A 72089-nucleotide genomic window follows, 5' to 3' on the forward strand; every position below is an offset into this window, starting at 1 on the left:
ACTGGGAGACAAATTCACCCTTCAGCAGGACAATAACCTAAAATACAAGGCCAAATATACATATGCAAATATCATACAATCCAGGTGTGCAAAGCTTTAAGAGACTTAAGGACTCACAGCTGTAATCACTGCCAAAGGTGATTCTAATATGTATTCACTCAGAGTGTGAATGTATTTCTGTATTTCATTTGCAAATATTTCTCGTTATAGGGTACTGTGTGTAAATGGCTGAGAGAAAAAAATCGATTTAATCCATTTAGATTTTTTTGTTTGTTGAATAAGTCAAGAGTTATGAATACTTTGTGAAGGCGCTGTATGACTTCACACAGATTCATGTTAAAAATATCAAGATGTACGTGCTAACACTTACAAAAACACCAGTTGATCATCTGCCTGTGTTCAGATAATCGAATGGAAGCATTTCCTCAACGATGATGTTTTGTCGTACAGATGAATTGGTGTTAAAAATATATTATTATTAGACCTTGTTCTGACTATAGAAAATAGTTAACCATTTAATGAAGGACTTTCAGAATGAAATAACTAGCATTTGCTACTGTAAGGTGTAGAGGACGGTAGAGCTGATCTGCTCTGAGGACTCCTACCTATACTTCTTCAGTATCTTCATTCCCCCAATTTATTAGAGAAAGAAAGAGAGAGAGGGGGGATAGAGAGAGAGAGAAAGGGGGAAAAAAGAGAGAGAGAGATGCCTCATTTATAATTAGGACAAATGATTAACCGTTGCATCCTTAGAGAGCCGTGGTGAATGAAGAGAGACCAGCCCAGTAATGGACATCCCTCTCCTTCACTGTCTGATCGTCCAGCAGACTCTCTATCCCTCTCTGCTCATCCATCCATCTACCCATCCATCTCTCTGACCCTTTGGCTGACTATAACGTATGGGGTTTTGCCAACTGGACAGACTCAACCTTGTGTTTCTGGTCCTCCTCATTCATTGATTTCTCTTGTCCACAAGAAACACAAGATTAATGTACTTTTTTTTAACGGATGTATTTTAAAAGAATACTGCTCTACAGATTGTGGTGAAAGGTGGGTTTAGGTAATATTTATTGTTTACTACTGTACACTCTTAAAAAAGGGTTCTTCGGCTGTCCCAACAGGGTTGGAGTTAAAGCCTATATGATGGTATCTCTCCAGGAGCAGGGTTGGAGTTCAAGCCTATAGGATGGTATTTCTCCAGGAGTAGGGTTGGAGTTCAAGCCTATAGGATGGTATCTCTCCAGGAACAGGGTTGGAGTTCAAGCCTATAGGATGGTATCTCTCCAGGAACAGGGTTGGAGTTCAAGCCTATAGGATGGTATCTCTCCAGGAACAGGGTTGGAGTTCAAGCCTATAGGATGGTATCTCTCCAGGAACAGGGTTGGAGTTCAAGCCTATAGGATGGTATCTCTCCAGGAACAGGGTTGGAGTTCAAGCCTATAGGATGGTATCTCTCCAGGAACAGGGTTGGAGTTCAAGCCTATAGGATGGTATCTCTCCATGAACAGGGTTGGAGAGCCCAGATCTGCAGTCTAGTGAAGCCTATACAGTACTAATCATCTTTGATGGATGAGGGTAATTATTTGTGTAGTTTCTTTTTCTTTCCTACATTTCCCATGTTGCTTGAGCCATGTACTCCTTTCTGGTTGTATACACATGAGGACATTCCTATTGCAGACAGTCTGAAGCATATAGCATACCTCCACCACCTACCTACGACAACAAACAGAGAAAACAACAAATAAAATAAAAATTGAAGTACATTTTTTAAATGCATGGGATACAGTGAAGTGCACACAGTACAATGAAATGCTCTCCTATCATTACATTTGCTAATATAAGTATAACAATCTACATAGTTCCAATTGAAGTACATATTTTATAACCAAATGACCAGATGTCCTTGAAACCACAGCTCTATCTCTCCTTTCTGCAACGTTCCCTCCATCACTGCTAATTGCTGTAAACGATGTTTAATTAGAGATCGTGAAGTGCTCCTGATGTAGCAGCTTCAGAGTCAATAGGCATGTGATACTACTTTATGTCCATCATTAATCAAGGTTATCTATGATAATTCAGAGTTTTCAGGCTTGTTGCAACACGTGTCCGTGATTATCCTCAGGGGATTATATTCATGGCCAAGATAATCAAATACAGGCAATTAAAGAAACATCACTGGGACACAATATGTCACTTTGATCCACTCACAATAATGAATTATAGATTACTTTCACCAATAAAACACTTTCTGCAGCGACAGTTAAGATTGGGCTCCTCTTATGTTTGTTAAAAGGTCCCTTGAGGGGAAATAAACATTTCAGAAGGTTGATTTGCTCTTTAAGGCAACAATTTCCCCTCCAGGTCCCTCTCCAGGTCCCTCTCCAGGTCCCTCTCCAGGTCTCCCTCCAGGTCTCCCTCCAGGTCCCTCTCCAGGTCCCTCTCCAGGTCTCCCTCCAGGTCTCCCTCCAGGTCCCTCTCCAGGTCTCCCTCCAGGTCTCCCTCCAGGTCCCTCTCCAGGTCTCCCTCCAGGTCCCTCTCCAGGTCCCTCTCCAGGTCCCTCTCCAGGTCTCCCTCCAGGTCTCCCTCCAGGTCTCCCTCCAGGTCCCTCTCCAGGTCCCTCTCCAGGTCCCTCTCCAGGTCTCCATCCAGGTCCCTCTCTAGGTCCCTCTCTAGGTCCCTCTCTAGGTCCCTCTCTAGGTCCCTCTCCAGGTCCCTCTCCGGGTCCCTCTCCAGGTCCCTCTCCAGGTCCCTCTCCAGGTCTCCCTCCAGGTCCCTCTCCAGGTCTCCCTCCAGGTCTCTCTCCAGGTCCCTCTCCAGGTCTCCCTCCAGGTCTCCCTCCAGGTCCCTCTCCAGGTCCCTCTCCAGGTCTCCCTCCAGGTCTCCCTCCAGGTCCCTCTTCAGGTCCCTCTCCAGGTATCCCTCCAGGTATCCCTCCAGGTCCCTCTCCAGGTCCCTCTCCAGGTCTCTATCCAGGTCTCCCTCCAGGTCCCTCTCCAGGTCCCTCTCCAGGTCTCCCTCCAGGTCTCTCTCCAGGTCTCCCTCCAGGTCTCCCTCCAGGTCTCCCTCCAGGTCTCCCTCCAGGTCTCCCTCCAGGTCCCTCTCCAGGTCCCTCTCCAGGTCCCTCTCCAGGTCTCCCTCCAGGTCCCTCTCCAGGTCTCCCTCCAGGTCTCTCTCCAGGTCCCTCTCCAGGTCCCTCTCCGGGTCTCCCTCCAGGTCTCCCTCCAGGTCTCCCTCCAGGTCCCTCTCCAGGTCCCTCTCCAGGTCTCCCTCCAGGTCTCCCTCCAGGTCCCTCTCCAGGTCCCCCTCCAGGTCTCCCTCCAGGTCTCTCTCCAGGTCTCCCTCCAGGTCTCCCTCCAGGTCCCTCTCCAGGTCCCTCTCCAGGTCCCTCTCTAGTCTCTCTCCAGGTCTCCCTCCAGGTCCCTCTCCAGGTCCCTCTCCAGGTCCCTCTCCAGGTCCCTCTCTAGTCTCTCTCCAGGTCCCTCTCTAGTCTCTCTCCAGGTCTCCCTCCAGGTCTCTCTCCAGGTCTCCCTCCAGGTCTCTCTCCAGGTCCCTCTCCAGGTCCCTCTCCAGGTCTCCCTCCAGGTCTCTCTCCAGGTCCCTCTCCAGGTCTCCCTCCAGGTCTCCCTCCAGGTCTCCCTCTCCAGGTCCCTCTCCAGGTCTCCCTCCAGGTCTCCCTCCAGGTCTCCCTCCAGGTCCCTCTCCAGGTCCCTCTCCAGGTCCCTCTCTAGTCTCTCTCCAGGTCCCTCTCCAGGTCTCCCTCCAGGTCTCCCTCCAGGTCCCTCTCCAGGTCCCTCTCCAGGTCCCTCTCTAGTCTCTCTCCAGGTCCCTCTCCAGGTCCCTCTCTAGTCTCTCTCCAGGTCCCTCTCTAGTCTCTCTCCAGGTCTCCCTCCAGGTCTCTCTCCAGGTCTCCCTCCAGGTCCCTCTCCAGGTCCCTCTCCAGGTCTCTCTCCAGGTCCCTCTCCAGGTCTCTCTCCAGGTGTCCCTCCAGGTCTCTCTCCAGGTCTCTCTCCAGGTCCCTCTCCAGGTCTCTCTCCAGGTCTCTCTCCAGGTCCCTCTCCAGGTCCCTCTCCAGGTCTCGCTCCAGGTCTCCCTCCAGGTCCCTCTCCAGGTCCCTCTCCAGGTCCCTCTCCAGGTCTCCCTCCAGGTCCCTCTCCAGGTCTCCCTCCAGGTCTCCCTCCAGGTCCCTCTCCAGGTCCCTCTCCAGGTCCCTCTCCAGGTCCCTCTCCAGGTCTCCCTCCAGTCCCTCTCCAGTTCCCTCTCCAGGTCCCTCTCCAGTTGTTGAGTTTGTAGAAGTTTCCCTTTTGAAGCCTTTGACTCATCACATTTCACCTAAGGCAGTCAATTTGATGAACAAATTATATTTCCTCTGAAGCTTTGGTAACAAGTTCATTAATCTGTATCTCAAGATAAGGTGTTAGACTATAAATGCTAAATGGCTGAGGAACACATTTACACCCAAGAAACCCTTTTTGCTGTCCCTGTATGTCCGAAGTACACGAATCTTACAGTAAATGGTTTGCATCAATGTACATTAACATTAAATACATATATACAGTATAGCTTTAATACTAGTAGAGGTGGAGTACAAGTGTGATACAGTATAGTTAATGTATTGCCATAATAACCAATCACTACAAAGTACTGTATATGACACGCATACTGCCCCCACAAATTGAGTTGATCCTAATAAGTTGATGTCCTATTCAGTTCCTCACATCCAGGAGTCTGTATGGTTTGACTTTGGTCCTTGGTATTAAGCTAAAATCACATCGAGGACCAGGGCCTGCTTTCTCAAAGAGTCTCAGTGTAGCAGTTTTAAAAGGAAACACTGATCCTAGATCAGCACTGATACACTGATCCTAGATCAGCCCTCCCACACTGATCCTAGATCAGCACCGCTACACTGATCCTAGATCAGCCCTGCTACACTGATCCTACATCAGCACTGCTACACTGATCCTAGATCAGCACTGATACACTGATCCTAGATCAGCCCTCCCACACTGATCCTAGATCAGCACTGCTACACTGATCCTACATCAGCACTGCTACACTGATCCTAGATCAGCACCGCTACACTGATACTACATCAACACTGCTACACTGATCCTAGATCAGCACTGCTACACTGATCCTAGATCAGTACTGCTACACTGATCCTAGATCAGGACTGCTACACTGATCCTAGATCAGGACTGCTACACTTATCCCACATCAGCCCTCCCACACTGATCCTAGATCAGCCCTCCTACTCTGATAAGCAGTGTGGATACGGGCCCAGATCTCTCTTTAAGCTTGTCTAATGCCCCTGTATTGATGGCCTTTCTTACAGTTAAACATGGCCCTAGCAGCAGAGAGTAGGAGCATTTTAGGTCGCTGGCATTAACTTAATGCATAAATCGTCAATTTATGGAGACATGATGGCAGATAATGCGGGGAAAGGTCAGGGCTGTGGTTCTGATGGCCGGTGGCCGTCGATAGATAAATGGACTGATGATTTGACTCACACTGCTGAACTCACACAGCCAATAGGAGAACTAATGTAATTTATGTCACAGAGCCACCATTATCAAGGTTATATGATCCCTCACTTAGTCTGCAATCTACACTGTTTTTTTTACTGTAGAGCATGGTTGTTGTGGCAACCAATGAATAAACATTGGAAAAGTTGTTTTAAGGCTTGAATGTTCAGTCTTAGACAAAGTAGAACTCATTGAGGCTGTCCTAATATGGGCACGGTACAGCTGAGATTGAGGCTGACCTAATATGGACACGGTACAGCTGAGATTGAGGCTGACCTAATATGGACACGGTACAGCTGAGATTGAGGCTGACCTAATATGGACACGGTACAGCAGAGATTGAGGCTGACCTAATATGGACACGGTACAGCTGAGATTGAGGCTGACCTAATATGGACACGGTACAGCTGAGATTGAGGCTGACCTAATATGGACACAGTACAGCAGAGATTGAGGCTGACCTAATATGGACACGGTACAGCTGAGATTGAGGCTGTCCTAATATGGACACGGTACAGCTGAGATTGTGGCTGTCCTAATATGGACACGGTACAGCTGAGATTGAGGCTGACCTAATATGGACACGGTACAGCTGAGATTGAGGCTGTCCTAATATGGACACGGTACAGCTGAGATTGAGGCTGTCCTAATATGGACACGGTACAGCTGAGATTGAGGCTGACCTAATATGGACACGGTACAGCTGAGATTGAGGCTGTCCTAATATGGACACGGTACAGCTGAGATTGAGGCTGTCCTAATATGGACACGGTACAGCTGAGATTGAGGCTGACCTAATATGGGCACGGTACCCCTGTACGTGCAGTCCCAGTAACATACAGTTCTGCTTATCCCTGAAGAGACCATGTTTCACAGAGAAACTAAAGTGAGTGAAAAAATGATCTATGCATTGGTCTTATCGTATTTAAACAGAAAATGTGTTTGTTGACTCAACCGTGCACAGAATTATTATAATTATTTTTATAATTTTTGATGGAAATCATGAAGTCATACAGCATCAGCTACTTGGTCTATGAGGTAACCGTCAATACAATGGTGGCACCTCTTGGGATCGAAGATGTATGGTTGAAAATATAAAAACTTCCAAAAACCAATTCCAAATGATTTCACACTATGGATTAACTTTTAACTTTATCTCAGGGTCATGAAAATAGGCGTCCAGAGGCCTGATCGGCCGACACATTGCTTATCAAATCAACGACAGTTGGCAGAAGGTGTCTAAAATCTTGATAACTAAGCTATACCAGATTTGAATTTATGTAGACATGATGGCAGATAATGCGGGGAAAGTCAGGGCTGTGGTTCTGATGGCCGGTGGCCTTCGATAGATAAATGGACTGATGATTTGACTCACACTGCTGAACTCACACAGCCAATAGGAGGACTAATGTAATTTATGTCACAGAGCCACCATTATCAAGGTTATATGATCCCTCACTTAGTCTGCAATCTACACTGTTTTTTTTTTTTACTGTATAGCATGGTTGTTGTGGCAACCAATGAATAAACATTGGAAAAGTTGTTTTAAGGCTTGAATGTTCAGTCTTAGACAAAGTAGTTAGTGGATCATAATTACTAATACAAGTCCAAGTCGAGATTCAAAGTAATTGTGAAACTGCTAATGGCCACTAGCTGCTGCTTACATGTGATGTAGATTTAGTAGGACTTTTTACTGATATTATTGGACTGACTATTCTCCTGATATTTTAGCTCCCATTTAGTTGTTCAATGACAGTTTGCAGAAGGTAACTCAGCTATACCAGAATTTATTGACATATAAAGTGAGGATCTGTCTAAACAGCACCAGGGATTGAGAGACATGTATCTGTTTGAGAAGAGAGCCCACGGGTTAACATTTCATTGTACTGTGTACACTTTGAAGTATCCTGTGCATATGACAAATAAACATTGATTTGATATCTGTATTTCATTCTGAGAGACGCAGTTGATTTACACGCACCGTCGGCTTGACGCTCTTGTAATACTATTGGCAGATGGGTAAAATAAAAAAAAGTAGACATTCAAAATCCCTTTGAGCAGGGTGAAGTTATTAATTACACTTTGGATGGTGTATCAATACACCCAGTCACTACAAATATACAGGTGTCCTTCCTAACTAAGTTGCCAGAGAGTGTCACGCCCTGACTTTAGTTATATTTGTTTTCTTTATTTTTTGGTTAGGTCAGGGTGTGACAAGGGTGGTTTGTTTAGTTTTTGTATTGTCTAGGGTTTTTGTTTATCTATGGGGATTTTGTATCGTCTAGGGGTATGTAGGTTTATGGTGGCCTGAATTGGTTCCTAATCAGAGGCAGCTGTCTATCGTTGCCTCTGATTGAGAACCATACTTAGGTAGCCTTTTCCCACCTGTGTTTTGTGGATAGTTGTTTTCTGTTTTGTGTTGCTGCACCTTACAGGACTGTTTCGTTTTCGTTTCACTCTCTTTGTTATTTTGTTTAGTGTTTCTGTTCTAATAAAAATAACATGAACACTTGCCACGCTGCGCTTTGGTCCGATGACTACTCTTCATCCGAAGACGAATGTCGTTACAGAGAGGAAGGAAACCGCTCAGGGATTACACCATGAGACCATTGGTGACTTTAAAACAGTTACAGTGTTTAATGGCTGTGGTAGGAGATAACTAAAGATGGATCAACAACATCATTGTTACTCCACAATACTATCCAAATTGACAGAGTAAAATGAAGGAAGCCTGTACAGAATTTTTTTTATTACAAAACATGCATCCTGTTTGTATCAAGGCACTGAAGTAATAGTGCCCCACCAAAATGTCCTGAATACATAGTGTTATGTTTGGGGCAAATCCAATGCAACACATTACTAAGTACCACTCACCATATTCTCAAGAACAGTGGTGGCTGCATCATGTTATGGGTATGCTTGTAATTGTTAAGGACTGGAAACCTGCTTCAGTCTGCTTTCCAAAAGACACTTGGAGATGAATTTACCTTTCAGAAAGACAATAACCTAAAACACAAGGCCAAATATACACAGGAGTTGCTTACCGAGAAGACAGTGAACGTTCCTGAGTGGCACAATTTTGACTTAAAGCTGCTTGAAAAGCTATGGAAAGACTTAAAAAAGGTTGTCTAGCAATGATCAACAACCAATTTTACCCAATTTTCTTCTCAATTTAGTGGTATCCAATTGGTAGTTACAGTGTTGTCTCATTGCTGCAACTCCCGTACAGACTCGGGAGAGGCAAAGGTCGAGAGCCGTGCGTCCTCCGAAACACAACCCAACCAAGCGGCACTGCTTCTTGACACGATGCCCACTTAACCCAGAAGCACAAATGTGTCGGAGGAAACACCATACACCTGGCGACCGTGTCAGCGCCCGGCCCGCCACAGGAGTCACTAGTGCGCGATGGGACAAGAACATCCCTGCCGGCCAAACCCTCCCCTAACCTGGACAATGCTGGGACAATTGTGCGCCACCCCATGGGTCACTCGGTCGCAGCCGGCTACAACAGAACCTGGACTCAAAACCATAATCTCTAGTGGCGCAGCCTTAGACCACTGTGCCACTCGAGAGGCCAATTTGACTGAGCTTGAAGAATTTTGAAAGGAATGATGCTCAAATATTGTACAATCCAGGTGTGCAATGCTCTTAGAGACTTACCCAGAAAGACTCCCAGCTGTAACAACTTCCAACAGGGATTCTAATATGTAGTATTGACTCAGGGATTTGAATACTTACGTAAATGAGATATTTCATTTTAATTTTTCATACATTTATAAAAATATCTAAGAAAATGTTTCACTTTGCCATTATGGGGTAGTGTCTACATTCAGGCTGTAACACAACAAAATGTGGAATAAGTCATAGGGTATGAATACTTTCTGAGGGCACTGTACACGTCAACTTCCCACTGATCTTTCAAAAGATAATTTAATGTCTCTAATAGAATATATATTACTGTGTCTTCAGTCAGATTGGATGAGTTTGATAGAGCAGGCCAATTTCTAGTCAAATTGCAATGGCTTTAAATATAATCAAATAGAGTAATATACACAGCCCTTCTGGATACAGTACTGATTGTGCAGCAATGATCTTTTATCACAAAGCCCAAAAGTTTGAAAATGTATTGTTGACTTCTGTTAATTAAAAGTAAATGTTGTTGACCATGTTTAAAGGTACTGTGTGTAATGTTGCTAAATATCTTACAAATGTACACTTTGAGGAATTCTTACTTGATTTATGACTTTGTCAGCAACACAGTCCTGTACATTCAAACTGAAATCACTATTGTATGTGTGAAGATTCAACATTGGGAACACCATTTCAATCAATGGGATTCTGAAGTCCTAGTATAACAATCAATGGGGTTCTGAAGTCCTAGTATAACAATCAATGGGGTTCTGAAGTCCTAGTATAACAATCAATGGGGTTCTGAAGTCCTAGTATAACAATCAATGGGGTTCTGAAGTCCTAGTATAACAATCAATGGGGTTCTGAAGTCCTAGTATAACAATCAATGGGGTTCTGAAGTCCTAGTATAACAATCAATGGGGTTCTGAAGTCATAGTATAACAATCAATGGGGTTCTGAAGTCCTAGTATAACAATCAATGGGGTTCTGAAGTCCTAGTATAACAATCAATGGGGTTCTGAAGTCCTAGTATAACAATCAATGGGGTTCTGGAGTCATAGTATAACAATCAATGGGGTTCTGAAGTCCTAGTATAACAATCAATGGGGTTCTGAAGTCCTAGTATAACAATCAATGGGGTTCTGAGGTCATAGTATAACAATCAATGCGGTTCTGAAGTCCTAGTATAACAATCAATGGGGTTCTGAAGTCCTAGTATAACAATCAATGGGGTTCTGAAGTCCTAGTATAACAATCAATGGGGTTCTGAAGTCCTAGTATAACAATCAATGGGGTTCTGAAGTCCTAGTATAACAATCAATGGGGTTCTGAAGTCCTAGTATAACAATCAATGGGGTTCTGAAGTCCTAGTATAACAATCAATGGGGTTCTGAAGTCATAGTATAACAATCAATGGATATCAAATGAATCCTATGTTCAAGGCTATAGGCTATATCTCACTAGCCTGGTCCAAGATTTGTTTTGTCCTATCATGTCAACTACTTGTCACTCATTGTCATGCCAACCACTTTGTTTAGCACAAACAGATCTGGAATCAGGCTAATATCACTCCTGAGCTATACAGAAACAGAAAGAGGAGATAAGCCACTAGTCAAGTGAGCACTGGCAAACCAACCAACCCGTGTCTATGTCCCCTTTCTCCCGTCCCTCCCATCCTGAGAGGGACCCATTCATCAGACCCATTCATCTCATATCTCAATATAACTCTCATATCTCCCGGGTTCCTCCTTCCTTATCTGCACGCTCGTCCGTTCACCATCTCCAGGAACGGTGGCGTATCGGCCCACAGATGTCTCAGGGAAGATGATGAATGACTCAGGCTCTGTGAGACACACCACAATTCTCCAGCAAAATATTTCCATACGCTCCTCCGTTCTTAGAGCAGTACATTTACTTTGCTCATAACACAGTGCACCATTATATCACATCACAAGCTGACATCTTGCCTCTGACACCGAAACAACCACGTTGTGTATCCTTTGCTGTGGCGTTTGATAGCTGTTATAGCTTGGTAGTCGTGAACTGCATAAAGATGAAACAGGGGACCTCTACAAATACATTTGTACTAGTAGACAGCTAAAACATTGATACTGTATGTGGCTTACACATCTTTAAAAAGTATTTTGTATTGTGCGACGGGGTATTGTCAAGGATTTATATATACACTATGTGACTGATAGGGGCCGCTGTTTTGAAGCCACCGTGACTCCATCTTGGTACTCACCCACCAAAATAAACAAATATTTAGGAAGCTATAGAAATAAACAAAAACATAAACGCAACCATTGGGAACTCTGTTCACAACGTTGACATCAGCAAAACGTTGACATCAGCAAAACGTTTGCCCACACGACACCATACACTCTGTCTGCCACCTGCCCTGAACAGTTGAAACCAGGAGTCATCCATAAACAGCACTCTTCTCCAGCGTGCCAGTGGCCTTTTATTGTCCCCAACACAAGGTGCACCGGTGTAATGATCATGATGTTTAATCAGCTTCTTGATATGCCACACTTGTCAGGTGAATGGATTATCTTGGCAAGGGAGAAATGCTCACTAACATGGATGTAAACAAATGTTTGCACAAAATTTTAGCGAAATAAGTTTTTTGTGCATATTGAAAATGTCTATGATCTTTTTTTTCAGCTCATAAAACATGGAACCAACACATTACATGTTGCCTTTATATTTTTTTTCACTGTATTAATGTCTACATTTGTTTTTGCCACATTTATTCTGGTACAGACATCTTAATGCATACTTCTAAATTATATTTTGTAGGCTAACATTATATATATACTTTTTAAGAATTACTACTGTTACTGTCTTCCCCACTACAAAAATACTGAAAAATATAATTTTGTCCTTGAAAAATATATTTATTGAAACCAAATATATATTTTTTGAAATACTATAAAATTTCATTCATTCCTATGGAGGACTGCTTCTTCTGGGGAGTGACATTATGGCCGACCGGTGGCTTCAAAGCCTCTCATTGGCCAATACATAGCATGAGCAATCCAGGGTTTATATACAGTGCCTTCAGGAAAGTATTCAGACCACTTGACTTTTTCCACATTTTGTATTATTCTAAAATGGATTCAAAAAAATGAAATCATCAGTAATCTACACACAATACCCCATAATAACAATGTAAAAACAGGTTTTTTGAAATCTTTACAAATGTATAAAAAACAAAAACAGAAATACCTTATTTATTTAATTTTTCAGACCATTTGTTTTGAGACTCAAACTTGAGGGGGAACGGTACCAAATCTGGGGAAGGGTACCAAAACATTTCTGGAGCATTGAAGGTCCACAAGAACACAGTGGCCTCCATCATTCATAAATGGGAGAATTTTGGAACCACCAAGACTCTTCCTAGAGCTGGCTGCCCAGCCAAACTGAGCAATCGAGGGAGAAGGGACTTGGTCAGGGAGGTGACCAAGAACCCGATGGTCATTCAAACTGAGCTCCAGAGTTCCTCTGTGGAGATGGGAGAACCTTCCAGAAGGGCAACCATCTCTGCAGCACTCCACCAATCAGGCCTTTATGGTAGAGTGGCCAGACAGAAGCACAGGCATATGACAGCCCACTTGGAGTTTGCCAAAAGGCATCTAAAGACTCTCAGACCATGAAAACAAGATTCTCTGGTCTGATGAAACCAAGATTGAACTCTTTGGCCTGAATGCCAAGCGTCACGTCTGGAGAAAATCTGGCACCATCCCTACGGTGAAGCATGGTGGTGGCATCATCATGCTGTGGGGATGTTTTTCAGTGGCAGGGACTGGGAGACTAGTCAGGATCGAGGAAAAGATGAATGGAACAAAGCACAGAGATCCTTGATGAAAACCTGCTCTAGAGAGGTCAAGACCTCTGACTGGGGCAAAGGTTCACCTTCTAACAGGACAACAACACTAAGCACACAGCCAAGACAATGCAGGAGTGGCTTTGGGACAAATCTCTGAATGTCCTTGAGTGGCCCAGCCAGAGCCCGGACATAAACCCAATCTAACATCTCTGGAGAGACCTGAAAATAACTGTGCAGCAACACTCCCCATCCAACCTGACAAAGCTTGAGAGGATTTGTAGAGAAGAATGGAAGAAACTCCCCAAATTGAGGTGTGCCAAGCTTGTAGCTTCATACCCAAGAATGAAGCTACAGTTGTAATCAAAGGTGCTTCAACAAAGATTTTTGTATTATTTTAACCGTTATTTAACTAGACAAGTCAGTTAAAAACAAATTCTGTTTTTACAATGATGGCCTACCCTGGCCAAACTCTAACGATGCTGGGCCAATTGTGCGCCGCCCTATTGGACTCCCAATTACAGCCGGTTGTGATACAGCCTTGAATTGAACCAGGGTCTGTAGTGACATATTTAGCACTGAGATGCAGTGCCTTAGACCACTGCGCCACTCGGGAGCCCCTGAGTAAAGGGTAGTGAGTTAAGTACTGATTAAAGGGTCTCAAAACTTATGTAAATGTCATATTTTTTATAAATGAGCAAAACCCTGTTTTTGCATTGTCAGGAGACTGAAAATATTTGGCATGGGTCCCCAGATCCTCAAAAAGTTCCACAGCTGCACCATTGAGAGCATCCTGACCGGTTCATCACCGCCTGGTATGGCAACTGCTCGGCATCTGACCATAAGGCGCTTCAAAGGGTGGTGCATATGGCTCAGTACATCACTGGGGCCAAGCTTCCTGCCATCCAGGACCTATATAATAGACGGTGTCCAAGGAAAGCCCATAAAATTGTCAGAAACTCCAGTCACCCTAGTCATGGACTGTTTTCTCTGCTACCGCAGGGCAAGCAGCACCGGAGTGCCAAGTCTAGGACCAAAAGGCTCCTTAACAGCTTCTACCCCCAAGCCATAAGACTGATGAACAATTAATCAAATGGCCACTGGACTATTTACATTGACACCCATTTGTTTTGTACACTGCTTCTACTCGCTGTTAATTAACTATGCATAGTCACTTCACCCCTACCTACATGTACAAATTACCTCAACTAGCCTGGACCCCCACACACTGACTCAGTACCGGATTCCCCATGTATAAAGCCTCGTTATTGTTATTTTATGTTGTGTTACTTTTTATTATTTTTTAATTGGGAAATATTTTCTTAACTCTTCTTGAACTGCACTGTTGGTTAAGGACTTGTAAGTAAGCATTTCACGGTAAGGTCTATACTTGTATTCGGCGCATGTGACAAAGTTTGATTTGATTCGTCATTATGGGTTAGGTTGATGAGGGGGAACAAAATCGATGTAATCAGTTTTAGAATAAGGCTGTAACCTAACAAAGTGTTTAAAAAGTCAAGGGGTCTGACTACTTTCCGAAGGCACTGTACATCATTGGGTATGGGCAAATATTTGTTTTATTTAACATAAGCAACTAACCCACACAGACAGGGCCAAGTTGTGTTAGAACAGAGACACACATAAGGATGTGTTATGATGTCAACTAAAAACTCCTGACGTTGTGATTTCTACCATAAGAACAAGCATTTTTGATCATATCTACGTACAAATAATTGGTGCATTTTTTTATGTTATATATTACTTTTTCGATTCATCTCACTATACATTGGTGATGTTTTACTCTGTTTTTGTAGATTTATGACACCACATTTCCAGGATAACCGTGATCTAAAATGTCCCACCTCTTCCTTGGAGCATATTTGTGTAGGTCAGCATCTTGGTAATGTAGATCATTCTTATCCAATGTCTGAGGGCGTCATTTACATGTAATTTAGCTACTCTCTCCTGTGTGTTATTTCTACAATGGTCATTTGCAAAAGCAATCATCTGCGCAAAAAGCAATTAATTTTTGTGGGAATAAATTCCCCCATCCCTCTATCTCCATGCTCCTCTCTGTAATTGTATGGGGCGTGCATGAAAAATAAGCTCCTTGCTGGTTCCTTGTTGGTCTACGACTTTGCACTCCTTGCTTCAGTTCTGTCGTTCAAATGTTAAAACAGTCAAAAACATGATTTTCCTGTTGATTTCTTTTATGGTATTTCCACACTATGAGGTCAAAATAACACTCTGAAATTGTGAAACCTATGATGATGCCCTTTCAGTGTAAGAGCTTAAAAAAAAAAAAAAAACTGGAATTTCAACCTGTTCAAGTGGGATGGAGTTTTTGGCCGATAGCATAACATCACAATCTGATCTGATTATTCTGAACAATGATCAGTCATCTTTTATTTGCATATGTATCCTCGGAGCCAGTTCCACTGCATTTTTTCATTGTTCCCCTCTACTCAGGGACTGATTTAGACCTGGGACACTAGTCATTCTTCCCCTCTACTCAGGGACTGATTTAGACCTGGGACACTAGTCATTGTTCCCCTCTACTCAGGGACTGATTTAGACCTGGGACACTAGTCATTGTTCCCCTCTACTCAGGGACTGATTTAGACCTGGGACACTAGTCATAGTTCCCCTCTACTCAGGGACTGATTTAGACCTGGGACACTAGTCATAGTTCCCCTCTACTCAGGGACTGATTTAGACCTGGGACACTAGTCATTCTTGCCGTCGACTCAGGGACTGATTTAGACCTGGGACACTAGTCATTCTTCCCCTCTACTCAGGGACTGATTTAGACCTGGGACACTAGTCATTCTTCCCCTCTACTCAGGGACTGATTTAGACCTGGGACACTAGTCATAGTTCCCCTCTACTCAGGGACTGATTTAGACATGGGACACTAGTCATTGTTCCCCTCTACTCAGGGACTGATTTAGACCTGGGACACTAGTCATAGTTCCCCTCTACTCAGGGACTGATTTAGACCTGGAACACTAGGTGTGTGCAACAGAAAACCAGCAGGCTCTGGACATAGTAGGGTAAGAGTTGAGTACCTCTGGTCTACACGATCCTATCCGCCAATCAGGGCTGTGTATGTAAATATATTTACATTTATATTAACACGCCTACATGATCAGACTGAGAATTTCAATGGCAAAAGGAGGCTCAGGAGAATAAATAATGAAAAAAATATTTTGAGTTATTGTCATGAAATTAACACACATAGTGATTTATTAGACATATATTAATAGGAAATATTACATGTTTAATCATAGTGATGACTAAAACATGTAATATTTCCTTGTGATATTTTCTATTAATGGCGAACTGTGTAAATGTAAAAAAATAAATAAGAAACTACCCTATTATTGCCTGCACATGCCAGAGCAGCTACAGTTATGAAACTATACTAAGTAGACTATGCTCACGCCTGAAGTGCTTTTTGTTGGCGCGACTGCCTGGGTAAGATGTCTCAGGAGGGCGGTCCCGTATGTTTGCGAGGCAGAGGTGCTGGGTTCTAGCCTAGGTATGAACTGAATCAGAGGGAAACGGTACTCGCTAAGCAAGCAGTGTGACGTCTTTTACACTGTTTCAAGTATTTTACTGTAACTGACAACGCTTCAATATCTCATAAATCCATGTACACCAAGTAACAGCAATTTCAGCAAACGACTAGTAGTGAGGCAAGTATTGGTGCACACACTAAAGTCATCACCATACCATGACAGACATTAAGTTGAAGTAAATGAGATGAAATGACTACAGCTTTCAAGGCAACACAAGAAATAAAAAATGCAGGGGTAAATACGCAGGTGTAAAAATGCAGGGGTAAATACGCAGGTGTAAAAATGCAGGTGTAAAAATGCAGGGGTAAATACGCAGGTGTAAAAATGCAGGTGTAAAAATGCAGGTGTCAAAAGCAGGTGTAAAAAGCAGGTGTAAAAATGCAGGTGTAAAAAAGGCAGATGTAAAAATGCAGGTGTAAATACGCAGGTGGAAAAATGCAGGTGGAAAATGCAGGTGGAAAAAGCAGGTGGAAAAATGCAGGTGGAAAAAGCAGGTGGAAATATGCAGGTGGAAATAAATTAATAACCAAATCAATTTCTGATGTTTTTTTTGACATTGCATGAAAAGGCATGAGTTAAACATAACATTGAAAAAAATATATTTGAAAGTAAATTAGTAACATTTATTTTGGAATGTATCTCATTACCCCAACACAACCTTTTCTGAATTTTGTTTTTTTGTCATAATTACTTGTTTATACAGTACCTTCAGAAAGTATTCACACCCCTTGGCTTTTCCCACATTTTGTTGTGTTAAACAGCCTAAATTTAAAATTGATTACATTTGGATGTTTTGGTCACTGGCCTACACACAATACCCCACATTGTCAAAGTGGAATTGTTTTTAAAATGTTTGCAAATTAATTAAAAATGAAAAAAATGAAATGTCTTGAGTCAATAAGTATTCAACCCCTATGTTATGGCAAGCCTGAACAAGTCACATAATAACTTGCATGAGCTCACTGTGTGCGCAATAATATGTTTAATTAACATTATTTTTGAATGACTACCGCATCTCTGTACCCCACACAAAAGTATTCCAAAACATGCATTCTGTTTGCTGTTTGCATTAAAGTAATACTGCAAGAAGGTCCTTCTCCAGAGCGCTCAGGACCTCAGACTGGGGCGAAGGTTCACCTTCCAACAGGACAACGACCCTAAGCACAGAGCCTGGACTTGAACCCGATCAAACATCTCTGGAGAGACCTGAAAATGGCTGTGTAGCAACGCTCCCCATCCAGAGCTTGGGAGGATCCGCAGAGAAGAATGGGCACCAAAAACAAGTGTGCCAAGCTTGTGACGTCATACCCAAGAAGACTCTATGCTGTAATCGCTGCCAAAGGTCCTTCAACAAAGCACTGTGTAAAGGGTCTGAATAGTTGTGATATTTGTGATATAAATGTGATATTTCTAAATGTGGAAAATGTGATATTTCCGGTGAGGGGTTTAAATTCAAATGAGCAAACATTTCTAAAAACCTGTTTTTGCTTTGTCATTATGGGTTATTGTGTGTAGATTTGTGAGGGGTAAAAAAACAATAGAATATATTTTAGAATAAGGCTGTAACCCAACAAAATGTGGGTCTGAATACTTCCTGAAGGCACTGTATATATCAGTGTTTTATTTTTGATTTTAAAAAAATCTTCCACTTTGACATTACAAAGTATTTTGTGTAGATTGTTGAAGTAAAATAACAATTACACTCATTTTAATCCCACACTGCAACACAACAAAACGTGCAAAAAGTCAAGGGGTGGTGAATACTTTCTGAAGGCGCTGTACATGTTATTTGAATGTACACATATTTGGACGAGGGAAAAAAGGCACAAATATCAGATGAATATGTCATAAATACTGCTGCATTATGGTAATGATACGCAGGTTTCAAAGATGAGAATGTATGTCTCAGTGATGAGTGTTGCATAGTTTGCCAATGAAAAACTGCACTGAGCTCTCTTAGAGATTCAGTAACCACATACATCATCAAACTTTGTCATTTGTTCATCCCAAATGACTTGCACAATACTAAAATAATGTATCTTAAATGTCATTGACTAAAATACCTCTTATTATAGCATAAGTATAAGTACTGTAGTTACGTTCAAGGTCTTTACAGGTAATATTGATGCGTCAGGACGTGGATATATGTGGTTCTAATGTTTTTTAGAAGTATATCTAAATTGAATGGGATCCTATGGGCAAATGGCATAACATGATATTCCTAGAAAATATCGAAACATGTGGGATACGGACCAAAAACTGTCTTGGGATCAAACACTATAGGTAAGTGCTAAAACAGGTACTCGTGTCAAAAATGTGGGATATTCTCCATTAAGTGGCGGGGTTGCTCATTGCTGAAACACAAACTCCAGATTGTGTCTTTAAGTAAATGAAATGGGGTTAAACACCCATATTTCCTGACAACTCCTACTTAATAAAATAACTGATGTTTAAAAACAATGTAAAGTATGTTCAATAGGTGTAAGTGTAACGTCTGCTTCCAGCTCACACTCTCAAACACATAGATCCGCTGAACGCAGCTCACTTTCCAGCCCACTTTCCAGGTCACACTCTCAAACACATAGATCCCCTGAACGCAGCTCACTTTCCAACTCACACTCTCAAACACACAGATCCACTGAACGCAGCTCACTCTCCAGATCCCAATCACCTGAATTCTGATAACCTGTTCACACACCTGTATGTCATTTACACACACTATTTAGTTCAGTTATTGGCACCCCATCCTCCATTAAGTCATTTGGAGCTCTGTTTCTGTCCATTAGTTCTCCTGTGTATTGTAGTTTTTGGCCATCCTCACTAACTTAGTTTTTTGCCTATTCCCTGCCTGTACTTTTGCCTGTCAGATTTCCTGTCATCAACCTCTTGCCTGATCTCCCGGATTACATTACTAGCCTTTTCCCCTGCCTGTACTGTTACCTTTTTGGACCCCCTGTGTATGACCTTCTGCGGTCCTTTACCAAATAAACACCTGCTGCGCCCTGCGCTTGAAACCAGCTCTCTGTCTCCCATCATACTCCTTACAGTAAGCAGTGGTCCTAGTAAATATTAAAAGTTACCAGCGCAGCACACCCATTACCTATACATTAGAAATAGCTTATTATCATTACCAAAATTAAGGTTCTCATTACCAAAACGGACCTACAAATTATTCGGTAATGAGAAATGTGTGTTTTGGTAATGAGAGGCTCAATCTGTAAGTAATAGGAGACAGACATTGTGAGTCAGCAAACAATTGACCACGTCACTAAAGCCCATTTGTGTGTTTGAGAATAAGATCCTCATTCTGAAGGCATATACATGAAGAAATTAAATTAATTTGTGCTCATCTAAGGACTACTCATCTAGATGATGCGTCATCGGTGAATAAAACGTTATGAACATTTTTTTTTTAACGTTTTTATAGCAACTTGAAAAAGTATTACAGTAATGAAAGACATGTCCACAGACATAGTTTCATGTAAACCTCAACTAGTATACCATTTTTATGATTTATGGACAAACTACAGCAATAAGAATTTGGGGTGGAAATGTATTTAAAATAAGACACTAGACATCTTAGTCTTCAGAATGACAGCTGATTGTTGAAGATGCATCATGGTTTTCTAACTCAATTTGATACTGCCACGGTTAAAACTGGTTTCATGAGAATCACCCGACTAAGGGGGTCCCAAATGGCACCCTATTCCATATATAGTGCACTACTTTTGACCAGGGTGTAGTTCACTGTATAGGGAATAGGGTTCAATTTGGGACACAACTTATATTTGCAGCAGAGCTCTAGGCACTAGTGTGAGTGATGCATTTTGACACCCGCTTCTGTCAATAACACAGGTTTGTCTGCAGTGAATCAATAGAAAATGGCTGCTAAATTAAATCATGCTTCCGTTCATCCATAAATGCCACCAGTGGATTTATTCAGGGGCAATAACATCCTTCTCATATTCGTACTGGGGAGAGCAATCACTGTATATCAAAATCGTTATAAATGAACACAATCAATAAAGATGGAGGGTTGGGGAATGTGTTAAAAGTTGAATGCAGAATGGATAACCCCTTCGGAGGGTCAAGGACTGACCTGTCTCTATCCATTGTCTCAGAAGATGTATACCTCAATACCAGTAAAAAAATAAATGCATGCAAGGACCAGTGAGTAACAGTCAAAGAGTGCATCCCAAATGGAACCCTGTTCCCTATATAGTGTACTACTTTCGACCAAGGCCCAATTGGGCTATATTCAAAAGTAGTGCACTATATAGGGAATAGACTGCCATTTGGGACGCATTCCATAAACGCTTGCTAGTATTCAGGCAATTTGTGTGTGATGGGTCTAAATGATCCGGGGGTGTCACATCTTGACACATAATTATCAAATGCCATTTAGTTTTATAACGCATCAAATATAATGCCATACGAACGTGTTTTCCCCTGTTTTGTCGGAGCCGATGAGAAGCCTCAAGGGGGAAATCAAATGCTGTGATGTAATCTTGCATTGCAAACATATGCCCAAGCTTATCGGCTGGCTGGAACGCTGCCCAGAGGCTGTCAGATAAGTCTAGTATCCACATATTGCCCCTAAAATACAAAGTAACACCAAATCAAGTGAGATTCAGATAAGATCGAATTGATGAGATGAGAAAGTCATTACCTGACATATACACAGCAGTTATGATAGCCGCCAATGTCAAGGAATGTTGGTCAATACCGTTTCCCATATTTCATAGCTCTTTAGTGGGGAATTAGATCATCAAAATGGCCAGATGCCAACTCAAAGTCTTTCTTTGGCTCCTGCACATATATTTTTCATTTTATTCATAAGCCATCTCTCTAAGTGCTTTTTCATGTATTGCATAGTAGTGTAGAGGCCTATTTTCACAGCATGGGAGTTGAGTTACTAGAATCACAGATAGATCACAGTTGCACTCTCCCATTTTGGAAGGTATTACAGTTGTAGCACTGTTAATTCATAAACGTAACCCAAAATTACCTTCAATTGACACAATATGCAAAATATTAGCATAATTCTATGGTCCATTTTACTTTTTTAATTCACAATTTGAATGATTACACAGAGACAAAGGCTGTGTCTGTATTGGCACCCTAATCTCTAGTGCACTACTTTTGTCCAGGACCCTGGTTAAAAGTAGTACACTACCTAGGGAATAAGGTGCCTTTTTGGATCAGCCAAGTAACAGGAAGTATCCCAAGTTATTAAAGTCCAACCGTATAAATATTGATTACCGATGACGCCCTTGAAAACCTGAGCAATTTTGAAATTGGATGGGCATAAAGAAATAGAAAGGGGGACAACGTGTCAATGGCGTATAAACAGTTAAATATTCTATAAATAGTCATACATATTTCTTTCCCCATCAGATAAACGCCCAGTGAAAAGCAACGCAACACTTTTTTGTGTCTGCACAGTAAAAAAAAAAAAAAAAGTCCTGTAAAAATGTACAGTAATCATTACAGCGTATGTTTGTTTATATGCTACACTGAATATACAGTAACTAAAATGTATAGACCACAAATGTAGGTGATGGGGGAAATGTGGTATTGTTTGTACTGAGAACAGTATACTCTGAATAAAAAAAAGTTTTATATTGATGTGTCTTTTCTCTTCAGCATTGTCCCAATGCGTAATCTCACATCGCTCTTGCCAACTTTCCATCGCCTCTGTATGGTATAGGACCAGGGGTGCACAACTAATTGAGCAAGGCGGACAATTTCAGATACTGACACAAATGATTCAAGGGGCCAGGAAATGGTACAGGCTATTTCAACTTCATTCTGAGTATGGCGTCTCTTCATACTGAAAGTGACCTGTCTCCTGTATGGGCCGATGGATCCAGTTGGCTTTCCAGGTCCTCCAGGGATGTTGGCCATCCTCCCCTCCATCTGTGAGAACCTCACATCGATGAACAACCCTCCAAAAAGACAGACTCTCCAAATGCATACTTATCTCTTTGTGGAGTGGATCAGTGAAAAGATGACAAAATGGGACATGAAAAGTGTACTTTTTAATAACGTTATATTCCAACGTTGAATATAACCTTCAAATGGCGTTCAATTAAAATGCGTATTATTGTTTTACAGCCTGTGGGGACTGCACAGATTTGGTTGATAAAAAAAGGGCATATGGGAATTGTTATGGACATTGTTTCAGAAGCTGTTTCAGGAGCTCCATCCCTGAATGATGTTTCAGGAGCTCCATCCCTGAATGATGTTTCAGGAGCTCCATCCCTGAATAATGTTTCCGAAGCTCCACCCCTGAATAATGTTTCAGAAGCTCCATCCCTGAATGATGTTTCAGGAGCTCCATCCCTGAATGATGTTTCAGAAGCTCCATCCCTGAATGATGTTTCAGAAGCTCCATCCCTGAATGATGTTTCAGAAGCTCCATCCCTGAATGTTGTTTCAGAAGCTCCATCACTGAATTATTCATAGTACCAGTGTAGGAAGAAGTTACACGCCTCAGCATTTCAAGAGTCTGTGTTCTAAAATGAAACGGCAGTAAAGTAGAAAGGGTATCTCAGAAGTACATCTGAAACTCCTCCTACTGAGGGATGTTGTTGCCAAATGATATCAAATGCTTATTTCCTCAGTGCCGGATCGGTTGTACCGTCGATGTTGTCTCACTAGAACTTCAATGTTCCTCAGTGGAGGATTTTCCCCTTTTTCCGTTTCCATTTCAAAAGCGTACCTTTTAAAAGTAACATGAATTTTGACACTTTATTCATTCCATCTGGGGTGAAGCGATGATGGAGTTGTGTGTCTCTGGGACAGCGTTGGGGTATTCCATCACCAATGACCTGGCCCCACCGCCATGGTTGACTGATGACATTTACTCCCAGCACTGACGGCCGCTGGCTGGATGGCCTCCTTCCCTTTGTGGCACTCCATTTACCTGTATGGGGTCCATATTAGGACAGCTTCTGAAACAAGTCTTGCTGAGACGGAGCCTGTTATAATATGGACACTGTGTACCTGAGTCCTGGTCAGAGGCTGCAGCTAACATCTCAATACTTAATGTGTAGGGCAGCCACCACCTACAGTGATCATATTTGCTTCGTAGCAACGCTTGCGTGTACGGTGAACCGTTGATGCCAAAAGGCATTGATTACATGCAATACCCAGATGTGCTAGCAAGAGACGCATATGTGTTGATGACTTAATGAAGAATTCAAATATTCATAACAGAAACACCACACCCTCCATGATAGAACATTGTGAGTGGAACACCATGTCTTCATTAAGTAAGTATTGTCAAGCTAGGAGGGCTGCCAAACAATATGCCAAGGGTGGTCCCACCAGGAGAGGGTCTTGGCAGCCACAACAATGGCAGAAGGTGTTCTGGACTTCTCTCTTTCCACTTCAGCTAGCTGAAAGAGACACAGTGCAACACAGGAGCAGAGAGCAGGGCATGCTATCAATGCAGAATAACCACATGTCAAGTCTGGAACAAAGATTGTGCCTATGTGCTCTTGGAAACTGTTTTGATTTTGTTTCATGACTTTTCATATTATTTTCTGTTGCTCACTTGTCTCAGGGCTTGTAACAGTATATGCATGTGGTATTATTTTTCCATACCATTCTAAAATAAAAAAAGTGTTTGAAACAGGAGAGGGGAAATTAATACAAATCAAACTGTCATTATAGGCTAAGACAAATTGGGTACTAACTCAGTTCTGTTTATTCTGAAATAAACTTAGTTGTCCATGTGTACTTTTAATGGTGGACAACTAATCAATCCATTTAATTTATAGACAAACAAATTCCTCTGTCTAGACTACCCGAAGTGGGATCCTCTGTCTAGACTACACGGAGCAGGATCCTGTCTAGACTACCCGGAGTGGGATCCTGTCTAGACTACACGGAGTGGGATCCTCTGTCTAGACTACCCGGAGTGGGATCCTCTGTCTAGACTACCCGGAGTGGGATCCTCTGTCTAGACTACCCGGAGTGGGATCCTCTGTCTAGACATACCCGGATTAGGATCCTCTGTCTAGACTACCCGGATTGGGATCCTCTGTCTAGACTACCCGGAGTGGGATCCTCTCTCTAGACTACACGGAGCAGGATCCTCTCTCTAGACTACCCGGATTGGGATCCTCTGTCTAGACTACACGGAGCAGGATCCTCTCTCTAGACTACACGGAGCAGGATCCTCTCTCTAGACTACCCGGAGAGGGATCCTCTGTCTAGAGTACCCGGAGCAGGATCCTCAGTCTAGACAACCCAGCGCGGACTGGGATATGTTCCGGGCCGCCTCGGAAAAACATGGACAAATATACTGACTCTCTCTCTGGGTTCATCAGGAAGTGTATAGAGGACGTTGTTCCTACAGTGACGTTTAGAACATACCCAAACCAATGGAAGCATTCACACAAAACTGAAAGCTCAAACCACAGCATTTAACCACGGTAAAGTGACTGGACCCATGGCGACTATAAACAGACCACCTATGACCTCACCTATGACCTCACCTATGACCTCACCTATGACCTCTGCAAGACAATCAAAGAGGCAAAAATACAGTACAGGGACAAAGTGGAGTTGCAATACAACGTCTCAGACGCAAGATGCGTTTGGCAGGGCTTTCAGACCATCACTGATTATAAAGGGAAAACCAGGTACATCGCGGACACTGACGCCTCACTCCCTGACAAGCTAAACGCCTTTTTTGCCCATTTGGAGGAAAACAACACAGAGTCGCAGATGTTGCTCACGAGGACAGCGGGCTCTCGATCTCTGTAGCCGACGTGAGTAGGACCTTCAAGCGTGTTAACCAGTTAAATATAACTAAATGTAATTGAAAATGTCATCTACGTAATCCCCAGAAGTAATTATTCATCATGAGAGGGTCATAAACAATAACTAGTAATGCTGCATACTCCAAGAAAGGTTAAAATCTCACCTTTCTGTTAGATATAGTTATAAATTGCTGAGGTGTAGTCACAGTACAAATATGATACAAATCTGCAACAAATCTTTGATGTGATGTATTTCCTATTCAACAAGACTGTATGAATAAGGCTTGAAATGACTTACATGCTTTCTAAAAAGAGTATAATCACATGATCCTACGTCACAAAGGTTCACATACCGGGGGGCTATTGCTCAATGCAAGCCGTTTCGATCTACGGTGTCCACAGATCGATTTATAAGCAAAATGTCAGTCAGAACCGGTACCAGAACCACACAGGTCCCCTACACTGGGGACTTTACTTAACCCTCACAAGGCTGCCGCCCCAGATGGCATCCCAAGCTGCGTCCTCAGAGCATGCCCAGACCAGCTGGCTAGAGTATTGACTGACATTTTCAACCTCTCACCGTCCCAGTCTGTTGTCCCCATTTGCTTCAAGATGGCCACCATTGTTCCTGTAACCAAGCAGGCCAAGATAACTAAACTAAATGGCTATCGCCCCGTAGCACTCATCACTGTCATTATTCAGTGCTTTGAAAGTCAAGGACCATATCACCTCCACCATACCTGTCACCCTTGACCCACAATTTGCATACCGCCCGGCAGATTATCGGACGACGCAATCACCGTTGCACTCCACACCACCCTATCCCACATGGCCAAGAGGATGCTGATCATCGACTATAACATAGTGACTCCAAGCTCATCACTAAACCCACCACCTGGGTCTGAACTCCTCCCTGTGCAACTGGATCCTAGATGTCCTGACGGGCCAACCCCGAGTGGTGAGGGTAGGCAACAGCAACACCACCACACTGATCCTCAATACGGGGGTCCTCCAGGGGTTTGTTCAGCCCCCTAATGTAGAGGGAGCACACACCCATCCTCATCGACGGGCCGCAGTGGATAGGGTCAAATGCTCAGTGTGCACATCACTGAGGACCTGAAATGGTCTCGCCACACCGACATCGTGGTGAAGAAGGCGCAACAGCGCCTCTACAACCTCAGGCGGCTGAAGAAAAGACCCTCACGAACTTGATTGAATTGATTTGACAATTTGTCAAATCCATACATAAGGGCGCTCCAGCTGGTGACGCCTCCACATACAATTTAAGAAAATCATCAAGGATAACACAATAAAGCTTAACAGCTTATTTCCATTGTGGTCCTTTTGGAGAGGGAAAGAGGAAGGAGGAATACTTCAACAGACGTACCATCTGAGTACATTCTGTCAGGCTGTTTCCCAGCCTGGTACGGCAGCTACTCCGCCCTTAACCACATGTCTCTCCAGAGGGTGGTGCGGACAGCCCAACGCTTCACCGGGGCAACGCTGCCTGCCCTCCAGGACATCTACAGCACCTGGCGTCAAAGGAAGGCCAAGAAGATCATCAAGGACCTAGAGCCACGGATTGTTCACTTGGCTACTGTTCGACAGACGGACATAGTACAGGTGCATTAAACTCAAGACAGAGAGACTAAAAAACAGCTTCTATTAGCTGAACATCAGAGTGTTGAACAGCCATCACTAGCTGTCTGCCAAGTGATGCACGCTCATGCTCACTCACTCACACCAAACACACACACACACACACACACACACACACACACACACACACATACATCATACTCACTTACTCACACACGCACATACACACACTCACAGCCAATGGTGCTGTCCCATGTTGTAGAGACATTGAACCACTGGTCACATTCCATTTCACACTGTGTATTTAAATACTGTATCCCCGATATAGCTTATTCTATGATTTCTACTATTGTACATTGTATTTTAGTTACACTGGTTATACATACTGCATATGGATTTATATGCTGGATTCTTGACACTCTAATATATCTACTGATGTACATATCATTCTTAGTTTATTTTGTGTAAATTCTCCCGGTGTACAAGCTGTATGAATAGATCAGTGGCGGTCGGTGCCGTTTAAGACTAGGGAGGGTGATTAATTTTGTAATGGAGATGCTGAGAGTCGAGTAGCAGGTGAAACGTTTAATAAAACAACAAACATGAAACGAGACAACATAACAGTAGCGTCTACGCATATACACAGCAACAATACTCACTGGGCAAGGAACCTAAGGGAGTGCCAGACATAGGGGAGGTAATAAGTGAGGTAATGAAGTCCAGGTGTGCCACATGATGACGTACAGGTGCGCGGTAATGACTGATGCCAGGTGTGCGTAATGATGGATCTCAGGACCGGTGGTTAGTATACCGGTGACGTCGAACACGGGAGGGGAGGAGAGGGAGTAGATGTGACAATTTTTTATGAGCTTGGCCTTATTTATATTACAGCACATTGGATGACTGTCATTCATATCACATATCTACATGATACTCAAATTTTCCCTATACCAATCATGAGGTTGCTACAACCTAGCCCACGAATGAAAGTTTACAATGTCGAGAGAACATTTTGAGTAATCAAGGTGACAGACAGTGACACATTCAATACCGCCTTTCACACTCTTTCCTGCATCTAGCTGATCTGGGGTGTAATCATTAGTCCAAACAGTTGAAAAACTTGAGTTACTATTGGAAAAAATCAGGTATGTTTATCCCCCTTTTACTCCGTTTGCTTCCGCGTAAGAAACGTTTTTCAAAAGAATCGGCAGAATAAATACAGCCCTGATCAGTTCACTTTCATAGCAGCCACATACAAACAGCATTATCACTTTGCTCGTGGTATCATTCCTTCTCGCATTTCCGTCCTCTCCTCCAGTGCACAACACAATAGCTGTCTGTGACCAGGTGAAAAAACCTTTCCAAGTTAAACCTTCATACCATAACCACTAACCGCTACCCACAGCCTACATCATTGTCAGCATATTAGCTAACTTCATAGTCAACATAGCTACTAGAACTAACACGTTAGTAAACCCGCTACAATCATGTACAGCAAGCAATTTAGCAGTTACACCGGCAGCCTCGGTGGCAATAAATGAATCAAACCAAAAGCTTACCTTGACTTGGAAGAGTTCCAGTGTTGGATAGCCTTAGCCAGCTAGCTAACATAGCATCCCTCTCTGTTTGATCCGGGTGTTTGAGTAGGCTAAACTAGCTAGCTGCATTAGCAAGCTAAGTAAGTGAACGGGAAAAAATCTCTCTCTCTCTCTCTCTTGCTTCTCCTTCATTTGTGAAGAAATTAAATTGTTCAAAACTGTTCAACTATTGTCTTTCTCTCTTTTTGAGTCAACTACTCACATTTTATGCACTGCAGTGCTAGCTAGTTGTAGCTTATGTTTCAGTACTAGATTCATTCTCTGATCCTTTGATTGGGTGGACAAATCAAATCAAATCTAATTGTATTTATCACATGCCCTGAATACAACAGGTGTAGACCTTACAGTGAAATGCTTACTTACAAGCCCTTAAACAACTATGCAGTTTTAAGAAAAATACAAAAAAATAAGAAATAAAAGTTATAAATAATTAAAGAGCAGCAGTAAAATAACAATAGCGAGGCTATATACAGAGGATACCGGTAAAGAGTCAATGTGCGGGGGGCACCGGTTAGTCGAGGTAATTGAGATAATATGTAGATGTAGGTAGAGTTATTAAAGTGACTATGCATAGATAATAACAGAGAGTAGCAGCAGCGTAAAAGAGGGGGATGGTGGGCCAATGCAAATAGTCTGGGTAATCCTGAACACCTAGTCAAATGGCTACCCAGACTATTTGTATTGAATTTAATGTATTTTTTATTTAACCTTTATTTAACTAGGCAAGTCAGTTAAAGAACAAATTCTTATTTTACAATGACGGCCTACCCCGGCCAAACCCTCCCCTAACTGGACGATGGAGGGCCAATTGTGTGCTGCCATATGGGACGGTTGTGATACAGCCCGGCATTGAACCAGGGTCTGTAGTGACACCTCTAGCACTGAGATGGCAGTGCCTTAGACCGCTGCGTCACTCGGGAGCCCCTAAAGGCTGTGGTTCTACTGGGGCTCGAACCCAGTACCTTCTGTGTGTAAAGCAGACATGATAACCACTACACTATGGAACCAGAGATGTATTGAACCTAGCTTGGTGACATCTGAATATATTTAATATAGTTTTATCTAAAAAGGATAACTTTTTCAATGTTTCACAATTTTAAAAAATTTAATTCACTAATGATGATGGTCCTCCCCTTCCTCCTCTGAGGAGCCTTCACCGGTATAGATTGCAGTTTGATACTGCTGCAGCACTAATTGGGTATTTAATTGGATCAGCCCCCCGTTCTTGATTTTGTGCCTTTCATTTGTATTTCTCTTAACATTTTTATCTGTTTGACATTGAACTGCATTGTTATGAGCTAACCTGTTAAACTGTGTACGCCACCAATAAACTTTGATTTCATTTGACGAATATAGTAACATTGACTTTATTAATTTTTTTAGCCCCTTTTTCAATCTTGTCTCATCGCTGTAACTCCCCAACGGGCTCAGGAGGCCGAAGGTCGAGTCATGCGTCCTCTGAAACTTGACATACCAAGTTAACACCCGCCCGCTTAAGCCGGAAGCTAGCCGAACCAATGTATCAGAGGAAACACTGTTCAACTGACGAACAAGGTCAGCCTGCAGGCGCCCGGCCCGCCACAAAAGCAGGATGAGCCAAGTAAAGCCCCCCCGGCCAAACCCTCCCCTAACCCGGACAACGCTGGGCCAATTGTTTGCCGCCCTATGGGACTCCCAATCACGGCCGGTTGTGATACAGCCTGGGATCAAACCCAGGTATGTAGTGATGCTTCTAACACTGCAAAGCAGTGCCTTAGACTGCTGCGCTATTCTGGAGGCCCTGGAACATTGCCTTTAAACTGTCGAGAGAATGCTTTTGATCCCCCTAAGACGATAAAGTATCTATCACAATCTCTTCATGAAATGTTGCATTCATAAGGATTTGTGTGTATAACTCACATTTTAAGATAGATCATACATTGACGTCGATGTGAAATTTGCACAAAAAAAATGTAACTATATGAAGTGCTATAAGACCAGTGTTGCGATAAACCATCAATGTCTGTCTGTGTTTTGTAATTATTAACCTGTCAAAGTAACAATACAGCAGACTATATAACGCACCAACCATTCAGAATTATGACTTTCTGAAAGGATATTGAAGGAATAAAGTAATGGATTCATTTATAGCAATAATCTCAACAACAACAACAACAAATGTAACTGGCTATTCTCGGGCGTGTTTGCACCTCGAAAAGCAAATGTTAACATAATCTTTACAGACAGCACTGCATGCAGAATGTGTCATCAGATTATGTGTATTCATTATGTACACTCTCTTTTAAAAGACGTTAAGCAAGAATGGTTCCATTAAACTAAATTATGCTATTTCTATCCATCATTTAATTTATGGACATGAGGCAAAAGCATGTTCCGTGGACAAGCTGATTCTGAGGGAGGATTATTCTGCATTAATATTGATGCTAATATTCAGGCTAGGAAATACAAACTGTAAGAATGTTGAAAACATGACAACATTCAAACCATCCAGTATCCACAAGAAACAGAAAACTGCAGATCTACTTGTGTGTGTGTTCGCGTGCGTGTGCGTGCGTGCACATGCGCGTGCATGTGTGTGGTGTACCACTGTTGAGTGATTCTCCCGAAGGACTGATTAAGTATGATGATACTGATTTGTGGCAGGGAGATTTCTTTTCCCTGTTCATAACGTGCACGCCTTAAGTGAAGAGAAAACTATTTCCTCTTAATGGAATCTCCTAATGTTCCACAGTGTCATTAAGAATTCCAAACAGCCAACATATTTAGAGAAAATCTTTGAGTAATTAAAGAAATTGCTCCCCATCATGCTAGGGATGCTAGTGTCATGAAAGTCTAATGACACGCTGTCCTATCATTAGACACCGTTCTCATTCTGTCTCTCTCCCTTCCCCGATCTCCTCTCCTCTTCTTTTCTCATCTCCTCCCCTTATCTACCTCAGCCTCTACCCTTTTTCTAACCATCTGGTTCTGTAACCTCCCTTCCATTCTGTGAAGTTATCTAGAAAACATTTTCTATGTTGTTTAATGGAGAAACATGGCTGCAGCCTGTGCCAGGCTGTCACCCCAGCTGACAGAGTTCCCAGCGCAGCGTGTCGCCTCGTCCCCCGCCCCCCCCGGCGGCCCTGGCCTGTCCTCTGACTGCTGCGAGCTCCTGAACCACTCCACCACATCCTGCTACTGCGGAGCACTCCAGTACCAGACTTGGGTTTAAATACTCTATGAAATCTTTCAAATACTTCCAGTGTTTGCTCTAGTCGGCCTGGAGTGCCAGATGGGCGGGGTTTGCACTTGTTGTGACTATTCTATTGGTTCCATTGCGCCAGACAAGCTCAATCAAGCCCGGAGAAAGTATTTTAAATGATTTCAAATCATATTTGAACCCAGGTCACTGTATGTGGATGGATTTCAACTGCATGGGCCAGAGAGGATAAAGTAGCCTCAGGATCAATTCAAGGTCATTTCTGCTCTCTGATTCATCCTTTCACAGAAGGAACTCACTGGGAGTCACTTAATGCATGCCAGTACTATTCCGGGTCGGAATGACATGATGTTGGCACTACACGACTGCTGTTAAAGTGACATTGATTTTCTATCAACAAAAATATTGATAGCAGCAAGAGAATTTTCATGTGCATGGTCAATAGTAGTGCAAAAACACTGTGTATACTGTATATAGTGAAAGTCAACCGACAGCATTTCAATGGCAAAGGAATTGCCATATAGCTTTTTACGTTGCCTTTAAAATAGTTAAAACACAATAGTGTACAAATATAAAAAATGTGAGTGTAAGTTACCACACGGATTAGAGATATACTATACTATCTCTGGTGCCTCAGTCATTTATTTAGAAATGTGCACAATCCCATGCAGGATATCACCTCATAACTATTGGTCTCTGGAGTCCAGGTTTACAGCGTAGCAGCTTCCAGTCTACAACATAAATGGGGCACTAAATTCTCTCCATATGCATCCTCTGAACGCAAACAGACGGACACTTCAAGTCGCCACATGGTCTTCACAAAGAGCTTACCCAAGGACAGGCTGTGTTCTGACAAAACGTGTCCTTCAGGTTGTAAGATGTTTTGTCGTTGTGCAACAGAAGCAGAACCATCCCCTAGAGACTATTGAATCTTAAGTAGCCTACGTTTTTACTCGGAATGCACTAAACATAGGCTACTACAATATAGAGGACTTTCTGAGCTTTACAAGATACATCCTTTTGTATTGTGATGATTTCTATAGCCGAAAAGCATGTGTTTTCCAACACGCCAACAGGCCCTCAGCAGTCATCAGTAACACTTGCCGTATAACTACACTAAGCCTGAGCAGATGGTTCTTCATCATGCCCCAGCGATGATACACTACTACACACTACTTCGAGAGATGAACAGATTAGAGTGAGGTTCACTCAAGTGAAACTCTAACACAGGTGGATGAACTGGCATCATGAGCTCCCATGTCTTTCTCTGTGTGACATGGCTATAGAATGAGGCGTAGGCTGGATTGTTGGCTGGTGGAGCTGGTTGTTATGAATAGTCTGGGCAGAGGTGAATGAATGGGTTGCCGTGTCCACTGAGGGACAGATGGGGGAGGCAGTGGGGTATCTGGGAACATGGGCTACTTGATCACAGTACAACAGTCTACACGCTCAAGGGGCCATGTTAATGCTCAGCCATCCATCTTGGCCTCCCGGGGCTAGAGGAAGTGGTACAAGCTATAGAGGGGAGAGAAGAACCAGGGCCTGGCTGTTACAGCACCTGGAAATGGAGCTGACATTCCCTGTGTGTCCTCAGTCTACCTGTCACTTTAGGTCATTGTTGCCTGGTTGTTACTTGGATACCTCCATCTGTCTGTGGGGGAAATATGTGTCATATATCTGGATATTTACTGTTCCCTACTCATTGACTTTAATTTCAATTTGAACCAGATGGCTTTAGAACAAAATCTATACTTTTGAGAAAAACATTTTATAGTCTAAAAAAGGGGGGGGTTGAAATAATACATCTGTGATGACCAAGGTAGCTTAGCAGTTCAGACGTATTTTTCCGTGTTGTCGTGTCGTGTCCTGTATATATATATATTTACACCTTTTCTTCACATATCTTTTATTTATTTTATTATCCAAGAACTCAACTACAAAAGCTTTCCTGCAAAAGCTTTCCTGCAACCCGCTTCACCAATTACAATAAGTACTATTCACCTCAATCTGAAAATCCATCGTGGAAGATAGCCAGGGGCTAATTCAGAAGCTAGCCTGAAAGCTAATCCAGAAGCTACTCCGATAGCTAGCCAGAAGCTAATCTGTAGCTGCCCCGAAATTAGCCGGTTTGCTGGCTAGCGTTGGTGTTTCAGCTGCCCACGTTTTGCGGTCATCAGCTATTCCTCTAGCTCGATAATCTACCGGCACTTTAGTGCAACGCGACTCGGACCGGAGCATTCCGGGACTTTTTTTTCTCTCAGTTTCCCCGGATTCCAACCGCAGCCTCAGCCTCTATTTTGCACCTTGATTTCGCAGCTAGCTAGCTGCATACCGTGTGACTATTGGCTTACGTCGACCCCGGAGCTAACTCAAATCATGCTGGAGCTAGCCAGCTGAGGAGTTCCATCACCATCCGGACCCGCTTCTTTGTTGCTGCTGCAGATACGGAACCCCACCGGGCCTTCACGACTGACTGCCGACGTTATCTGCCCGAGGGATTTATCCAACCGGCACCTCCGTCCCGGCGTTACCTGAACGCTCATCTGAGGCCCGCTAATCGTTAGCTGTCTTATCGGCTGCTATCTGAACAAAACCCCACTACACGGAACCTACCGACGGAAACGCACGAGGTATCTACAAACAGACCTCCATCCTATGCTGCTACCGATAGCCATATACCCGGCCAGCTGTCTGGATCGCCACGACCCCAACCAACCTCTACTCACTGGACCCTTATTTATCACTCGATTAAGCTTGCCTCTCCTTAATGTAAATATGCCTTGTCCATTGCTGTTCTGGTTAGTGTTTATTGGCTTATTTCACTGTAGAGATTCTAGCCCTGCTCTCTATACCATATCCAACCCTGCAGTTCCACCACCCACATATGCGATGACATCACCTGGTTTCAATGATGTTTCTAGAGACAAGATCTCTCTCATCATCACTCAATACCTAGGTTTACCTCCACTGTATTCACATCCTACCATACCTTTGTCTGTACATTATTCCTTTAAACTATTTTATCGCCCCCAGAAACTTCCTTTTACTCTCTGCTCTGGTAGCTCTAGGCGACCAATTCTCATAGCTTTTAGCCGTACTATTATCCTACTTCTCCTCTGTTCCTCTGGTGATGTAGAGGTGAATCCAGGCCCTGCAGTACCTGGCTCCACTCCTATTCCCCAGGCGCTCTCTTTTGATGACTTCTGTAACCGTAATAGCCTTGGCTTCATGCATGTTAACATTAGGAGCCTCCTCCCTAAGTTTGTTTTGTTCACTGCTTTAGCACACTCTACCAACCCGGATGTATTAGCCGTGTCTGAATCCTGGCTTAGAAAGACCACCAAAAATTCAGACATTTTTATCCCCAATTACAATATTTTCAGACAAGATAGAACGGCCAAAGGGGGCGGTGTTGCAATCTACTGCAAAGACTGCCTGCAGAGTTCTGTTATACTATCCAGGTCTGTTCCCAAACAATTTGAACTTCTACTTTTAAAAATCCACCTCTCTAAAAACAAGTCTCTCACCGTTGCCGCCTGCTATAGACCACCCTCTGCCCCCAGCTGTGCTCTGGACACTATATGTGAACTGATTGCCCCCCATCTATCTTCAGAGCTCGTGCTGCTAGGCGACCTAAATTTGAACATGCTCAACACCCCAGCCACCCTACAATCTAAGCTTGATGCCCTCAATCTCACACAAATTATTAATGAACCTACCAGGTACCACCCCAATTCCGTAAACACGGGTACCCTCATAGATATCATCCTAACAAACTTGCCCTCCAAATACACCTCTGCTGTTTTTAACCAAGATCTCAGCGATCACTGCCTCATTGCCTGCATCCGTAATGGGTCAGCGGTCAAACGACCTCCACTCATCACTGTCAAACGCTCCCTGAAACACTTCAGCGAGCAGGCCTTCCTAATTGACCTGGCCGGGGTATCCTGGAAGGATATTGATCTCATCCCGTCAGTAGAGGATGCCTGGTCATTTTTTAAAAATGCCTTCCTCACCATCTTGAATAAGCATGCCCCATTCAAGAAATTTAGAACCAGGAACAGATATAGCCCTTGGTTCTCTCCTGACCTGACTGCCCTTAACCAACAGAAAAACATCCTATGGCGTTCTGCATTAGCATCGAACAGCCCCCGTGATATGCAACTTTTCAGGGAAGCCAGAAACCAATATACACAGGCAGTTAGAACAGCCAAGGCTAGCTTTTTCAAGCAGAAATTTGCTTCCTGCAACACAAATTCAAAAAAGTTCTGGGACACCGTAAAGTCCATGGAGAATAAGAACACCTCCTCCCAGCTTCCAACCGCCCTGAAGATAGGAAACACTGTCACCACCGACAAATCCACTATAATTGAGAATTTCAATAAGCATTTTTCTACGGCTGGCCATGCTTTCCACCTGGCTACCCCTACCCGGGACAACAGCACTGCCCTCCCCTCTGCTACTCGCCCAAGCCTTCCCCATTTCTCTTTCTCCCAAATACAGTCAGCTGATGTTCTTAATGAGCTGCAAAATCTGGACCCTTACAAATCAGCCGGGCTAGATAATCTGGACCCTTTCTTTCTAAAACTATCTGCTGAAATTGTTGCCACCCCTATTACTAGCCTCTTCAACCTCTCTTTCGTGTCGTCTGAGATCCCCAAAGATTGGAAAGCAGCTGCGGTTATCCCCCTCTTCAAAGGGGGGGACACCCTTGACCCTAACTGCTACAGACCTATATCTATCCTACCCTGCCTTTCTAAGGTCTTCGAAAGCCAAGTCAACAAACAGATTACCGACCATTTCGAATCACACCACACCTTCTCCGCTATGCAATCTGGTTTCAGAGCTGGTCATGGGTGCACCTCAGCCACGCTCAAGGTCATAAACGATATCGTAACCGCCATCGATAGGAAACAATACTGTGCAGCCGTATTCATTGACCTGGCCAAGGCTTTTGACTCTGTCAATCACCACATCCTCATTGGCAGACTCGACAGCCTTGGTTTCTCTAATGATTGCCTCGCCTGGTTCACCAACTACTTCTCTGATAGAGTTCAGTGTGTCAAATCGGAGGGTCTGTTGTCCGGGCCTCTGGCAGTCTCTATGGGGGTGCCACAGGGTTCAATTCTTGGACCGACTCTCTTCTCTGTTTACATCAATGATGTCGCTCTTGCTGCTGGTGATTCTCTGATCCACCTCTACGCAGACGACACTATTCTGTATACTTCTGGCCCTTCTTTTGACACTGTGTTAACAACCCTCCAGGCGAGCTTCAATGCCATACAACTCTCCTTCCGTGGCCTCCAACTGCTCTTAAATACAAGTAAAACCAAATGCATGCTCTTCAACCGATCGCTGCCTGCTCCTGCCCGCCTGTCCAACATCACTACTTTGGACGGCTCTGACTTAGAATATGTGGACAACTACAAATACCTAGGTGTCTGGTTAGACTGTAAACTCTCCTTCCAGACCCACATCAAACATCTCCAATCCAAAGTCAAATCTAGAATTGGCTTCCTATTCCGCAACAAAGCATCCTTTACTCATGCTGCCAAACATACCCTTGTAAAACTGACCATCCTACCAATCCTCGACTTCGGTGATGTCATTTACAAAATAGCCTCCAAAACCCTACTCATTAAATTGGATGCAGTCTATCACAGTGCCATCCGTTTTGTCACCAAAGCCCCATATACTACCCACCACTGCGACCTGTACACTCTCGTTGGCTGGCCCTCGCTTCATACTCGTCGCCAAACCCATTGGTTCCAGGTCATCTACAAGACCCTGCTAGGTAAAGTCCCCCCTTATCTCAGCTCGCTGGTCACCATAGCAGCACCTACCCGTAGCACGCGCTCCAGCAGGTATATCTCTCTAGTCACCCCCAAAACCAATTCTTCCTTTGGACGCCTCTCCTTCCAGTTCTCTGCTGCCAATGACTGGAACGAACTACAAAAATCTCTGAAACTGGAAACACCTATCTCCCTCACTAGCTTTAAGCACCAGCTGTCAGAGCAGCTCATAGATTACTGCACCTGTACATAACCCATCTACAATTTAGCCCAAACAACTACCTCTTTACCTACTGTATTTATTTATTAATTTATTTTGCTCCTTTGCACCCCATTATTTCTGTCTCTACTTTGCACTTTCTTCCAATGCAAACCAACCATTCCAGTGTTTTTTTTAGTTTTTATTTTACTTGCTGTGTTGTACTCACTTCGCCTCCATGGCCTTTTTATATTTTTATTTATTTATACATATATCTGTTTGCCTTCACCTCCCTTATCTCACCTCACTTGCTCACATTGTATATAGACTTATTTTTTTATCTTTTCACTGTATTATTGACTATATGTTTGTTTTTACTCCATGTGTAACTATGTGTTGTTGTATGTGTCGAACTGCTTTGCTTTATCTTGGCCAGGTCGCAATTGTAAATGAGAACGTGTTCTCAATTTGCCTACCTGGTTAAATAAAGGTTAAATAAATAAATAAATAAAAAAAAACATCACAGAATTATATAATTCAATTAATGTGGGAAATTAAGTTTATTTTACTTAGCCTTTATTCAACCAGATAAATGTATTAGGAAAACTTAAGCATTTCTAAGTTTAAGAATAACACGCTTTACAACTCAAGGGGGATTTAGTGATGTGGAGCATTCTCTATCTGAATCTTTATTTACAAGAGGAAAGCACAGTTCATCATAGTGTATGTGCCTTCCGCTCAGACTAAAATGTAGCACACATGCTCTTCATTGTTAAGGTCAGGACCGTGAAACACGGTCTGTTTGAAAGCAGAGGAGGGTGAAATTGAGTTTGTTGGGTTAATGACATGAAAATGTCATTGTTCAGTTCACCTGCATGTATGGCTCTCATTATACCTGCTGGTTACTACATGCTCTCTACAGTTCATGGGAAATGAGCCCTTCACAATGATACAATGGCTGGAATGAGTGGAATTCTAGGTGGGATGGGTGGAATTCTAGGTGGAATGGGTGGAATTCTAGGTGGATTGGGTGGAATTCTAGGTGGAATGGGTGGAATTCTAGGTGGATTGGGTGGAATTCTAGGTGGATTGGGTGGAATTCTAGGTGGGTTGTGAGGAATTCTAGCTGGAATGTGAACGTTCTCTTTGCTTGAATTGTGGCGCTGGTTGGGGCTAGGAATTACGGAATAAATGATGGACTGGATTATGGTTCTGGTAGGGGCTAGGAATTACAATAGTCTCTTTTTGATCACAATGAAAAGGTCACTAATTATGTCTATCCGGTTCAGAAGCTGATTTTCCTCCAGAGGTGAATCTCTGAGGTGCTGCTATGAACCATTATCTGGATATTTACATTCAAAAATGGAAAGTAGAAAAGGCTCTCAGTATTTCTCTCCTTACAAACTGCTTAATTAACAGCTAATGTGTGGATTTTACTTCAACTTCACATAGACTTTGACATGGAACCAGGTAATGCTGTGGGCTAAGATGCCGCTGGAAGATATTAAATATTTTCAGTTTTTCTAAATGTCACATGGAATTTTTTACAAAGTTTGAAAGGTTGCTGCTTTTGGGGCTGTCATAAACGGCCAGCAAAACACACTGTTCAATCAAAACGAGATGCATTATGGGCTAGGTTTGTCGCTGTGCAGCCTGTTAGCCACCCAAACTTTGCATTTGTAAATATAGACTGTTTTGTGATAACAATATACTGTACATAAAGTTGTTCAAGTCTCCATTTTTGGTACTTGATCAAGTTCAGATTCTTGAGATATTTATAATCAGGCTCATTTCAAAGAGGGCTGTCCTTCAAAGCCAGTAGCGTCCCTATAGCCTACATACAGTGCATAGACATGGCTGCAAATGAAATATGATATGCTGTTCGTGCTAGTGTTTTTGTTTAAACTAACATGGATATTGAAAATGTGTCTAACCAGTAATGTGCTAATGAAATTGCACAAATTATTGAATCCCATCCAACATTTTTAAAGAGCAGAAATTGATCATGTGATATAGCTTGGGGAGCTTAAACCCCACGAGAATGCAGTAATGTATTTGGCCGGCAGTGGGGCATTTAATGTCAAATGTAATGATGTGTGTAAATGACAGGTTAAGCATGAAAGATCCAAATGGGCATGGACGATACTGAAAATGGTTTAGGAGAATGGTTAAAAACACAATTAGCAAAACATTTAGCCCAAAAAATGCAGCAACAACTTCTTGTAGGAAAAATATAGATCACAATAATGTTAGTGGTGACATCTCTCCCACAGCAATTCATCTGAAACAGAATTACATAAGCCATTTACCACAGAGCCTGTGTGATGGATGACATCGCTCCAAAGCCAAGCTGAAACCGATCGCCACACTGTTCTCTGGAAATGTCACCAGCAAGACATACGACACACCCTGATTCCCTTTTAAATGAGAATCTGTTATTAAAGAAAGAAAGAAACACCCCAGTTGTTATATTCCGGATCTCCCCAAAATGCACCCTTGGCGTTTTTTTCTTTTCTTTAACTAAGAGTACAAAGAGTAGATTTATTCGTATGGGCGTGATAGTCAGGGTTTGATTGGCTGTCGGAGCCTTTAGCTGGTATAGGATGTCAGATCATATTTGAATACCTCTGGCAGATGATTTATAGGTGCAATCTTACCCAGCTGTCATGAGCCTTTATTCCTAGGGACAAGAGGATCTGGTGGCCTGAAGCAGCTGGTAAACACATTTGATGCGAGCATTCCTTAAACTAATCTCTGCTCACATTGACAGAATGACTGCCACTGTATACATTTCCCTGTTTTTGGGGGGGGAAATTAACACGGGGAGGGGAAATGCTCAAGGAGATCAAAGCAGCTGGTTGCCAGGATTCATTTCCAAATGAAATATCGGGCTCTGATGTGACAGAGTCGGGACTGCATGGAGCTTTCTGGGTAAACAGTAGGTGCAGAGATTGAATAAGTCCATCTGAGATTGAAGCTGTCCTAATATGGACACCATACATTTATACATTTAACGTTTGAATTTGACATTATTTTGTACAGGGTCACTAAATATCTACAATCTGAACTGAAACCAAATGCAAGGAAAATCGGGGTGCTCTTGTCTAGGACAAGATGAATGCAATTGTGGGGTACAATCCTGCATGTTGGCCCTGTGTCCCTTTGTCCTGTAACCAAACAGTCATGTCTCGCATTTTATCAACAAATTCAAACACCACCAACTTAGAAAAACAGGTTGATGTGTCCTGTATTTCAGTCAGACATTCCAACCTGTCTCTTGCAGTCACGTTACACTCATGGAAAGATATCATCAGGACGTGGTAGTCTGTCATTGTTGTTAAGATCTGATATCCTGCGCAGCGCAAGATGAGCCAATGTCATAGGCCTATCGTCAACCAATCATATTTCTCAAATCCTTTCGGGCTAAATTCCAGCTAAACTTGGAGAACTACAAAAGTAAGTAAATAGATGTATTAGCTATAAGGTAATGTCGTCAAACTTGTGAGGCTCTCCATGCTGAACAGTTGCTCATTCAACATATTTGCTGCTACTTTACACAATCCCATTTTAAAAGACTCCCTTCCTAACTGTTTTACATTCCCTTAGACCAACCAGAAATGTTTCCTTGGCTAATTTAGGAAAGGGATCATTTTAGCTAGCTGACTAGCTAGCCATCGGAGGACAACAACACAACGAGATGCAACAATTCAAGTTTTTCTGTCAATGACATATGCTCTCAATGGGATTAGATAGGAGTGATGCCAAATCCAAACTGGCTTCCCTTGACAATTTTTTTTTTGGTGCGCAAGGACCATTCACAGTTGAGCTCGTGCAGTCTAGCTTAACCATACGGGCGGCAACAATATCATACTCCTTTGGATCAGACATCATCAGATAGATGGCCTACACATAGAGAGACAGAGGGGTGCTGGTTCATTCAAGCCTGTGAGATACATTCAGCCTCTTGCCAATTGAAGAAAAATTATGAATCACAGAGAGACGAAATATATGTATTTTTTATATTTTGGGGGGAAGCCTGGCTTCCCTTGGCATCCATGAATACACGCCACTGCACACATGAGGTCTCTCATTTCTGCATCAAGAGTAGGCTACCCATCAACTGCTCATTCGCTGCAGTCAACCGCAGGGGTGCAGTTCTGCCAGAGCAAGGAAGAGCGCCACCTCTCATCATTTAGTAAATTTAGTTTAAAGCTGAATCAATGTCTTGGAAGATCACAATGATTCATTAGTATTCTACATAACATAACCTAATATAATAGTATAACGTTACTGTTACACAAAAAATACCATCTCATTTCTTATAAGATGTTTAGCTGAGTAGTCCCCAAAAAATATAATGCGGCCAAAACTCAACAGCGTGCTCCACAAGGCAGAATGTGCTTTGATTGAGACAAAATACAGGAAGGCTATATAGTTTTTAATACCATCTCCTCTAATTTGATCACGAAATAGTAATTCAATAATGATATTCAATATTGATCTTCAATAATGATATTCAACAATGATATTCAATATCTGTCAATATATGAGAAGTTACGGTTTGATCGCCAGACTAATAAATCATTATTGACATTCTGGTGTTAATGAATCGGTATTAACAATCTGGGACTCTCCAAGAAACATCCCCACCCATCCCATCCCAGCTCATCCCAGCCCATCTCCACCCATCCCAGCCCAGCCCATCCCCGGCCAGCCCAGCCCCCACCCACCCATCCCAGCCCAGCCCATCCCATCCCATCCCAGCCCAGCCCAGCCCAGCCCATCCCAGCCCATCCCCGCCCATCCCAGCCCATCCCCGCCCATCCCAGCCTATCCCAGCCCAGCCCAGCCCATCCCAGCCCATCCCAGCCCAGCCCATCCCCGGCCAGCCCAGCCCACCCCCACCCATCCCAGCCCATCCCATCCCATCGCATCCCCGCCCATCCCAACCCAGCCCATCCCAGCCCAGCCCATCCCAACCCATCCCAGCCCATCCCAGGCCATCCCATCCCAGGCCGTCCCAGCCCATCCCAGCCCAGCCCATCCCAGGCCATCCCATCCCAGCCCATCCCAGCCCATCCCCGCCCATCCCAGCCTATCCCAGCCCAGCCCAGCCCATCCCAGCCCATCCCAGCCCAGCCCATCCCCGGCCAGCCCAGCCCACCCCCACCCATCCCATCCCAGCCCATCCCCGCCCATCCCAGCCCATCCCAGCCCAGCCCATCCCAGCCCAGCACATCCCAGGCCATCCCCGCCCATCCCAGCCCAGCCCATCCCAGCCCATCCCAGGCCATCCCAGCCCAGCCCATCCCAGCCCATCCCAGGCCATCCCAGCCCAGCCCATCCCAGCCCATCCCAGCCCATCCCCACCCATCTCAGCCCATCCCAGGCCACCCCCACCCATCGCAGCCCATCCCAGCCCATCCCAGCCCATCCCCACTCAAGGTCATTTGTCACCCTCAACAAAGGACACAATCCCTCTCCGTATTGATCTTCAATAATGATATTCAACAATGATATTCAATATCTGTCAATATATGAGAAGTTACGGTTTGATCGTCAGACTAATAAATCATTATTGACATTCTGGTGTTAATGAATCGGTATTAACAATCTGGGACTCTCCAAGAAACATCCCCACCCATCCCATCCCAGCTCATCCCAGCCCATCTCCACCCATCCCAGCCCAGCCCATCCCCGGCCAGCCCAGCCCCCACCCACCCATCCCAGCCCAGCCCAGCCCATCCCATCCCATCCCAGCCCAGCCCAGCCCAGCCCCGCCCATCCCAGCCTATCCCAGCCCAGCCCAGCCCATCCCAGCCCATCCCAGCCCAGCCCATCCCCGGCCAGCCCAGCCCACCCCCACCCATCCCAGCCCATCCCATCCCATCCCATCGCATCCCCGCCCATCCCAACCCAGCCCATCCCAGCCCAGCCCATCCCAACCCATCCCATCCCATCCCAGGCCATCCCATCCCAGGCCGTCCCAGCCCATCCCAGCCCAGCCCATCCCAGCCCATCCCAGCCCATCCCAGGCCATCCCATCCCAGCCCATCCCAGCCCATCCCCGCCCATCCCAGCCTATCCCAGCCCAGCCCAGCCCATCCCAGCCCATCCCAGCCCAGCCCATCCCCGGCCAGCCCAGCCCACCCCCACCCATCCCATCCCAGCCCATCCCCGCCCATCCCAGCCCATCCCAGCCCAGCCCATCCCAGCCCAGCACATCCCAGGCCATCCCCGCCCATCCCAGCCCAGCCCATCCCAGCCCATCCCAGGCCATCCCAGCCCAGCCCATCCCAGCCCATCCCAGGCCATCCCAGCCCAGCCCATCCCAGCCCATCCCAGCCCATCCCCACCCATCTCAGCCCATCCCAGGCCACCCCCACCCATCGCAGCCCATCCCAGCCCATCCCAGCCCATCCCCACTCAAGGTCATTTGTCACCCTCAACAAAGGACACAATCCCTCTCCGTCTCTGGTTGAGTATAACACAAGTTAAACACTGATTTAATTAAGCCCTCATTTTACCACTGGCCTGGGCTTTTTGTCTCTAATGTGGAATGAATGAGCAGTGGCCCTAATGGTCTGTGCACTAATGCGGTTGAGACTAAAAGGTATTGCACTTCATCTGCTGCCATGCAGCCAGCACCAGAACCCTCTCAGACACACCACTCAGATACAGGCCCCATTATTCACTGGGACACATTCCTCTGCGTTCTAGCTAGCTATTTAGGCCTATAGGTGTCCCTGTTTTACAGTTTCAGTGTCTACAAAACGAGAAAACTAGGGATGTTTTGTTTTTGCACCGGTGTCCATAGGACAGTCTCAATCTCAACAATACTTATTTTCAGGATGTCCTAATATGGACATAATGTTTTTTCAATGTTGTGCAGTCAAAGTTGAACATGCTATAGACGTCCTCTGTAGCTGACTTAGCAGAGCTTTGGGCTTGCAACGCCAGGATAGTAGGTTTGATTCCCGTAAAATGTATGCATGCATGATTGTTAGTCGCTTTGGATAAAAGTGTCTGCTAAATGGCTTATATTATGTCATGCTGAGTTGAACATGCTATAGACGTCATGCTTAGTTGAATATCTTATAGACATCATGCTGAGTTGATCATTCTATAATACGTTGTGCTGAGTTGAACATGCTATAATACGTCATAATGAGTTGAACATGCTATAGACATCATGCTGAGTTGAACATGCTATAGACGTCATGCTGAGTTGAACATGCTATAGACGTCATGCTGAGTTGAACATGCTATAATACGTCATGCTGAGTTGAATATGCTATAATACGTCATGCTGAGTTGAACATGCTATAGATGTCATGCTGAGTTGAACATGCTATAGACGTCATGCTGAGTTGAACATGCTATAGACGTCATGCTGAGTTGAACATGCTATAGATGTCATGCTGAGTTGAACATGCTATAGACACCATGCTGAGTTGAACATGTTATAGACGTCATGCTGAGTTGAACATGCTATAGACGTCATGCTGAGTTGAACATGCTATAATACGTCATGCTGAGAAGAACATGCTATAATACATCATGCTGAGTTGAACATTCTATAATACGTCATGCTGAGTTGAACATGCTATAATACGTCATGCTGAGTTGAACATGCTATAGACGTCATGCTGAGTTGAACATGCTATAGATGTCATGCTGAGTTGAACATGCTATAGACGTCATGCTGAGAAGAACATGCTATAGACGTCATGCTGAGTTGAACATGCTATAGACATCATGCTGAGTTGAACATTCTATAATACGTTATGCTGAGTTGAACATGCTATAGACGTCATGCTGAGTTGAACATGCTATAGACGTCATGCTGAGTTGAACATGCTATAGACGTCATGCTGAGTTGAACATGCTATAATACGTCATGCTGAGTTGAACATGCTATAGACGTCATGCTGAGTTGAACATGCTATAATACACCATGCTGAGTTGAACATGCTATAGACGTCATGCTGAGTGGAACATGCTATAGACGTCATGCTGAGTGGAACATGCTATAGACGTCATGCTGAGGCTAACATGCTATAGACGTCATGCTGAGTTGAACATGCTATAGACGTCATGCTGAGTTGAACATGCTATAGACGTCATGCTGAGTTGAACATGCTATAGACGTCATGCTGAGTTGAACATGCTATATACGTCATGCTGAGTTGAACATGCTATAGACGTCATGCTGAGTGGAACATGCTATAGACGTCATGCTGAGTGGAACATGCTATAGACGTCATGCTGAGGCTAACATGCTATAGACGTCATGCTGAGGCTAACATGCTATAGACGTCATGCTGAGTTGAACATGCTATAGACGTCATGCTGAGTTGAACATTCTATAATACGTCATGCTGAGTTGAACATGCTATAATACGTCATGCTGAGTTGTACATGCTATAGACGTCATGCTGAGTTGAACATGCTATAATACGTCATGCTGAGTTGAACATGCTATAGACGTCATGCTGAGTTGAACATGCTATAATACGTCATGCTGAGTTGAACATGCTATAGACGTCATGCTGAGTTGTACATGCTACTAGAAGTCATGCTGAGTTGAACATGCTATAATACGTCATGCTGAGTTGTACATGCTATAATACGTCATGCTGAGTTGAACATGCTATAATACGTCATGCTGAGTTGTACATGCTATAGACAACATGCTGAGTTGAACATGCTATAGACGTCATGCTGAGTTGAACATGCTATAATACGTCATGCTGAGTTGAACATGCTATAGACGTCATGCTGAGTTGAACGTGCTATAGACGTCATGCTGAGTTGAACATGCTATAATACGTCATGCTGAGTTGAACATGCTATAGACGTCATGCTGAGTTGAACGTGCTATAGACGTCATGCTGAGTTGAACATGCTATAGACGTCATGCTGAGTTGAACATGCTATAGACGTCATGCTGAGTTGAACATGCTATAGACGTCATGCTGAGTTGAACATGCTATAATACGTCATGCTGAGTTGAACATGCTATAGACGTCATGCTGAGTTGAACATGCTATAATACGTCATGCTGAGTTGAACATGCTATAGATGTCATGCTGAGTTGAACATGCTATAATACGTCATGCTGAGTTGAACATGCTATAATACATCATGCTGAGTTGAACATGCTATAATACGTCATGCTGAGTTGAACATGCTAAAGACGTCATGCTGAGTTGAACATGCTATAATACGTCATGCTGAGTTGAACATGCTATAGACACCATGCTGAGTTGAACATGCTATAGACGTCATGCTGAGTTGAACATGCTATAATACGTCATGCTGAGTTGAACATGCTAAAGACGTCATGCTGAGTTGAACATGCTATAGACGTCATGCTGAGTTGAACATGCTATAGATGTCATGCTGAGTTGAACATGCTATAGACGTCATGCTGAGTTGAACATGCTATAATACGTCATGCTGAGTTGAACATGCTAAAGACGTCATGCTGAGATGAACATGCTATAGATGTCATGCTGAGTTGAACATGCTATAATACGTAATGTTGAGTTGAACATGCTATAGATGTCATGCTTAGTTGAATATCTTATAGACATCATGCTGAGTTGAACATGCTACAGAAGTCATACTGAGTTGAACATGCTATAGATGTCATGCTGAGTTGAACATGCTATAGACGTCATGCTGAGTTGAACATGCTATAATACGTCATGCTGAGTTGAACATGCTATAGAAGTCATGCTGAGTTGAACATGCTATAGACGTCATGCTGAGTTGAACATGCTATAGACGTCATGCTGAGTTGAACGTGCTATAGACGTCATGCTGAGTTGAACATGCTATAGACGGCATGCTGAGTTGAACATGCTATAATACGTCATGCTGTTTTGAAAATGCTATAGACGTCATGCTGAGTTGAACACGCTATAGACGTCATGCTGAGTTGAACATGCTATAATACGTCATGCTGAGTTGAACATGCTATAGACGGCATGCTGAGTTGAACATGCTATAGACGGCATGCTGAGTTGAACATGCTATAGACGTCATTCTGAGTTGAACATGCTATAGACGTCATGCTGAGTTTAACATGCTCTAATACGTCATGCTGAGTTGAACATGCTATAGACGTCATGCTGAGTTGAACATGCTATAGACGTCATGCTGAGTTGAACATGCTATAGACACCATGCTGAGTTGAACATGCTATAGACATCATGCTGAGTTGAAGATGCTATAATACGTCATGCTGAGTTGAACATGCTATAATACGTCATGCTGAGTTGAACATGCTATAATACGTCATGCTGAGAAGAACATGCTATAATACATCATGCTGAGTTGAACATTCTATAATACGTTGTGCTGAGTTGAACATGCTATAATACGTCATGCTGAGAAGAACATGCTATAGACATCATGCTGAGTTGAACATTCTATAGACGTCATGCTGAGTTGAACATGCTATAGACGTCATGCTGAGTTGAACATGCTATAGACGTCATGCTGAGTTGAACATGCTATAATACGTTGTGCTGAGTTGAACATGCTATAGACGTCATGCTGAGTTGAACATGCTATAATACGTTGTGCTGAGTTGAACATGCTATAATACGTTGTGCTGAGTTGAACATGCTATAGACGTCATGCTGAGTTGAACATGCTATAGACACCATGCTGAGTTGAACATGCTATAGACGTCATGCTGAGTTGAACATGCTATAGACGTCATGCTGAGTTGAACATGCTATAGACGTCATGCTGAGTTGAACATGCTATAGACACCATGCTGAGTTGAACATGCTATAGACGTCATGCTGAGTTGAACATGCTATAGACGTCATGCAGAGTTGAACATGCTATAGACGTCATGCTGAGTTGAACATGCTATAGACGTCATGCTGAGTTGCACATGCTATAATACGTCATGCTGAGTTGAACATACTATAATACGTCATGCTGAGTTGAACATGCTACTAGAAGTCATGCTGAGTTGAACATGCTATAGACGTCATGCTGAGTTGAACATGCTATAGACGTCATGCTGAGTTGAACATGCTATAATACGTCATGCTGAGTTGAACATGCTATAGACGTCATGCTGAGTTGAACATGCTATAGACGTCATGCTGAGTTGAACATGCTATAATACGTCATGCTGAGTTGAACATGCTATAGACGGCATGCTGAGTTGAACATGCTATAGACATCATGCTGAGTTGAACATTCTATAATACGTCATGCTGAGTTGAACATGCTATAGACGTCATGCTGAGTTGAACATGCTATAATACGTTGTGCTGAGTTGAACATGCTATAGACATCATGCTGAGTTGAACATGCTATAATACATCATGCTGAGTTGAACATGCTATAGACATCATGCTGAGTTGAACATGCTATAATACGTCATGCTGAGTTGAACATTCTATAATACGTCATGCTGAGTTGCACATGCTATAATACGTCATGCTGACTTGAACATACTATAATACGTCATGCTGACTTGAACATGCTATAATACGTCATGCTGAGTTGAACATGCTACTAGAAGTCATGCTGAGTTGAACATGCTATAGACGTCATGCTGAGTTGAACATGCTATAATACGTCGTGCTGAGTTGAACATGCTATAGACGTCATGCTGAGTTGAACATGCTATAGACGTCATGCTGAGTTGAACATGCTATAATACGTCGTGCTGAGTTGAACATGCTATAATACGTCATGCTGAGTTGAACATGCTACTAGAAGTCATGCTGAGTTGAACATGCTATAGACGTCATGCTGAGTTGAACATGCTATAATACGTCATGCTGAGTTGAACATGCTATAGATGTCATGCTGAGTTGAACATGCTATAGACGTCATGCTGAGTTGAACATGCTATAATACATCATGCTGAGTTGAACATGCTATAGACGTCATGCTGAGTTGAACATGCTATAATACGTCGTGCTGAGTTGAACATGCTATAGATGTCATGCTGAGTTGAACATGCTATAGACGTCATGCTGAGTTGAACATGCTATAGACGTCATGCTGAGTTGAACATGCTATAGACGTCATGCTGAGTTGAACATGCTATAGACATCATGCTGAGTTGAACATGCTATAGACGTCATGCTGAGTTGAACATTCTATAATACGTTGTGCTGAGTTGAACATGCTATAATACGTTGTGCTGAGTTGAACATGCTATAATACGTTGTGCTGAGTTGAACATGCTATAATACGTCATGCTGAGTTGAACATGCTATAATACGTCAGGCTGAGTTGAACATGCTATAATACGTCAGGCTGAGTTGAACATGCTATAATACGTCATGCTGAGTTGAATATGCTATAATACGTTGTGCTGAGTTGAACATGCTATAATACGTTGTGCTGAGTTGAACATGCTATAATACGTCATGCTGAGTTGAACATGCTATAGACGTCATGCTGAGTTGAACATGCTATAATACGTCATGCTGAGTTGAACATGCTATAGACGTCATGCTGAGTTGAACATGCTATAATACATCATGCTGAGTTGAACATTCTATAATACGTTGTGCTGAGTTGAACATGCTATAGACACCATGCTGAGTTGAACATGCTATAGACGTCATGCTGAGTGGAACATGCTATAGACGTCATGCTGAGTTGATCATGCTATAGACGTCATGCTGAGTTGAACATGCTATAATACGTCATGCTGAGTTGAACATGCTATAGATGTCATGCTGAGTTGAACATGCTATAGATGTCATGCTGAGTTGAACATGCTATAATACGTCATGCTGAGTTGAACATGCTATAGACGTCATGCTGAGTTGAACATGCTATAATACATCATGCTGAGTTGAACATGCTATAGATGTCATGCTGAGTTGAACATGCTATAATACATCATGCTGAGTTGAACATGCTATAGACGTCATGCTGAGTTGAACATGCTATAATACATCATGCTGAGTTGAACATGCTATAGATGTCATGCTGAGTTGAACATGCTATAGACATCATGCTGAGTTGAACATGCTATAGACGTCATGCTGAGTTGAACATGCTATAATACATCATGCTGAGTTGAACATGCTATAGATGTCATGCTGAGTTGAACATGCTATAGACGTCATGCTGAGTTGAACATGCTATAGACGTCATGCTGAGTTGAACGTGCTATAGACGTCATGCTGAGTTGAACATGCTATAGACGTCATGCTGAGTTGAACATGCTATAATACATCATGCTGAGTTGAACATGCTATAATACACCATGCTGAGTTGAACATGCTATAGACGTCATGCTGAGTTGAACATGCTATAATACATCATGCTGAGTTGAACATGCTATAATACACCATGCTGAGTTGAACATGCTATAGACGTCATGCTGAGTTGAACATGCTATAGACGTCATGCTGAGTTGAACATGCTATAATACATCATGCTGAGTTGAACATGCTATAGACGTCATGCTGAGTTGAACATGCTATAGACGTCATGCTGAGTTGAACATGCTATAATACATCATGCTGAGTTGAACATGCTATAGACGTCATGCTGAGTTGAACATGCTATAGACGTCATGCTGAGTTGAACATGCTATAGACGTCATGCTGAGTTGAACATGCTATAATACATCATGCTGAGTTGAACATGCTATAGATGTCATGCTGAGTTGAACATGCTATAGACGTCATGCTGAGTTGAACATGCTATAGACGTCATGCTGAGTTGTACATGCTATAGACGTCATGCTGAGAAGAACATGCTATAGACACCATGCTGAGTTGAACATGCTATAGACGTCATGCTGAGTTGAACATGCTATAGACGTCATGCTGAGTTGAACATGCTATAATACGTCATGCTGAGTTGTACATGCTATAATACGTCATGCTGAGTTGAACATGCTATAATACGTCATGCTGAGTTGAACATGCTATAGACGTCATGCTGAGTTGAACATGCTCTAATACGTCATGCTGAGTTGAACATGCTATAATACGTCATGCTGAGAAGAACATGCTATAATACATCATGCTGAGTTGAACATTCTATAATACGTCATGCTGAGTTGTACATGCTCTAATACGTCATGCTGAGTTGAACATGCTATAATACGTCATGCTGAGTTGAACATGCTATAGACGTCATGCTGAGTTGAACATGCTATAGACGTCATGCTGAGTTGAACATGCTATAGACGTCATGCTGAGGCTAACATGCTATAGACGTCATGCTGAGTTGAACATGCTATAGACGTCATGCTGAGTTGAACATGCTATAGACGGCATGCTGAGTTGAACATGCTATAATACGTTGTGCTGAGTTGAACATGCTATAGACGTCATGCTGAGTTGAACATGCTATAGACGTCATGCTGAGTTGAACATGCTATAGACGTCATGCTGAGTTGAACATGCTATAATACATCATGCTGAGTTGAACATGCTATAGATGTCATGCTGAGTTGAACATGCTATAATACATCATGCTGAGTTGAACATTCTATAGACGTCATGCTGAGTTGAACATGCTATAGACGTCATGCTGAGTTGAACATGCTATAGACGTCATGCTGAGTTGAACATGCTATAGACGTCATGCTGAGTTGAACATGCTATAGACATCATGCTGAGTTGAACATGCTATAATACGTCATGCTGAGTTGAACATGCTATAGACGTCATGCTGAGTTGAACATGCTATAGACGTCATGCTGAGTTGAACATGCTATAGACGTCATGCTGAGCTCTAACATCCCAGGCTGCTGCAGTTTTCACTCCAAGCCCGTCAAAGATTAGACAGAATAACATGCAATGCAACACAAAATTAGAGATACCTGTACCGTTCTAGCTGAGTTTCTTATGGCCTTATGGTCCAAAGCACATGACTGTGTGCTGTCTGAACAGTCAGGTGATGCTGCATAGGAAACAATGGTTAACCAACACAGCCAAATGACATGAATTTCTTCATTTTCCTCTGGACCATGGATGACGGTTATTTCCATCAATGATATTTAAAAGTTTTTTTTGTAGGAGGGGGCAATAGAGGATGTCCTAGGAAGACAATAATGGTTACACTGATTGAATAGAAGTTAGAGAATGCTGTAATTGTCACGTTCTGACCTTTTTATGTCTTTGTGTTAGGTTGGTCAGGGCGTGAGTTGGGGTGGGTAGTCTATGTTCTTCTTTCTATGTTGTTTTATTTCTATGTCTGGCCTGATATGGTTCTCAATCAGAGGCAGCTGTCGATCATTGTCTCTGATTGAGAATCATACTTAGGTAGCCTGTTTTCCCCATTTTGGTTGTGGGTGTTTATTTTCTGTGTAGTGTCTGTTCACCTTGCAGAACTGTTTAGTTTACTCCTCGTTGTTATTTTGTGCAGTGTTCAGTTTTCATTTAAATTATGACGAACACTTACCGCGCTGCATTTTGGTCCTCTTCTCCTTCACCAGACGAGAATCGTTACAGTAATGTATTGAACCATGTGCCTGGTGGTGCATGTTGCTGTTTCGGCTGACCTGACGGGTCCTGTCTGAGAGAGCCTGTTTCCAGGGCCATCCCCTGAGAGCTGGGAGTGTGAAATGGAATTCCCCTGTGGGAGAAATGAGAGTAGCAGGACAGATCCAGAGACACACCGCCGAGCATGGCATTGACTCATTTGGCCCTCTTTCATGGTACATTTCAGAGGCACTCATTTGTCAGGGAAAGAGGACAGAAAATATTTCTATGCCTAAAGGTGATACCAGGAAAGACGAGTGTCTATTCAGACTCTCTGGCATCAGCCCTCGATGGTGCCAATGTGAGATGGAATTACAAAGCGCACACTGAGCGCCACCACTGCTTTCCGTGATGCTTGGTTACATTATTCAGGACTGACAACCCATTGGTGTTCTTCAGACATCCTCACGATCACACTGGTGCAATTCCAGCCTATGGCAGTTCAGTTACAATGTTTGGACCATTTGAGACCCAGCATGTAAAAATCAAGACACTTTCAAACGATCAGTTGAAGACATTTGAAAAGTTTTAAACTCTTCCACCCGTTGATATTAGAGTATATGATGCTGACGTCATATCCTCAAACATGTTCTTGTTTCATAAGACGATAAAAATATGTTTCAACTAACCTGAATATGTCTGTCCTTCTTCTCAAACGTGTAGTGGGTGTTCTCCAAAACATTAACATTCCTGATGTATTTTGCAGTGGGCGATAACCATGGTCCATATGTTAACATAATCATTTTATGCTTAAGGGAACTGGCACCATCAAAGACACCATCAAATATAACATGCTGGATGAGACACATTGTTTTCATGCCTACAACTCACGTCAAACTTCATCAAATAGCTATTTTAAGTTCATGGAGCTCAAGGTTTCACCTTCCTTTCACTCTATAGTGTACTTTTGAAATGGTTGAAAACATCTAGCTTAGGGTTGTCACTTATCTCATAGATGTGCTTTGTTTTTGTCAGTGCTCTGAAGTTCAAGCAGGGAAACTGTCTTGCCAGCAGGCTTCAGGCAAGGACAAATGGAATATTTTGGTGTGCTGTGGGCTTGAGGTCCTCTGTGTGTGCGTGTGTGTGTGTGTGTGTGTGTGTGTGTGTGTGTGTGTGTGTGTGTGTGTGTGTGTGTGTGTGTGTGTGTGTGTGTGTGTGTGTGTGTGTGTGTGTGTGTGTGTGTGCGTGCGTGCGTGCGTGCGTGTGTGCGTGCGTGCGTGCGTGTTCATGGGTGTGTGTGTGTGTGTGTGTGTGTGTGCCAGATTCATGTTTTCCACAGTGAACCTATTAACTTTCTCACAATGACCTTGAAATTGGTGTGAGAAATTGATTAATATGTAAAACCATTGAGAAAACCCTGCTGTGTTCCAATCACCACAACTACTCTGTATTCTCAGTGGTTGTATAGCCCAAAGCTGAATGGATTGGTCCTAACTTAACCTCTCATTTAGAACGCTTTCAATTCATCATGTGTGCACTCACAGGAAACATAGAAATTCTTTATGTAGACATACACTCTCTATACTACAGAGTAGTGATCCCATACGCACAATGCTGAAGAAATCAGTGAGTAAAACACACACCCTAGTCTGAGTCCCATAGAGAGAATAGGGTGCCATTTAGGACGCAACTGGAAAAGGCTATTGATCAGGAGAAAGTGGTCTGTTTCCCTGACAGGATTATTACAGGCTGCATTACCTCTCCCACATGACTAGGTCCAGGAAATGGTCAATAATAGAATCCTCTGTCAGACACACTCACTTTATTACCCCTCAGTCGAGCACTCGCTTCATCACCAGACACAACAGTCTCAATCAGCAAGGTGACGCTGTTCAACATTCACGACAGAGTGGAGAACGCTCAAAGGAGGCCATCTTTTAAACACGACAGCATGGAGGATACAGTTTTAGGTTACATTTGTCCCCTAAACTTTTTTTCTAAATTGGACCCATTAGAGATACATGAATCGTCTGAGATGAAGGGTTGTTGTGGAGTAGAAATCTAGTCTACACTGACAGGCTGGATATGTTGTTTTGTTGGAAGTGGCTCTTCTATCAAACACATTCAATCACGTCTTGAGCTATAAAACTCAGTTTGTTCTTCTGAGAGACTGATGGTTATGATGACCGACATGATAGAACATTACCATACACATGGGATCTTGAGCCCTGAAACTATTAAACATTAGTTCACGGTTTCACCTAGACCAGGGTTCTCCAACCCTTTTCCTAGGGAGCTAGGGGTTGGAGTGAAAGCCTATGGGAGGGTAGCTCTACAGGAACAGGGTTGGAGTGAAAGCCCATGGGAGGGTAGATCTACAGGAACAGGGTTGGAGTGAAAGCCTATGGGAGGGTAGCTCTACAGGAACAGGGTTGGAGAGCCCTGGCCTAAACTGTCCAAATTGCTAGACTACATCAGCCCAAAAAATGACCACGAAAAGACCACCACTAATTTGGCCTGTAGACAAAACTGCAAAAACGCAATTCAGATACTGTAAGATTCAGTAGGAAGCTAATCCTTTTCTGTCAATTGTCATCTAAAGCTGGGGATCATTTAGACCCAGTCAAATATCTCCTGCAGCTGGCAAAACACACAACAACTCCAGAACACTAGAGAATATCAGTGTCAACTGGACAAATTGAGCCCGATGGCAAAAGTGGAGGATGGGTGGACAAGAGAAGAAACAGATTGAGGGCAGGCAAAAAGAACAAGAGGATCAGAACGGTGAGAGATGAAGAGATGGAAAGAGAAGCCGGCGATCCGCATCAAGCCCAGAAATAATCAGTGTCCGTGGCACAGGGGATCTGGAGTGTCCAGGAACACTCAGCAGCGGAGAAACACATCCAGGTGATGAATTGAAAAGTTCACAAAGAATCAGTTCTAGTTGGAAATCAAGGAGGTGGGAAATTGGCAACAACATCAGGAAGGCAGAACCTCAGAGAAGATCCATTCATCATGAGGAGATAAAAGGTTAGATTCCAGGCAGCTTTCGGTGGCCAAAACCAGGCAGATTGCAAGGCTTCAACACCATGCTGTGGCCCAAATCTTTCGGAACAGTCTGCCCTGTGTGCAGGCACACATGACAACAGTTGCTCTGTAATTATTAATAATAATTTCAATGTTTATTTTGACTTAATTTGTGAAGGGTATCTGCCCAGCACTTGAACATGACTGTGACACAATAATCTCCACTGGGGACTTCATTTCGAGAAGTTAATTAGAATAACTCATGTTGATTCTGTTTTGATTTGTTTTTAAAGAGTTATCTGAAAATGCATCCAGGTTTAATTGTTCTATTAGAATTTCTTATCAAATGAAGTAGAAAAGATATTGCAACTCTTCAGGTAATCAAAGTGGAGGTGACTAATGATACTGTAGGATCTACATTCCACATGTTTTGAAGCTTCATGAGTTTTGGATGATGTCACACCTCGAGTTCAATGTATCCAAAGTCTGGAATAGGTCGCCGTGTACACTTAGATATCGTTGTCTAGTGAATCAAGAAACGTAGTCCAGGGAAAAAGGTGGTTGGTTTATACGATAGCCCTGCAAAGATCCACATTCTGTTGTTTATCTCAAAAATGGCCTATCGGGCAGAGGCTGGAAGACAGGAAACACTAGTTTGGTATCGGCAACTGCCTCTTCCCCAGAAATGATTATTATTTCTCTGTCAATTTGATTGACAGCGAGTTGTCTGACCAGAATTAGATATTTGTTGTTGTTTTCCCTTTGGGCTCCTCGTTGATATTGGCTAAAAGTGTCTGCACATGCCCAGTCAGGTGAGACCTCTGTGACAATGGAAAAGACATTGCTTAGACTGACACCTGCTGGTTGAGGTAAATAAGCTGTCCTTATATGGACACAGCACTATCAACTACAGTTGGACTATAGAAGTAGAAACTAGTGGAGATTACTATTCTTCAGACGCGTAACAAAAAAAGGGTTGAGACATTCTGATGTGTACTACATACAACCTGGAAGGATCTAAATGATACTACATACAACCATGGGTGTCTGGGCACAAGGACTGTGTTAATAAACTGTCAAATAAACCTGACATGACTGGACAGTTTGCATGACGACCACATAATGCAGGCTGTAGAAGATTTGCTGATATGCTAATAATGACAGTCAGTGATTGACAAGTCTAGGGGAGAGAGATATCTACGGATAGTTGTTTTCCCAGTTATTGTTTTGTTCCTGCTCATCCAGCAGGTGATGTCAACTCAGCTCACTGCAGGAGGAAGAGCAACATGTGATGTCAACACAGCTAACTGCAAGAGGAAAAGCAACATGTGATGTCAACTCAGCTAACTGCAGGAGGAAGATCAACAGGTGATGTCAACTCAGCTAACTGCAGGAGGAAGAGCAACATGTGATGTCAACACAGCTAACTGCAGGAGGAAGAGCAACATGTGATGTCAACACAGCTCACTGCAGGAGGAAGAGCAACAGGTGATGTCAACCCAGCTCACTGCAGGAGGAAGAGCAACAGGTGATGTCAACACAGCTAACTGCAGGAGAAAGAGCAACAGGTGATGTCAACTCAGCTCACTGCAGGAGAAAGAGCAACAGGTGATGTCAACCCAGCTCACTGCAGGAGGAAGAGCAACAGGTGATGTCAACTCAGCTCACTGCAGGAGGAAGAGCAACAGGTGATGTCAACTCAGCTCACTGCAGGAGGAAGAGCAACAGGTGATGTCAACTCAGCTCACTGCAGGAGGAAGAGCAACAGGTGATGTCAACCCAGCTCACTGCAGGAGGAAGAGCAATAGGTGATGTCAACACAGCTCACTGCAGGAGAAAGAGCAATAGGTGATGTCAACACAGCTCACTGCAGGAGAAAGAGAAACAGGTGATGCTAACTCAGCTCACTGCAGGAGAAAGAGCAACAGGTGATGTTAACTCAGCTCAGTGCAGGAGGAAGAGCAACAGGTGATGTCAACCCAGCTCACTGCAGGATCTGAGGAAGAGCAACGGGTGATGTCAACACAGCTCACTGCAGGAGGAAGAGCAACAGGTGATGTCAACCCAGCTCACTGCAGGAGGAAGAGCAACAGGTGATGTCAACACAGCTAACTGCAGGAGAAAGAGCAACAGGTGATGTCAACCCAGCTCACTGCAGGAGGAAGAGCAACAGGTGATGCCAACTCAGTTCACTGCAGGAGGAAGAGCAACAGGTGATGTCAACACAGCTAACTGCAGGAGGAGGAGCAACAGGTGATGTCAACACAGCTAACTGCAGGAGGAGGAGCAACAGGTGATGTCAACTCAGCTCACTGCAGGAGGAAGAGCAACAGGTGATGTCAACTCAGCTCACTGCAGGAGGAAGAGCAACAGGTGATGTCAACTCAGCTCACTGCAGGAGGAAGATCAACAGGTGATGTCAACTGAGCTCACTGCAAGAGGAAGAACAACAGGTGATTTCAGCTCACTGCCCACTGTTCCAGACGTCGCTGCGTGCTCCCTACCATTCCCAGAGGTTTCACATCAAGTTCTTAAATTATTTTGTTTCTCCTTACCCGTCAGTGATTAGGGAGTACCATGGCAGTAAATGGTTTCTTAGCACAGAGAAATGCTCTACGTCCTAATTGGCACCCTATTCCCTATTTACAGTAGTGCACTATATAGGGAATAGTTCCATTTGTGATGCAGCCTTGGTCTTGGCTAAGAGTGAGCAGGTGAAGTGTAAGATAACAGGAAACATACCGGATAGTGATGGAGTCCTTTTCCAGGAACCATACTGGATAGTGATGGAGTCCTTTTCCTGGAACCATATTGGATTGTGATGGAGTCATTTTTCTGGAACCATATTGGATTGTGATGGAGTCATTTTCCTGGAACCATATTGGATTGTGATGGAGTCATTTTTCTAGAACCATATTGGATTGTGATGGAGTCGTTTTCCTGGAACCATATTGGATTGTGATGGAGTCATTTTCCTGGAACCATATTGGATTGTGATGGAGTCATTTTCCTGGAACCATATTGGATTGTGATGGAGTCATTTTCCAGGAACCATACTGGATAGTGATGGAGTCATTTTCCTGGAACCATATTGGATTGTGATGGAGTCATTTTTCTAGAACTATATTGGATTGTGATGGAGTAATTTTCCTGGAACCATATTGGATTGTGAGAGAGTCATTTTCCTGGAACCATATTGGATTGTGATGGAGTCATTTTCCTGGAACCATACTGGATATTGATGGAGTCATTTTCCTGGAACCATATCGGATAGTGATGGAGTCATTGTTCTAGAACCATATCGGATAGTGATGGAGTCCTTTTCCTGGAACCATATTGGATTGTGAGGGAGTCATTTTCCTGGAACCATACTGGATAGTGATGGAGTCATTTTCCTGGAACCATATTGGATTGTGATGGAGTCATTTTTCTAGAACCATATTGGATTGTGATGGAGTCATTTTCCTGGAACCATATTGGATTGTGATGGAGTAATTTTCCTGGAACCATATTGGATTGTGATGGAGTCATTTTCCTGGAACCATATTGGATTGTGATGGAGTCGATTTCCTGGAACCATATTGGATTGTGAGGGAGTCATTTTCCTGGAACCATATTGGATTGTGATGGAGTCATTTTCCTGGAACCATACTGGATATTGACGGAGTCATTTTCCTGGAACCATATCGGATAGTGATGGAGTCATTGTTCTAGAACCATATCGGATAGTGATGGAGTCATTTTTCTGGAACCATACTAGATAGTGATGGAGTCATTCTTCTGGAACCATATCGGATAGTGATGGAGTCATTTTTCTGGAACCATAATAGATAGTGATGGAGTCATTCTTCTGGAACCATATCGGATAGTGATGGAGTCATTTTCCTGGAACCATTTTGGATAGTGCATTAAGTAATGATGCCAATAAAGTGAAATGTGATGCGTTCAATGCATATACACTGTTTAACATACAATCGTGTGTGTGTGTATTTGTACGTGCATGCCTGTCTATGTATGTGTGTGTGTGCACATTCGTGTCTGCGTGTTATTATGTACATATCTGTGCACGTCAAATTCTCTTCCGACTTCCGCGTATTTCCAAAGTAGTGAACGGTAATTATCCCAGTTAACGTTCTGATGAACTCCTCTAACGAACAGATCAATGTGCTACAAGGATCTAAGTTAGAATCATACGCTGGGAATTCATTATGAATGACAGAGACTCCAGCATATATCCCACATGGCACCCTACTCCCTTCATAGTGCACTATTTTTGACCAGAGCCCTATGGATTATAGTACGCTAAATAGGGAATAGGGTGCCATTTGGGATGCAAACACTTTCCTCTGACTACAAAGGAGAAACACGGAGAAGAGGATTGTTTCTGCCCCATGCTTGGTTAAGTCATAATGCCAACCCCATGTCTCCTACTAATTCATCTTCCAAGGGTGCGTCAGTGCCAAGAGCAGTACTAGCAAGACATGGCAGTAAATGCATCATAAAATCATTACCCTCGGAAGTCTGGCAATTAAATTGTCTGAGTGGAGCCGAATGGCAAGCAAGATGGCATCGGGAAAACACCTTGGGACATGGACCACCTTCCGGTGCCTTCTGAAGGTGAGGATATGCAAATTAACACTCCAATTTAATGGGAATTAACACAGGAAGGGAGGACAGATAGGGACACTGGAGTGAGAAATGGAAACCGGCCCCGCTACATGGCCGTCGTTCATGCTCTGCTTATGAACATCAGCCAGACTGACAAACGCAGGAAACCGTGAGGAAATTTATCACACTGAAAGTGACAGGAGAAGTGTGTATGTGAAAAGGGTGTAAATGAGGTGAAGTGAGGTGGTTCAGAGGCATTCTGCTGTGCAGCTGGATATCACATTACACCATATAAGGCAGCCTGGTCTCATAGACTGGACTTAACATAGTAAACTTAAATCCGAGACACTCGATTAGTACAATTTGTTACGTTTGATATGGTTGCATAAGACAGATGGTTATCTAAGACAAAAATTAAAGTAGGGTGGTTGTTCGAGGTGGATGGGTGGGCGTATAACGTGAACATCTAGTAACCTGAAGGCAGCGAGTTCGAATCTCATCACGGACAAATGTAGCATTTTAGCAAATTAGCAATTTTTCAACTACTTACTACTTTTTAGCTGCTTTGCAACAACTTAGCATGTTAGCTAACCCTTCCCCTAACCCTAACTTTAAGCCTTTCAGCTAACCCTTCCCCTAACCTTAACCCTTTAACTTCACTAGGGTAGGGGGCAGCATTCGGAATTTTGGATGAAAAGCGTGCCCAAATTAAACTGCCTGCTACTCAGCCATAAAAGCTAGAATATGCATGTAATTAGTAGATTTGGATAGAAAACACTCTGAAGTTTCTAAAACTGTTTACATGATGTCTGTGAGTATAACAGAACTCAGATGGCAGGCAAAAACCTGAGAAAAAATCCAACCAGGAAGTGGAAAATCTGAGGTTTGTAGGTTTTCAAGTCATTGCCTATCGAATATACAGTGTCTATGGGGTCATATTGCACTCCCTAAGGCTTTCACTAGATGTCAATGGTCTTTAGAACCTTGTTTGATGCCTCTACTGTGAAGGAGGGGGGAATGGGAGCTGAATGAGTCAGAGGTCTACCAGAGTGACATGAGCTGATCAAGCGCGTTCACGTGAGAGTTAGCTTGCGCTCCATTGCATTTCTACAGACAAAGTAATTCTCCGGTTGGAACATTATTGAAGATTTATGATAAAAACAACCTAAATATTGATTCTATGCTTCGTTTGACATGTTTCTACGAACTGTAATATGACTTTTCATCTGAACCTTCGCCTGGACCTGCCCGCGCGTCATGATTTTGGATTGTGAACAAAATGCGCGAACAAAAAGGAGGTATTTGGACATAAATTATGGATTTTATCGAACAAATCAAACATTTATTGTGGAACTGGGATTCCTGGGAGGGCATTCTGATGAAGATCATCAAAGGTAACTGAATATTTATAACGCTATTTCTGGCTTCTGTTGACTCCACAACATGGCGGATATCTGTATGGCTTGGTTTTGTGTCTGAGCGCTGTACTCAGATTATTGCATGTTGTGCATTTTACGTATTTTTTTTTATCTGACACAGCGGTTGCATTAAGGAGAAGTGGATCTAAAATTCCATGCATAACAGTTGTATCTTTAATCAATGTTTATTATGAGTATTTCTGTAAATTGATGTGGCTCTCTGCAAAATCACCGGATGTTTTGGAACTACTGAACATAATGTGTCAATGTATACTGAGATCTTTGGATATAAATATGAACTTTATCGAACAAAACATACATGTATTGTGTAACATGAAGTCCTATGAGTGTCATCTGATGAAGATCATCAAAGGTTAGTGATTAATTTTATCTCTATTTCTGCTTTTTGTGACTCCTCACTTTGGCTGGAAAAAAGGCGGTGTTTTTCTGTGACTTGGCTCTGACCTAACATAATCGTTTGGTGTGCTTTCGTCGTAAAGCCTTTTTGAAATTGGACACTGTGGCTGGATTTACAAAAAGTGAATCTTTAAAATGGTGTAAAAAGTTGGATGTGCCTCCCACATACCCAACTGAGGGTAACCAACTCCTAAACTTAACCCCAACCTTAACCCATAACCCTAACCCCTAGCCTAGCTAACGTTAGCCAGCTAGCTAATGTTAGCCATCTAGCTACCTAGCTATAAATCGAAACATATAATACGTTTTGCAAATTTTTACGTTTTGCAAACATATTTTATGTTTTTCAAATTCGTAACATATTGTATGTTTTGAAATTCCTAACATATCATACGAAATGTGTGATGGAGAACCACAAATGAAAACAGCATACTAAATGGAGGCTCTTGCATTATACGTACAGAGTAATACGAAATGCCCTGAGACCAGGTTGCATAAGAAGGTTAAGAACTGTATACCATGAAAAGAGAGCGCAGTTATTCATCAGATGCAGACCTTGTGTGACAGAATGCTCTTCACAGTGAGTGAATTAATATAACTTTAGATATGAAATCAAATCTATTGCAATCTGGAGTCAATAAAACAAGCTTTGAACACCCACGATACACTCAAAGGCATTTTTTTTCACCTTTATTTAGCCAGGTTAGCTAGTTGAGAACAAGTTCTCATTTACAACTGTGACCTGGCCAAGATAAAGCAAAGCAGTGCGGCAGAAACAACAACACAGAGTTACACATGGAATAAACACGCGTACAGTCAACACAATAGAAAAAAAAGAAAGTCTATATACAGTGTGTGCATATGGCATGAGAAGGTAAGGCAATAAATAGGCCATAGTAGCAAAGTAATTACAATTTAGCAGATTAACACTGGAGTGATAGATGAGCAGATGATGATGAGCAGATGATGGTGTGTAAGTAGTGATACTGGTGTGCAAAATAGCAGCAAAGTAAATAAAAACAATATGGGGATGAGGTAGGTATATTGGGTGGGCTATTTACAGATGGACTTTGTACAGCTGCAGCGATCGGTTAGCTGCTCAGATAGCTGATGTTTAAAGTTAGTGAGGGAAATGTAAGTCTCCATATTCAGCGATTTTTGCAATTCGTTCCAGTCACTGGCAGCAGAGAACTGGAAGGAAAGGCGGCCAAAGTAGGTTTTGGCTTTGGGGATGACCAGTGAGATATACCTGCTGGAGCGCGTGCTACGGGTGGGTGTTGTTATCGTGACCAGTGAGCTGAGATAAGGCGGAGCTTTACCCAGCATAGACTTATAGATGACCTGGAGCCAGTGGGTCTGGCGACGAATATGTAGCGAGGGCCAGCCGACTAGAGCATACAGGTCGCAGTGGTGGGTGGTATAAGGCGTTTTGGTAACAAAACGGATGGCACTGTGTTAGACTGCATCAAGTTTGCTGAGTAGAGTGATGGAGGCTATTTTGTAAATGACATCGCCGAAGTCAAGGATCGGTAGGAGAGTCAGTTTCACGAGGGTATGTTTGGCAGCATGAGTGAAGGAGGGTTTGTTGAGAAATAGGAAGCCGATTCTAGATTTAATTTGGATTGGAGATGCTTAATTGTGAGTCTGGAAGGAGAGTTACAGTCTAACCAGACACCTAGGTATTTGTAGTTGTTGACATATTCTAAGGCAAAACCGTCCAGAGTGGTGATGCTAGTTGGGCGGGCGGGTGCAGGCAGCAATTGATTGAAGAGCATGCATTTAGTTTTACTAGCATTTAAGAGCAGTTGAAGGCCATGGAAGGTTGTGCGAACCTGCAGGTTCCAAGTGGAGGCAGAATCAACTCGCTAGCTGATGTAAGACAATACAGTGAAGTAGGCTGTAAATAGCTGAGCCATTATTCCACGTTTTAATTGTATGCCATCATAATTAGCGTGGATGAAATTTGGAGAACCAAACTATAGACTTCTGTAGGGCTGAACATGCCAAATTGATGTATGCATTTTAGAACGTTTTAACTACAGTTGAAGTCAGAAGTTTACATACACCTTAGCCTTCGCATTTAAACTCAGCTTTTCACAATTCCTGACATTTAGTCCGAGTAAAAATGCCCTGTTTAAGGTCTGTTAGGATCACCACTTTATTTTAAGAATGTGAAATGTCAGAAAAATAGAGAATTATTTCAGCTTTTCTTTCTTTCTTCTCATTCCCAGTGGGTCAGAAGTTTACCTAGACTCAATTAGTATTTAGTAGCATTGTCTTTAAATTGTTTAACTTGGGTCAAATTTTTCGGGTAGCCTTCCACAAGCTTCCCACACTAAGTTGGGTGAATTTTGGCCCATTCCTCCTGACAGAGCTGGTGTAACAAAGTCAGGTTTGTAGGCCTCCTTGTTCGCACACGCTTTTTCAGTTCTGCCCACAAATCTTCTATAGGATTGAGGTAAGAGCTTTGTGATGGCAACTCCAATACCTTGACTTTGTTGTCCTTAAGTAATTTTGACACAACTGTGGAAGTATGCTTGGGGTCATTGTCCATTTGGAAGACCCATTTGCAACCAAGCTTACCTTCCTGACTGATGTCTTGAGATGTTGCTTCAATATATCCACATCATTTTCCTTTCCTCATGATGCCATCTATTTTGTGACGTGAACCAGTCCCCCCTGCAGCAAAGCACCCGCACAACATGATTCTGCCACCCCCGTTCTTCACGGTTGGGATGGTGTTCTTCGGGTTGCAAGCCTCCCCTTTTTCCTCCAAACATAACGATGGTCATTATGACCAAACAGTTCTATTTTTGTTTCATCAGACCAGAGGACATTTCTCCAAAAAGTACGATCTTTGTCCCCATGTGCAGTTGCAATCCGTTGTCTGGCTATTTTATGGTGGTTTTGGAGCAGTGGCTTCTTCCTTGCTGAGCGGACTTTCAGGTTATGTAGATATAGGACTCATTTTACTGTGGATATAGATACTTTTGGGCCTTTTTCTTCCAGCATCTTCACAAGGTCCTTTGCTGTTGTTCTGGGATTGATTTGTACTTTTTGCACCAAAGTACATTCATCTCTAGGAGAGAGAACGCGTCTCCTTCCTGAGCAGTATGACAGCTGCGTGGTCCCATGGTGTTTATACTTGCGTACTATTGTTTGTACAGATGAACGTGGTACCTTCAGGCGTATGGAAATTGTTCCCAAGGATGAACCAGACTTGTGGAGGTCTACAACTTTATTTCTGAGGTCTTGGCTGATTTCTTTTGATTTTCCCATGATGTCAAGCAAAGAGGCACAGGTACACCTCCAATTGACTCAAATTATTTCAATTAGCCTATCAGAAGCTTCTAAAGCCATGACATAGTTTTCTGGAATTTTCCAAGCTGTTTAAAGGCACAGTCAACTTAGTGTATGTAAACTTCTGACCCACTGGATTTGTGATACAGTGAAATATAAGTGAAATAATCTGTCTGTAAACAGTTGTTGGAAAAATTACTTGTGTCAAAGTTACATGCACAAAGTTAACAAGAAATTTGTGGAGTGGTTGAAAAACGAGTTTTAACAACTCCAACGTAAGTGTATGTAAACTTCCGACTTCAACTGTATATGCCAGGGATTTTCTCAGCTTTATTTTACAATTTGCATCATGTTAAATATTAGCTAGCCACAATGGGGACCACCCATAACTAGCCAAGTCAGTTAAGAACAAATTCTTATTTACAATGACGGCCTACCAAAAGGATAAAGGCCTCCTGCGGGGACGGGGCCTGGGATAAAAAAAATATTAAAAAAATAGGACAAAACACACATCATGACAAGAGAGACAAGAGAGACAAAACATCACTACATAAAGAGAGACCTAATACAACAACATAGCAGGGTAGCAACACAACATGACAACAACATGGTAGCAACACAACATGGTAGCAGCAAAAATCATCATCCATGGTACAAACATTGCTGTTCAACCCCTACTGTAAACTTTTTTTCCACCTTCCAATATTTCATAGATTGAACTTGAATATGAAGACTTTCAGGATGAATCAAACCACTGTATTTTTGATTCGTCAATATATTTAGTGTGTAAAGGCTCACCAACTCTGTTTTTTTATGATTTATACATACTTTCCTAACCCTAACATTTGTCAAAATGTTTCTAGAAGATTAGAGTATTTTTAAATCTACCAGTTGGTGCTGAATCGGAGAAAAATATGCATATATTTAGATTAATTTCTTTAATTGATCCCTAATATTCTGAACCTGTTCTCTAGATGTATTCTACTGAGACCCTCGACAAAATTCTAATTAAAGGTACAGCATATTTAAAAGGTTAAACTGATCCTAGATCAGCCCTTTGTTCTGAGAATATCAAGGTATTAGAATATCCCTCCATGTTGAGTGTTGACAAACAGGAGTCTGTGTGCGTGATACTGAGCATCTCATCCAGCATCTCATCCAGCATCTCATCCAGCATCTCATCCAGCATCTCATCCAGCATCTCATCCAGCATCTCATCCAGCATCTCATCCAGAACAGGAAAGTAACAACGCTCAGACTGGCAGGTGGGAATATTCACGTGGTAATTGGGATGGGTGAACATGTTATATTCTGTAGTAGCATTTCATCTGGATTTTGTTATAGTTTGTTAAAGCAGAAGTTCACCCAAATTATAAACTGAAAAGGTTAGCATTTGAGACAATGTTTCAACAGGCCAGGTGAACAACACCAAAGCATGGATTGCTGTCTTTCTTGTCTTGTCCATGGAATGTTTACATTGTAAGAAAACCAATATGTAGTTTCTTAATTTGGGTGAAGTAATACAATTGGTATTTCTTGGATTCCTGGATGGATTCCTTGGTACTCCCTGTATATAGCCATGTTATTACGTCGTACCCCTGGTACTCCCTGTATATAGCCATATTATTACCTCGTACCCCTGCACATCAATTCAGTACTCGTACTCTCTGTATATAGCCATGGTATTACCTGGTACTCCCTGTATATAACTACGGTATTACCTGGTACTCCCTGTATATAGCCACGGCATTACCTGGTTCTCCCTGTATATAACCATGTTATTACCTGGTACTCCCTGTATATAGCCATGCTATTACCTGGTACTCCCTGTATATAACCATGTTATTACCTGGTACTCCCTGTACATAACCATGTTATTACCTGGTACTCCCTGTATATAACCATGTTATTACCTGGTACTCCCTGTATATAGCCATGCTATTACCTGGTACTGCCTGTATATAACCATGTTATTACCTGGCACTCCCTATATATAACCATGTTATTACCTGGTACCCCCTGTATATAACCATGTTATTACCTGGTACTCCCTGTATATAACCATGTTATTACCTGGTACTCCCTGTATATAACCATGTTATTACCTTGTACTCCCTGTATATAACCATGTTATTACCTGGTACTCCCTGTATATAAGCATGTTATTACCTGGTACTAACTGTATACACTTGAGTGGCGTAGCGGTCTAAGGCACTGCATTGTATATCTTAATCTCACTTTCTATATACAAACTAAAAATACTTTCCTGCAACCCGCCTCACCCAATGTGGTACGGATCTCCTATTTTCATTTTTATTCCTTTAACTGGAACTTGCATCAGGGGCTAGCCAGCTAACTAGCTATTCGTCTTTGTTAGCCACGGCTAGCGGTCCTCGCCTTTTTTCCCGTCATCAGCCAGCCTTAGCTCGGACAACACCTGCCAGTCTGCACAGCGCGACATCAACCCAGAGCATATCGGACTGCTTCTCTCTTCCATATCACTGGATTTCTGATGCTCTGGATCATTACACCGGATCATTACTCCGGATCATCGCAGCTACCCCACCTCCTTTGCCAATTGGCCTGGACCCTTTATTGTCGACACGGAGCCCCACCGATCCATCACGACTGGACTGCCGACGTGATCGCCCGATGTGGTCTCAACAGGCTATTCTGTTACGATGTCGCAGAAGAATCAGCTACTAGCCCGGGCCCGATAGCTATTCTGAACGCTGTGTTCCCTGCTCTACTAGCGTAGTAGTGACGACCGAACAGCACCCTGACTCACCTATTGCTGCTCTTTGACCCTATGATCACTCGGCTACACAGCTGATGCCTCCTGGACTGTTTCAATAACACGGTACCTCATTTTGTTTACCTGTCGGTCCCAGCCTCGGACTCAGGTCTTGTATGTACCTAACTGACCCGCTCTGCCCATTCATCACCATTTACCCGTTGTTGTCTTAGCTCTCCTGATCGACACCTGTGATTGCTTTATGCCTCTCTCGAATATCAATATGCCTTGTCTACTGCTGTCTGGCTAGTGTTTACTGTTTTATTTCACTGTAGAGCCTTCAGTCCCGCTCAAAATGCCTTAGATAGCTCTTTCGTCCCACCCCACACACATGCGGAGACCTCACCTGGTTTAACTTGCCACTCCAGACACGAAACCTCTCTCATCATCACTCAATGCCTAGGTTTACCTTCACTGTACTCACATCCTACCATTCCCTTGTCTGTACGTTATGCCTTGAATCTATTCTTCCGCGCCCAGAAATCTGCTCATTTTACTGTCTGTTCCGAACGCGCTAGACAACCAGTTCTTATAGCCTTTAGCCGTACATTTATCCTATCCTCCTCTGTTCCTCTGGTGATGTAGAGGTTAACACAGGCCCTGCAGTCCCTAGTTCCACTCCTATTCCCCAGGCTCTATCATTTGTTGACTTCTGTAACCGGGGGTGAAGTTGCAATCTACGGCACAGATAACCTGCAGAGTTCTGTCATGCTATCCAGGTCTTTGCCCAAACAGTTTGAGCTTCTACTTTTAAAAATCCACCTTTCCAGAAATAAGTCTCTCAATTTTGCCGCTTGATATAGACCCTCAACTGTGCCTTGCACACCATATGTGAATGAATTGCCCCCCATTTATCTTCAGAGTTTGTACTGTTAGGTGACCTAAACTGGGATATGCTTAACACCCCGGCCATCCTACAATCTAAGCTAGATGCCCTCAATCTCACACAAAATATCATGGAACCTACCAGGTACAACCCTAAATCTGTAAACATGGGCACCCTCATAGATATCATCCTGACCAACATTCCCTCCAAATACACCTCTGCTGCTTTCAACCAGGATTTCAGCGATCACTGCCTCATTGCCTGAATCCGTAATGTGTCCGCGGTCAAACGACCACCCCTCTGTCACGGTTCATGAATCCACTGCCTCTCTCTCTCTCTCTCTCTCTCTCTCGCTCTCTCTCTCTCTCTCTCTCTCTCTCTCTCTCTCTCCTGTGTTTGTGTGGGCGTGGTTCCCAATCTTGGCCTGATTGTCTGCGCCAGCTGGAATTAATTATCTTCCCCTTTATATGTTCTGTAACCTGTGTTTCTTGTTGTCAGATCGTTGTTTCTTCCCTGAGGTTGTGTCGTGTGTCAGTGCTCATTCTCTCTCAGCCCTTGTGGGGATTATCTGCTGTGCTCCTTCCTACCCAGCCGGACTCACTCCCTTGGATTTCTCAGCTCGCTATCATCAGAGGATGTGCCCTAGGCCCTGGGTTGGATTCTGTCTGAGTATATTCTGTCTGTCCTGTGGATACTGTAAACTATTTTCATTAAACCATCGTTGCTTGCATCTTGCATCCGCCTCTGTATTGTGACAGAACGATCTGACCATATCATGGATGCAGCGAGTTCAACGAGTCTGACCGAATTCATTTCCCGCAGTATCACGAGAATGGACCAACAAGAGGAGAACATCTCCAGCACCGGTCGGGCAGTACAAGCCATGGCGACGCAGGTATCCCAGCTGACCCAACAATTACAACATCTGAAGGGTCTCGCTGCGCCACCTACACCGGCAGTTCCACACGCCCCGCCAGAGCTGGATTTTCAGCTAGAGCCACGACTACCGACACCAGAGGGTTATTCAGGTGATCCGGACTATTGTAGAGCTTTTCTTACGAGATGTTCAATGCATTTCTCGTTGCAGCCACGGACCTTCAACCGTGAACAGTCTAAGGTAGCATTCGTACTCACACTGCTATCAGGCAAAGCAGCTCTTTGGGGAACGGCGGTGTGGGCGAACCAGGACCCATGCTGCACCTCTTTCCAGACACTCTCCGAGGAGATGAGAAGGGTCTTCGATCGGGCCGTGGCGGGTAGGGAGGCGGCCAGACTACTCGCTGACCTTCGCCAAGGAGACCGTTCAGTATCGGAATACTCCATTCAATTCCGCACTCTGGCCGTAGAATGTCAGTGGAACGAGGAGGCGCAGTGGGACATGTTCCTGCATGGGCTGGAGGACCGGATCCAGAAGGAGATTTATATTCTGGACCTTCCCAGGAGTTTAAATGGACTAGTGGAACTAGCATTGAGGGTCGACGCTCGTCTGAGTCGTATTGGCCGCCGAGCATACCCTAACAGACCGTATAACGACATGGGGGGTCGGCATGCCAGCGGTGGGAACACGGCCAGTTCAGCCTCCGCTCACGAGCCCATGCAGGTGGGGAGGGCTCGCCTCTCCCGGGAGGAGAGGGAGAGGCGGAGATCCCAAGGACTTTGTCGCTACTGTGGTAGAGCGGGCCACTTTATCCACTCCAGTCCGGTAAAAGATCAGGCCCGGTAGTAAGTATGAGGCTACTATCGGGTGGTGTCATCACAGAGAAGACCTCATCATCTACTCTCCTCCCGGTAAGACTAAGATGGGCCACCCACACGCACGACACCCAAGCTTTACTGGACTCAGGAGCAGAGGGTAATTTCATGGACTTCAAGCTCGCTCACAAGCTCCAGATTCCTATCACCTCACTCACGCACAAGATATCCGTCAACGCTCTCAATGGTCAAGAACTCCCCAACATTTCTCACACCACTGAACCTATCACACTCATCACTTCTGGCAATCACACTGAGACACTATCATTTCTACTCATGGACTCACCCCTTGCACCATTAGTTCTCGGCCACCCTTGGCTCACCCAACACAACCCCAGAGTTGACTGGGGTCATAACTCTATATCTATGTGGAGTAACAAGTGTCTTGAGTCCTGTTTAGTGTCTGCTTGTTCATCTGTGTCTGATTCTGTGTTTCTAGAGGAGGCAGTGGATTTGTCTAACGTGCCCGTTGAATACCTCGACCTGAAGGAGGTGTTTAGCAAGTCCCGTGCTGCTTCTCTTCCTCCGCATCGTCCCTATGACTGTGCAATAGAGTTATTGCCAGGTGAGTCTCCGCCTAAAGGCAAGTTATATTCACTCTCTGTTCCTGAGAGAGAGGCTATGGAGAGATACATCTCTGAGTCTCTGGCATCTGGATTCATTCGTCCTTCCTCTTCTCCAGCGGGGGCGGGGTTCTTCTTTGTGGGAAAGAAGGACGGATCTCTGCGTCCTTGCATTGATTACCGTGGGTTGAATAACATCACAGTGAAGAATACCTATCCTT

At 43.4% G+C, this 72089-nt stretch overlaps 1 protein-coding gene and 1 non-coding gene across 2 annotated transcripts; one reads left to right on the forward strand and one right to left on the reverse strand.

Annotated features, from left to right (window-relative positions):
* Positions 1-29467: 29467 nt before the first annotated feature.
* On the reverse strand, positions 29468-29540 carry trnav-uac (transfer RNA valine (anticodon UAC)). Its single transcript has one exon. It is a non-coding gene; the product is annotated as a tRNA-Val (tRNA).
* Positions 29541-31567: 2027 nt separating this feature from the next.
* On the forward strand, positions 31568-44221 carry LOC129852752 (basic proline-rich protein-like). The gene is made up of 3 exons (XM_055918413.1): positions 31568-31725; positions 42388-43168; positions 43484-44221. The coding sequence occupies exons 1-3, from the start codon at positions 31568-31570 to the stop codon at positions 44219-44221; spliced, it is 1677 nt and encodes a 558-aa protein (XP_055774388.1).
* The last annotated feature ends 27868 nt before the right edge of the window (positions 44222-72089 follow it).

The sequence above is a fragment of the Salvelinus fontinalis genome, chromosome 4, assembly GCF_029448725.1.
Source record: "Salvelinus fontinalis isolate EN_2023a chromosome 4, ASM2944872v1, whole genome shotgun sequence".
Taxonomy (NCBI): domain Eukaryota; kingdom Metazoa; phylum Chordata; class Actinopteri; order Salmoniformes; family Salmonidae; genus Salvelinus; species Salvelinus fontinalis.

Excerpts from the sequence above, each read along its gene's own strand:
- LOC129852752 (XM_055918413.1), top strand. The coding sequence starts at position 31,568 with ATGGCTGCAGCCTGTGCCAGGCTGTCACCCCAGCTGACAGAGTTCCCA. Across the intron at positions 31,726-42,387 it reads TGCTACTGCGGAGCACTCCA|CTCATCCCAGCCCATCTCCA; the intron begins GTACCAGACTTG and ends ATCCCATCCCAG. Across the intron at positions 43,169-43,483 it reads CCAGCCCATCCCCACTCAAG|CCCAGCCCAGCCCAGCCCCG; the intron begins GTCATTTGTCAC and ends ATCCCATCCCAG.